Here is a 72,089-nt window from a genome sequence, read left to right as displayed (position 1 = left end):
ATTCCATTGCACTAGAGTTCAGCCACACCTTCTTTTCTTTCTTAGGGTGTTGGAGCTAATGAAAAAAAAATTTAGAAATTAGCCATTGAATCCAAAATGTTTGACAAAAATAGATATGGTCTTCATTTTAACAGTCTCCTGGGCCCAAATGTGCATTTGAACTTTTAGGTCCATATTTGAATCTGTTCAACTCAAATACACAAAATGTTTTAGGGGTTATGTTGCTGAATTGGGAAAGAGGCATCTGCTCTGTAGGCACAGGTGAGTCAGTAACTAAACTGCTGTTAGATTACAGGTTAGGTCACGACCCTTGGGCCTGATGTAATTCTGATGTGAAATTAGGATTGGAAGCTTTTCTAGCTATTGGAAAATATATCTATATTCCACCAGGCTCTTGGACTTCATGTTTCTATCATCTTGTTTTTGTGTTTGTAGCCAAAGAAGGGGTGTCTAAAGCAGGAAACTTAGAGGGCCTGATTTTGTATTTAAAGATCTGCCCCTTGTCTCAAATAAGCAGGAGTTGAAAATAGCTTAAATTCATTTGACCTCAAAAATGTGCAGCTTCCCTGCCCTAAGCATTTGGCTTATTTGAGAATGCAGCCTCAATGCTTAAAAATCCTTCCCTTTCCCTCTTCCTTGAATAGATGGCCATCTTGGCAGAGCACATTTGTTTGCAGAAATCCAGTTGCTCTGCCTGTGGGAGGGGCCACCTGCTGCTTTCAAGTAAGGAAGTTTCCAGAAATGTTAAGACAGATGTTTAACTCTTGGTAGGTCGGCCATAAAACTGTAAAAATCGTCATACTCTTTCTTCTGCATTTCTGGATGCAGAATATTTCAAGGAGGGGCATCATCCTGAGATTAAAGTGTTTGCTCCTGTTCAGTTGGAATCACACCCTAGCCTGCGTTCCCAAGAAGGGGACTCTGGTGGTTAATTTCCAAGGTTCAGTAGAGGTATATGTATTTCTTTAATTTTTTATGTGTTTGTGATACATAATAGTTGGACTTATTTTTGGGATTTGATATGTATATATCAATTAATCTAATCCATATATAGTACCTTTATCATTTTTAAACCCCTTCCCCTCCCTCTCTACTTTTCTCCCTCCCCCTCCCTGATTCCCTTCTCCATCTCCAAAAGGCCTGCCTCTCTGTTTCCTACCATTTCCGGTAGAGATATTTAAATGACAACCCATTGTTGCTCTGGAATATTCATTTTCTTCCTGACCACTTTCAGTTAATAAAGTGAAAGTTAAAAGCATCGAACTCATGCAAAAGCTTTTATGAAAATGAATGCATCCAACAAATGGATCTTTAAAAGAATTCAAGAGTTGATGCATGCTAATAATATTAGCTCCAATTATATTTAGCCTTTTTCGAACAAAGCTTTTGCAAATAGATAAGTGAGGACTGCTTCCATTTCCGCTGCTCATCCTGCTCGCACCTCCCTCTGTGTGGAGAATGACTCATGGATCAGTCTCCAGCCCAAAGGACAAGCAAAAAGATCACAGACAGGAGAGAAGGAAGATGATGTTCCTTCTCTATTCCTCCTCTCAAGTGCTGACACAGGTCTCCCAAGAGATGCTGAAATTGGTCAGGATATTGAATTCCCTTTATCTGGCAAATTTCATTCTTTTATACTTATTGTCTTCATCTCCCAGTTACAATTCTCTGCGATTAAGTAAAAATAAATGTTAGCACCATCAGGAGACTGAGCTAATTCCACGGCACATACTAACTCTCCCTGCAGTGTCTGCAATGTGTTTTCAAATCTCAGGCCCAGTGCATTTTGTTTCTGGATCTTTAAAAACCACTATTTATAACACGAGTTGTCACCCCTGTTGGAGACACTTTCTAGAAGTGATAATGAACCTTGCTGTGTTTACATAAGAGGGTAAGTTTCAGTAAAATCACAGCTTTCCCTTTGCATACCATTACTGTTATCAAGCCATGGGCTTGGTACCTGAACAGATTTCTGCAGATTGAGTGGGAGAAGCATAGAGAGGTTTCAGATGTCTGATAACTAACCACAGAGGCTTTAGGGTTGTCTTGTTTTTTGCCCCCCCCCCCCCCAGAATGAATCACTTGTCAGAGGAAACTGTGTTGATAACTTTCCTGGAGTTATGCTGATAATAAATTAGCACCGGAAGCCACTGTACGCATTAATTGCAGTGATGTGTCAACTTTCCCGCTGTTGCTGAAAATCCACCTGGGTAGTAAGAGTTTTCATCCTTGAGCAGAGACAATAGGGAGGCCTCTCTCACCATCTGGAAACTGACACCTTTATTTCTCTATTTTCATTTTCCATTCTTATCCTGAGAGTGCTGGTTGCAGTGTCCCATAGCAGTGTATGGTGTTGCTACCGGTGACAATAAAATGATTCTTCGTTGATTACCTGTGGTTCATGTGGGATTGTCAGAGATGGATCAGGGAGCACGAGAATAGAAACCGGAGCCACTAATGAACGGTGAGCTTGCTGCCTTAGAAGGCAATGACAGGGGAGAGGAGCAATGTAAGTCCCACGAACTGGGCTAACCCACTCACTTTCTAAAACGAATTAGCAGTCAATTCAATAAAACAACTAGTTTGATGAATTTTGAAGTTCCCATCAGCTAATCTAATCAACCATGCCTGTGAGTCATCAAACTTCTTTTTTCTGTAACCATAAGTTCAAGAATTTTTTTCAGCAATGTCTTTATCATTTTGGTTTTATGTACAAATCAAATTGACAGCTACTCTGACAGCTGTAAACTCAATTAACAGCTTGGCAAAGAAGCTCTGCTTTTTGAGTCACTGTATTCACAAATTGCAGCAAACTCTCAGTTGGTAACTGCACGTATACAAAACCTCACCGTGCAGTCTGCAATTGTCCTAGTTAGCAGGTTCGACTCCAGCTTGGCTCCCCGCCCCTGACTGTGGGCTTCAGGGTAAAGACCAGGCTACTGGGCTGGACTGGGCGTGTAGATCAGTGTAGAGCACTCGCCTAGCATGTGTGAAGCCCTCAGTTAGATCCCCAGCATGGGAAAACAAGAACAGAAAGCACAACGCAAAAGACAAGGCTATTTAAAACAATGTCAAAGGACTCAACATACTCGAAATACTTCATAACAGGAAATGTTATCTGGGGCAACTTAATCAAGTATTAATTAACTCGGAGAAGAGTAAAGGTTTTTATTTTTGTCTTTTACTTTTGTGGAGCTTGGACGTTGGTGAGAAAAATTCATCAAATTAGGTGTTAGCTACTGAATGCATATATTGAGTTAAACTATAATTAAGAACACACAGAAAAAAAGATACAGCAAATACTCACAACTGAAGAAGTTGGTCTAATGCCTGGAAATGATTTGCTGTGACTGTAGGGGGCAGTCCCCTAAGAGGTTAGGATCAAGGACAGACAAGGAATCTGTTTACCACGTGCAATAAATATGGACTTTATGATAATTTGATTTAGAGACCGCGTTGCAGTTTATCAATATATTAATTAAATACTTGACTAAGCTAAGGAACAACATGAAAATTGTTTAAGTTTTTCAAGTTAAAAAATCAAAGCATTTATTGTACATGAATATTTCATATATTCTAATGAAAGTGATTCTGTTTTTCAATTTTTATTTTGTGATAGTACCTGTTTGCAGTATATAATGATTACAGTCCTCGTGGGGAGCTGGCACATGTATGTAACACGTCTCAATTCTTTTTTTCGTCCCTCTGCCCTTCCCACCCTTCCCTCCTTGCATTTCTTGGTCCTTTTCCTATTGGTAAAACATTTATCTCCCTATTTCCTATTATCTATCTTTTATTTTGCTCTTTATATATATATTTTGAGGCAAAACATTTATTGATACATTTTAGATATACATAATGATAACACTCATCATAGGGAATTTGCACCTGTATTTGATATATCCTGCCTCTTTTTTTTTTTTAATTTACTAAGTTTATTGGTACATTTTAGGGTTACAATGATGACATTCATCATTGGGAATTTGTACCTTTACAGGATATATCTTGGTTCTATCCCCATTCCCCTGCCCTCCCTATTTACAAAGACTTTGTTTCCATTTTTTCCTTTTCTTATATTTTTCCTTTCCCTTCTTCCTTTCCCCTTCCCCTTCTCCTTTGTACCTTTTCTTCCATTTTCACATTATCTGTTATGCAGATAGGCTTTGGTCCTCATTTATACTTTCAGCTGCTCACACTAGAGAAAGTGTTCAGCATTTACACATGTGTTACCTATTTATTTCCCTTATGTTTCTCATATAAGAGAAACCATTCAATATTTGAAGTATGTGTGTCCGATTTATTTCACTTAATATTATGCCTCTAGGTGCATCCATTTACCTACAAATGACTCAAATTTATCCTTCTTCACGACAGAGTAGTATTCCATGGTGTAAAATACATTTTCTTTATCCATTCTTCTGCTAATGGACATATAGGCCACTTCTGAGATTTGGGAATTACGAATTGTGCTGATTCTTAAGTGGCCATTAGAGTAAATCAATTGGACTGCCACTAGCCCATATTTTGCTGGTCTATTTCAAATTGCTGCATGTTCCTGAAACACAGAAACTAGGTTTTTGAGGTCTGCCAAAAGCCAGCCTCGCCCTCTCCCCGTTAGTCTGCATCATTACACAGGATCGGAGGGAAGCTGCGCTCAGCACCCTGCCCTCGGTTGCCCTCCGCGGAGTTCCGGTTCCCTAGCACACGCACACCTCTTACAGCAGCGAGCGTCCTTGCGCGGCAGGTGCGCCCTCCCCAGCGCGGCATGGATTCTCCGGGTTTTCCAGGGCCACCTCACAGACCATTCACTCTCCGCCGTTCTTACACATCGGCGCTCAACATATCCACCCTCCTGTCTGCGCTCCCCAGCCGGCGGGCGGGCGGGTTTACCTGCTGCTGCGCTTGCTTCTTTCGCCTCCGTCTAAACCACCACGCTTTTGTCCCAGCTGTCTCCGCCTCCCGTTGAAACAGGCGTCTCCTCTGCGAGTGCCAGGCGATTTCTTTCTAATTCCTCGCCACTCGGAAGAGAGGCAGCGTTAGGTTAGAACTCTCTCTGCACAGGGCGAGGGCAGGTCCGACCGATCCCCTCAGTTCCTGCCCAGAGTTATCGCCTGACACCCACACTAGCACGGATTTCCCTGCTCTTCACTGCAGAACAAATGGGACGAAGTTAAACTAATCATTGCCACTCATTCCTCAAACTGCTCTTTGTCCTCGTGTGGATGAAAAACGATGCATGGCTGACGTTCACAATAGAGTCAGAGGAGCACTCAACAATTACCATGTGAAACCAAACCCCAAATCATGAATATCATTCCGGTCTCACTGGGAAAATCTTGATAAAAATCATAAAAATATACAGTGGTTACATTGATTAAGGCACTGCCACCAGACTTTGATCTTTGTGTAAAGGCATGTAGTGGTCAGTGAGTTATTATTTTGTCTGTATCCATTTATTTTAGCCTCACAAATGCTCTAAGATATGGATTTGAGACCATCACAGGTAGTTAGCAGATGCATTAGTTTGCTAAGGCTGCCATAACAAAATACCATAGAGGAGGCACACTAGATAACATAAAAGAAACCAGGTGTGATAGTGCAGACCTGTAATCCCAGCACTCTGGGAGGCTGAGGCAGGAGGACAGCAAGTTTGAGCCCAGCCTGGGCAACTTAGCAACTTAATAAACTCTTTCTCAGAAAAAAAAATTAAGAAGGGCTGGGGTTACAGTTCGGTGAGAAGGCCCTAGGCTCAATCCTCAGTATTGCAACAAACAAACAAACAAACAAACCAAACAAAAACAAGCACACACAAACAAAATGCCCCCCCCCCCAACAAAAAGCGGGAAGTTGATTTTCTCATAGTTCTGGAGCCCGCAAGTGCAAGATCAAGGTGTCCACACAGTGGCTGGTTTCTTCTAGGCCTCTGTCCTTGCCTGAAGAGGGGCGTTATCTCGCTGTGCCCTCATGTGGTCACCCCTCATTGTGCATCAGTCCCCATCTCTCCTTGGAAGGACAGTAGTCACACTGGGTTAGGGTCCACTCTAAGGACCTCACTTTACCCTAATTATCTTGTACCCTATCTCCAAATAAATGTCATTCTGAGGTTCTGGAGGTCAGGATTTCACAGTATGAACTTTAAAGGGGCGTAGTTCAGCCAGAACTTGACTGGAGATGGGGAAACGGAGGCAGCCTATGATTCCAGGCCTTCTGGCTCTGGAGTTGTGGTCTCAGCCCTCACAGCAGAGTTTTGAAATGAAACACAATGCTAGGATATGTGCTTGCAAAACTTCTAATTAGCGTTCGCTCAGGGTATTTAAATTTCTACCTAATGGGTATTAATTTAAAATCATCAGTAAATGAGATGTCTGAATTCAGCTTTTCTAATTCATTAAATATCAAGCTTAATAATTTTTATTTAAAAATCCAGGCTGCGTGCCTTTCTCCCTTGACAACAGACACTTTAACAGTGATTACGGTCTTCTTTTGTGAGCAAGGACTACGTTTTATGACCTGTGAACACACTGGAGTTCTGTGTATTACTCTGAATTGTGCAGTGATGTTGTGGGTGTGAGAGTCCAAATCAGCCAGGGGCAGAACGCTTCTTTATCATTGCTTCTTGTTCATGGGATAAACATTCATATATGTATATAATTTATATTATATATAAAAGTTAATTGAGGTAGTGGTAGGTTAATAATCATTTGAGAATTGCATTCCTGTCTAAAAAATACAGATATTTTGTAGAAATTTAGTTTTATAAATTATTGCATATTTTTCTTGGTGACATTTTCTTTTGCCAATAAAATAGTTTCCATGCTCTTAAGCAAAGCCTAGTTTTTCTGTAGTCATGGTAACGAGTAGCCACCAAAGTGGATTTTAAACCTGCTTATTTTTCCAAAAAGTTAATTGTATAGCCATGGAACCAACAGAAGGAATTTTAAGCATATTTAATTAACTCACAACTGCTTTCAGTCCATACACTTCTGCAAGCCAGTAGATCAGCATGGTCTCCCGGCTCTGTTTACAAAGCCAGGCATGAAGACTGGATTCAGCCAAAAGACAGGGCTCCGCATGTGAGCCGCCGCAGCCTCACCTGAGCAGGTAAACCTCTCTGCTCCCATCACTGCAGGGCTGCTGCCTCTGCCAGCGCCAGTCCCCAAACTCTGCACATCCCCAAAGCCCTGCATACATCAGGTACCTGCTGCTCTCCCAGAGACTGGGCCCACCCATGACTGCTGTCCAGCTCTGGTCTTTGCACTTGTACAAGCAGTAAATTCAGTGCTGCGGGCTTTCTTGCCTGTTTGACACTAGGCAATGATGGGCTTTCCCTTCAACACTTCATTGCTTCCTAATAACACCTAAATACTGACTTATCGAATGCCCCACTGGTCCCTTTTCAGTCTCTCCTTTATAGACCATGTGGAACAAATGACTACTTGGCCTTCTTAAATGCCTTATGCTAGCATTGTCTGCAAGCGCTTACATCAGAAGCACATGAGTAATGACTCGTCTTCCTTGTAGCATGGTGCAGGACTATAGCCCAACGTCCAATCTCTGCAAAGTGGCCAGTTATATGGGCAGAGACCCTTTCCCAGTGTAGCACATCTAAAAATGTTATGCAAAAAAGTCAGCCAGACGTGTCTTTCATAATACAGGTGGAGCTGGGACAAAGCAGCAGCAGTCCTCACTTAATGACCGAGGTCCATTCCTGCGACCATGTCAGTAAATGAAGTGCTCGTTTATTGAGGAATGGTGTGTAGTACGTACATTACAAGATTCAGAACAAAGAAATGGTCAAAAGAAACTCCAAGTGGATGACGTTGCTTTTATTTGCATAACTTTTATGTGTAGTATTGTAACATAACAGGATATAAAGCTACAGTACTGTACAGTACAGTACAATCAGCCAAAACTACAGTAAGATAAAAACAAGGTGTATTTTACAAAAAATGCATTGAGGTTCCATAAATAAGAAGTGCAGAACTGTAGAAAAAAAAGGTAGGTCAAAAGTCCAAACAGTCGTTAAATAGGTAGGTTGTTAAGTGGGGAATACCTGTACAGGGATTTCTCAGAATCCTTTCAGAAAGCTTCTCAAAGTAAAAACCTAAAAGAGCAAAGTGATAGTAATGGAGCTGATATTGGATCTGAGGGTTTCCGGTAAAACTTGGTGCTGGTTTTCTAAATTTTTATTTATCCAGGAGGTAAATTCTGGATGCCACACAGGGAAAGGGGTCACGCCAGAGATCCTGTATAAATCTAGGTCCCCTATGGTAGACAAACAGAAAAGTTCTCCCTGCTGATAAAGACATTGGAGATAATATTGGCAAGGTATGCTTGTCTTAATCTTGGCTGCTGATGAGTTGGAGGAAAAAATTTCCCTTATAATTTAAAACCATAAATTGGTAATCACAAGGGCTTGGGACCATGATCCTTCTGCTTTTTTCACTGCAGAGAATTTAATGTAGTCTTGAGTTGGTAGTACTCCCAGGAGACAAATAGAAATAAATACTCTCCAGATGAACCCCATTTAAACCAAGACCTCAGTGAGAATCCATAGATAAAATTGCAAAGAAAATGGGTTCATAATTTAAAAATAAGTAAAGCAAAAACGAGCCATCCTAAACAAGTTAGCAGCCATCATAAACAAGTTAACAACAAACAGAACCAAAGCATATATGAAGCAAAGCCAGGAGGCATGAAAATGATCAGAAACAGAATGTGAAGCATGTTTCATGTGTTTTCTTGGAAGAGAATATTGAAAACATAATGAAGAAACAGGAGATCAGCATTTACTAGGCACATCGAAAAAGAATCAATTAGAAAAATTCTTGAACATTCAGAGGCAGCATTAAAGGTGTATCTGTATATGCCAAATTTCAAGCAGTGCATTTATATGACTGATTTCTCTCAGATGAAGTAGGGAAATGAGAGAAGCTGATGTAAAAGAAAAAATCTTGATGCTTGATTTATTATAACAGTTAGAAATAAGTGGCCATCCACTGATCCACATCCATGTTCTGTGTCTTGGTTTTATCCACAGGCAGTGACTCATTACTCCTGTAGTTATTTTGTGTCTCTCGGCCACACTCCCGCACACTGCCTGAAGAGTCTAGGTGGTCCCAAGTGGCCCTAGGTGAATAAATTGGGAATCTTAGAGTAGAAGCTACCTTCCTCTGAAATATCCCAATCTCTGCCTGTAGAATACAGACCTCCAGAACCATTTTCTCCACCATGCTTTGTCATACGGTTTCCTTACTGCACTTTACTACTGTCTCTGACCCTGGAATTGGGTCCATTATGGATCGACAAATATGTCTTTTCGTCGTCTTACCTATTGCTGTTGGTCCTGGTTCTGGTCCTCACCCCATTTGTCTGTTTAGCAAATGTTTTCTAATCAATCTATAGTTCCACAGTCTTGCTTTGCTCCAGTTATTTCTAAAAGCTGCTAGAGTGACCTACGTAAAATGCAGACTTAACCTTGGCACTCCACTCAACAGCCACAATTTCCCACCGCTGTAGTCAAGAGATCTGCCCTGCTGTCCATGAACAGCCCTGCCTGCTTCTCCACCTCCTTGAACCACAAAGCCTTGCCATATTCATTCAATCACATAACGCTGAAGTCCAGTTCCATGGTACAAAACAGGTACCCCAAGTTTGACTCCAACTTTCTCCCATTATAAATTTATAAGCAAGAATTAGATTTCAATGATGAAATCTTGTAGATTAAAGTTAAAACCTATGCAGGAAGTAACATCTGTAAGTAAGTTCTATTTTTCGTGTGAATAAAATATTTAAAAAGATTATAGTCCCTTCATCCCTCAGTTCGCTGTACTGAATATTTTAGCCAGGAGGTTTGCAATGTTTATATCAGCAGCTTTCCAACTTTTTATCTCAGGACCTCTTTAAACCTCTTTTTTTTTTTTGGTTCTAGGGATCGAACTCAGGTCCTTGGCGCTTGCGCAGCAGGCGGCGAAAACACTGAGCTAAATCCCTGGCCCTAAACCTCTTTTTGAGAACACCAAAGTACTTTTTTACATTGGAAACTAAAAGCAGAAAATTAAAAAATGAATCAATTCTTTTCTACACAATGAAGTGAACCCAATTATAACTCAACATAGGTAATGTACAGTTTAAACATAGGGAAAGAAGAGATATTGGTTAAAGGCTACAGACTTTCAATTAGATAAGAGGGATAAATTTTAGTGGTCTTTTGCTCAGCATGGTCACCATAGTTAAGAAAATTGCTAAAATGGTAGGTTTTGATTTTTCTTACCACAAAGAAAAGAGTTGGTTAAGTAACAGATACGCTGATAACTTTGACTAAATTTCATGCCATCTAATACATATAATATATACAATTATTATTTGTCAATTAAAGTATAGCAAAAGGAGTGTTCTTTTTTTTTTTTTAAAAAAATTAAGTTTGCAGTTTTCCCATCTGGTGTAATAAAAGACAGCCGGATTCTCATATTTGCTTTTGGATTCAGTCTGCTGCAATATGTTCTTTTGGATGAAAACTCTGAAGAAAATTCAGCCTCTCATACATATACAGCTAGCAAAGGGAGGTGTACCTATTTCAGATAATTGTGGATTTTCTTCCTTGATATTAGGTTAATACTTGTCAAGTGGCAGTTTCTTAAATGTGAGTTTCAATGTGGAATCCAAAACCTTGTCAGCGAACATCTCCAACTTTACTAATGAAAATCTAAGGGAGTATCTTGCATCTTGAAAGATACGTATCTTTTTTATTCATGCATATTTTTATTATCATTGCACATTGGTCATTTGGAAAATATTGGTCCACTGAGTTAAGCAGATCTCTCCAATGCTGACACATCTTGTTATACAATATCCAAAGATCACGATTGTTATTGTTACCACCCAGCTCATGGGAAAAGTCTGTGAAGATCAAGGCGATGGAAATATGATTTTGAAACTTCTGAATTTTGCTGGAAAGCTGAAATTTTATCATTCCAAATATGTCAGCTGTTTTTCTTGAACTGCGAAGCTCTCCTTGTTTGTTTTCTGAGAAAACAGTTGCCAAATACTCAAGTTTGAAAATCCACCATAGTTCCTTTTTAAAGACGTTCATTAAAATGAATGAGATGGAAGAAGATGAGGTGGAGGAGGTGGGGAACAGAGGGAGGGGAGAAGGAGGGAAGGGGTAAGGAGAAGGAAAGGCTACTTCAGCTCTTTTTTGCTTTTTTGAGACAGGGTCTTGTTATGTAGTTCAGGTTGGCCTTGAACTCACTATGTAGCCCGGGCTGGCCTTGAAGTCATGATGACCATCCTGCCTCAGCTTCCTGAGTGCTGGGATTACAGATGTACACTACCATGCCACAATGTATGGCCTAGTTTAGCTCTTAATTTAAACAATTCCAAAGTGCTTACCCTGGAGACAACCTTCATACTTTGGTTCACTCCAAAAGTAAGCTATGCAGACTTCCCATTTTGTCTCTACAAGGATGCGTATGATTTTTTTTGTATATCCTTTTATTGGTACAATTTAGGTATACAATATAATGACATTCATCATTGGAAATTTGCACCTTTACAAAATCTTTCCTGGTTCTTATTTTTTCCCCCTCTCCCTGCTCTCCTTTCAACCCCTTCATCCCTCCCTATTTACAAACACTTTGTTTACTTTTTTTCATTTTCTCATATTAATTCCACTCCCTTCTTTCCTTTCCCCTACCCCTTCCACTTCCCTTTCCTCTTTGCCCCTTTCTTCCTATTTCACATTATCTATTATACCTTTTAGTCCTTATTTACACTTTGAGTTTCTCACAGTGGGGAAACTACTCGGTATTTACACATCTGTGTCCTATTTATTTCACTTAAGAGTATCGCCTCAATGTGCATCCATTTAGCAATAAATGTCTCTAATTTCTCATTTTTGGTGGCTGAATAGTACTCCATTTTTATTAAAAAAACCACATTTTCTTTATCCAGTCTCCAGTTGATGGGCATTTGGGCTGTTTCCAAGTTTTAGCTATTACAAACTGCGCTGCTATGAACATGGGTGCACATATATCACTGTGGTATGATTTCTTTAATTCTTTGGGGAAGATCCCCAGCAGGGGAATAGCGGGGTCAAATGGGACTTCCAGTCCTAGTTCTTTGAGGTATCTCCATACTGATTTCCACAGTGCTTGCACCAGTCTACACTCCCACCAGCAGTGGAGCAGGGTTCCTCTTTCCCCACAGCCCCGGCAGCATTTGTTATTGGTTGATTTCATGATAGCAGCCATTCTTACTGGAGTGAGGTGGAATCTCGGCATTGTTTTCATTTGCATCTCTCGAATGACCAGTGATGTGGAACATTTTTTCATATGTTTATTTGCCATGTCTACTTCTTTGTGTGAGAAATGTCTGTTCATTTCAGATGCCCATTTTCGGATTGGGTCTTTAAATTTGGGAGGTCTGATCTTTTTAAATTCTTTATAGATTTGAGATAGTAGACATTTGTCTGGGGAAGAGCAGCTGAAGATTTTTTTCCCACATTGTGGGTTGTCTCTTCACGCTGCTGGTGGTTTCTCTTGCTGTGCAGAAGCCTTTTAATAAGAGATCCCATTTGTTGATTGTTTGTGCTAGTTCACGGGCAACTGAGGTTTTGTTCATAAAATCTTTTCCTACACCGATGTCTTCAAGGGTTCTACCTAACCTCTGTTCCAACTGGTTCAGAGTTTCTATTTTAATATTTAGATCTCTAATCCATTTTGATTTTAGTTTAGTGCATGGTGAGAGATACCGGTCTAGTTTTAATCTTTGGCAAGTTGAAGCCCAATTTTTCCAGCACCATTTATTAAAGAGGCTATCTTTCCTCCAGTGAGGGTGTTTGGCTCCTTTCTCAAAGATGAGATGGCTGAGTGTATCTGGCATTGTTTCTGCATCTTCTAATCTGTTCCATTGGTCCTCAAGTATGTTTCTTTGCCAGTACCATGCTGTTTTTATCACAGTAGCTTTGTAGTAGAGTTGCAGGTTGGGGATTGTGATACCCCCTGCCATGTCTCTGTTACCTAGAATTGCTTTTGCTATTCTGGGTCTCTTCTTGCTCCAAATGAATTTTTGGATTGTTTTCTCAAGGTCTATGAAGTATGCTGCTGGGATCTCAATTGGAATTGCATTAAATCTATATAGCAGTTTTGGAAGTATGGCCATTTTCACTATATTAATCCTTCCTACCCAGGAGCAGGGGATGTCTGTCCGTTTTCTGATATCATCTTCAATCTCTCTTTTCACAATGCTATAGTTTTCAGAGAAGAAGTCTTTGATTTCTTTCATTAGGATGATTCCTAGGTATTTCAGTTTTTTGGATGCTATTGTAAAAGGAAGTATTTGCCCTATTTCTCTCTCAGTGAGTCTGTCATTGGTGTAGAGGAAAGCTATTGATTTTTGTGTGTTGACCTTGTAACCAGGTACTTGACTGAATTTGGTTATTAAGTCTAGAAGACTTTTGGTGGAGTTCTTGGGGTCTTCTCTATAGAGTATCATGTCATCTGCAAATAATGACAATTTGACTTCTTCATTACCTATCTTTATTCCTTTTATTTCTTTCTCTTGTCTAATTGCTGTGGCTAATGTTTCCAGAACTATATTGAACAAGAGTGGTGATAGTGGACATCCTTGTCTTGTTCCTGATTTTAGTGTGAAGAATTTCAGTTTTTGACCATTTAGTATGATATTGGCTGTTGGTTTTTCATAGATGGCTTCTATCAGTTTGAGGGAGAGACCATCTATTCCAATTTTTTGTAGGGTTTTTATCATAAATGCATGTTGGATTTTATCAAATGCTTTTTCTGCATCTATGGAGATAATCATATGGTTTTTGTCCTTGGCTCTATTGGTATAGTGTATTACATTAATTGATTTTCATATATTGAACCATCCCTGCATCCCTGGGATGAATCCCACTTGATCAGGGTGTATGATCTTCTTGATGATCTTCTGCATTCTGTTTGCCAGTATCTTATTAAGGATTTTTGTGTCTATGTTCATTAGTGAGATTGGCCTATAGTTCTCCTTTTCGGTTGGGTCTTTCTCTGCTTTGGGGATCAAGGTGATGCTTGCTTCTAGGAATGAATTTGGGAGTATTGCTTCCCTTTCAATTTCACTGAAGAGTTTCAACAGTAGTGGCAGCAGTTCCTCTCTAAATGTCTTGTAGAATTCAGCAGTGAAGCCATCAGGGCCTGGGCTTTTCTTAGTTGATAAGTTTTTAATTACATTTTCAATTTCATTGGTTGATATTGGGTTGTTGCTCTTCTTGCCTTGATGATTTGTATTGAGAAGTCTGCTGTGATTCTGATGGGCTTTCCTTTGTATGTGATTTGTTTCTTTTCTCTGACTGCTTGGAGAACTTTGTTCTTCTGTTGTATTTCTGGAATCTTAACAATTATATGCGTATGTGTAGATTTTTTTTGATCAAGGCTATTTGGAGTCCTATATGGCTCACTTATCTGTATGTCAAGCTCTTTCCCCCTGCTTGGGAAGTTTTCTGTCATTATTTCTGTGAAGAGATTTTTCATGTCATCTGCCCTCTCTCCTGTTTCTTCATTGACTCCAATCAGTCTTATGTTATTCTTCTTTGCATCATCTAGCAGCTGCTGGATTGATTTCTCATGTTCCCTTATAATTTTGAAGCAATTTTTCTTTTCCTGGTCACTAATTGCAATCTTATCTTGTGTATCTGAAATTCTGTCCTCACATTGGCTCATTCTGCTGTGTAGACTTTCAATGGAGTTTTTCATGTCCTGGAAATCTCTTTGCATCTGTTTTATGGATTCCATTTGTTTCTTATGTTGGGATTCCATCATGTTCCTCAGCTCCTCTCTAGATTTATTAATCATGTCTTGCACTAGGGGCACAATTTCTCCTGTTATCTGAGAAATTATTTCTGATTTCATTTTTTCCAGATCCCCTTTTGTTGCCAGTTCAGTGGGTCCAGGTGGTTGAGTATCAGAGTGTTCCATCTCATTTCCCTTTGGGGTTGCTGTAGGTGATCTGGAAGTCTGGTTTTGAGACTTATTTACATGTTTTCTCATTTCAACTGGTGCGGCAGGCTGTTAGCGCCTGCAAGGATTACCTCCTCTGAGCTGGGTGAGGTGGGCCAGGGGCCAGGAGCAGCAGTAGGGATGGTGACCCAAAAGCCCTTTCCTCTGGGCTGGGAGCAGCAGAAGGGATGGTGGCCTGGAAGCCCCTTCCTCTGGGCCAGGAGCACTGGGATGATGGCTCAGAAGCCCCTACCTCTGGGCCAGGAACAGTGGGACTCAGTACCTTGGTTTGGTGGTCTGGTGTCCTCTGGGTCTTTGTAGTGTGGAACCAGATGGCTGCCTGTCTGCAGCGGGGTGATTCAGTGTCTTCCGCGTGACTCTGGACCTCGGTAGGGCATGCACAGACCTGCCTGTCTGCAGCGGGGTGATTCAGCGTCTTGAGTTAGTATTAAAATTTAAATATCTATTTCTTTTGTTAAAATGATTATTTTACATACTCCCTAAGTACATCTGCATTACAAACATAGTTTAGTAATTTCTCAGAAACTGTTTCTAGAGGTTTGTTGTAAAAGGAAGCTCACAACCAGAAAAGGGAAAAAGCAAAACAAAACAAAAAAGTTTAAAGCTTAAATCACACACAATAACTAGCATATCAAATACATTTAATAAAGTAGGAATTCCATTGCAACATCAAGGATTCAAAGCAGAAATACTAACATTACATACAATGTACATATAATGTACTGCTACATGTAGTGAGATTATTTTTCAAGCTGAATTGAAACCACACATTATATAAAGTTCAGCAACAAACAACCATGTAGACATGGTGCACAAGATGATCATATGGTTTTAGTCCCTGGCTCTATTGATATAGTGTATTACATTGATTTGCGTATGCTGAACCATCCCTGCATAAAATGGGATGAATCTGACTTGGTCAGGGTGTATGATCTTCTTGATGATCTTCTGCATTCTGTTTGCCAGTATCTTATTAAGGATTTTTGCATCTATGTTCATAAGTGAGATTGACCTATAGTTCTCTTTTTTGGTTGGGTCTTTCTCTGCTTTGGGGATCAAGGTGATACTTGCTTAGAGGAATGATTTTGGGAGTATTGCTTCCCTTTTAATTTCGTTGAAGAGTTCAAACAGTGGTGGCAGTAGTTCCTTTCTAAATGTCTTGTAGAATTCAGCAGTGAAGCCATCAGAACTTGGGCTTTTCTTGGTTGGTAAGTTAATTACATTTTCAATTTCATTGATTGATATTTGGTTGTTTAGAATTTTTAGGTCTTCATTCAAATTTGTTAATTCATACGTGTCTAGGAATCTGTCCATTTCTTCTGTGCTTTCCATCTTACTGGCGTATAGGTTCTGGAAGTAGGTATTGATGATCTTCTGGATTTCTGTTGGGTTTTTTGTAATGTCACCCTTTTCATTTCTACTTGCATGGATTTGGGTCTTTTCTTTCCTTTTTCTGATAAGGTTGGCTAAGGATTTGTCAATTTTGTTTATTCTTTTGAAGAACCAACTCTTGACTTTATTGATTTTTTGTATTGTTTTCTTAGTCTCCATTGCATTGATTTCTGCCCTGATCTTTATAATTTCCTCCCTTGAATGAGCTTTGGGTTTTTTTCCTGCTCTTCTTTTTCTAGAAGCTTGAGGTTCAGCATCAGGTTGTTTCATTGGGCTCATTCTGTTTTCCTAATATGCGTATTCACTGCTATGAATTTCCCTCGTAAGACTGCTTTCATTGTGTCCCATAGATTGCGATATGTTGTATTGTCATTGTCATTTATTTGAAGGAACCGTCTGATTTCTTCTTTAATTTCCTTTGTGACCCATTGGTTATTCAGAAGTGCGCTGTTCAATTTCCATGTGTTTATGAAGTTTTTGCAGTTTCTTTTGCTATTGATCTCCAATTTCATCAACTATGCTCTGATAATATACAGGGGATAACTTCAATTCCTTTGCACTTACCTAAACATGTTCTATGAGTGAGTATGTATTCTATTTTGGACAACGACCCACGTGCAGCTGAAAAGAATGTGTATTCTGATTTTGTGTGGTGAAACACTCTGTAAACATCTGTTAAGTTCATATATTCAAGAGTTTGATTGAGTTCTAATATTTCATTGGTTGTTTTTTGTCTAGTCGATCTATCTATTTGTGACAATGGGGTAATGAGGTTCCCCTACTACTATTATATTAGTGCTTATATAGTTTTTCATGACTATTAGTATTTGTTTTATATAATTGGGTGCACTAGTGTTTGGTGCATAGATATTTATGGTTGTCATCTCTTCTTCTTGGATTGTTCCCTTTACGAGGATATAGTGTCCTTCTTTGTTTCGCTAAATCAGTGTGGGTTTCAAATCCACTTGGCCTGCAAAGAGGATAGCGACTCCTGCTTTTTGTCAGGTCCCCATCGCATGGAGTATTGTTTTCCATCCTTTAACTTTCAGTCTATGAGTTTCTTTTTGAATTAAGTGTGTTTCTTGTATGCAGCATATTGTTTGATCTTGCTTCTTGACCCATTTGGTCAGTCTATTTCTTTTGATTGGTGAATTGAGACCATTAATATTGATGGTTATAACTGATAGATATTGACTTATCATTGTTTGATCCTTCCCCTTTGCTTTTACTTTGAATCTTCTACTTTATTTATTTATTTGTCCCCATTAAGTTTATTGGTACATTGTAGGTATAAAATACAGTTACATACATCATTGGGATCTTGTACCATTAAATGAGTATCTTGGTTCTTATTTTTTTCCCCTTCCCCTGCCCTCCCTTCACCCCTTCCACCCTTCCCTATTTGCAAAGACTTTGTTTCTACTTTTTTCCTTTTCTCATATGTTTTCTTTTCCCTTCTTTCCTTTCCCCTACCTCTCCCACTTCCCCTGCTCCTTTAGACCTTTACATCCTATTACACAATATCAATTATACATTTTAAAAATTACAATGTCAAGATCTAGGAGACATTACCACAGGTTTTACAGAATTTAAAAGGATATAGAGAGCATATTACAAAAACCTTTTTTGAAATAAATTTGACAACTTCTAAGAAGTTCCTTGGAAGACAAATTAATGAAACTAACTCTGGAGAAAATATAAAATTTGAGTAGCACCTATTAAAGAAAGTATATTCCTAGCTTGAAAGAGTACCTATATATAACAACAGGCTCATAAACATTTTAACTGATAAATTGTATCACACATTTAAAGCAGAAAAAAGAAGGAACACTTCTCCCCTCATTTTAGGAAATCAACATTGTGCTAATCCTAAAACTGGATAAAGATAATAGAAGAAAAAAGTATGAACATAGATAGAAATTTGTTTAACAAAACAAATTATTAAAAGTCAGATCTGGCAGTATGTAGAAAGTGGTTTTGTTATAGGGATGGCAGTGTTGGTTCAGCATTGGAAGATCCACCCCCAAAAGTCATCATTTTAACAGAGGAAAGGAAAAAGCCATATGATCCTGTCACTAGTTGGAGAAAAAGTATTGGACTAAATTCTACAGCTGTTCATGGTAAAAGCTATCAGAAGACTAGAAGTAGAACAGAAACTTCTCAACAGATTAAACACATGTACTCCATACTTCCAGTGAGAACACCTTATATGAATGGAGAAAACACAATGCTTTCTCCTTAAGGTGGGGAACAAGGGCAGATATGCTTACTCTTTATCTGTCCATTAAACTTTGAAACCTAGTCCCCACCAACATAGTCTGGCAATAAAATGACACAACTAGGATAGGATTGGGATGGCATAAGCAAAATCTTTATATGTAGATGAAATGATCATCTACAGAGAAAATACTAAGAAATCTCTAGGAGCCCCTAGAACTTGTACTTGAATTTAGCAGGATTAGAAGACACAAGGTATATATAAAAATTCAGGTCTGTGTATACTTGCTATAAATGAAGAATTAGATATTGAAATTTAAAAGTTATGTAGGAGTACAAAGGACCCAGAAAAGTAAAAAGGAAAAAAAAAAAAGGGGCCAGTTATTTAGCTCAGTGGTTTCAGTGGCTGCCTCACAAGCACAAGGATTGGAGTTTGATCCCCGGTACCCCCAAAAAACCACCAACAACAAAAAAAACAGTGTTGGAATACATTTAGTACCTAATTTTAAGACTTCTTCTAAAGCTACAATAATCAAGGCAGTGTTGGTGTAAGGAAAGACATATAGATCATTTGAATAAAACAGAGAATCTAGAAATAGAACCACACATATATGGTCCACTGAGTTTTGAAAGATTACTTAACATTCACATTTTATAGAATATAAACTCAATTTAAGGGCAGAGGAAAAGACAGTATTTTCAGCAAATGGCACTAGAACACCTGGTATCCGTATATAAAAAATTAACCTCAATCCTTTATTTCCATACATAAAAATAGCTTGAAAGGATCTATGAACCTAAATATGAAAGCCTAAAAGTATATAACTTTAAGAAGAAATTATAAGGGAAAATGTTTATGAATTTAGGGTAGGCAAGAACTTCCTAGGATACAAAAATCATGATGTACAAAAGAAAAAAATTGATAAATGAGATTACATCAAAATTTAGAACTTCAAATGACATCATTAAAATGAAAAGTAGTCCTTAAACAGACCATATTTACAATGCATATAACCTATGACCAGAATATATAAAGAACTCTTACAGTTCATTAATAGACAACCCAATTAAAAAGTAGACACAAGAAGATGATAAATAGCCAGTATAGCACAAGGAAAGGTGTGCAACTCTAGAATCAGAAAAATACTAATCATGAACAATAACAAGATTGAATTATATACTCATCAGGGAGATGAAGTTAAAAGTTTTAAAAGCCTTGTCATGACTTTTTCTTTTTGTTGTGTTCTCCCCATTTGCATTTAATTGTCACGCCCAATGGACTTATTCTGGTGGGCTTCCTGGGGTTGTGATCCTCATTGTCTTTTTGTAGGATATTGTCTAAAAATTTGGAGTGCTGGTTTGGTATTCATGAAGTTCCTGAGGTGCTCTTTATCACAACAGTGTCTTATTTCTCCATCAATTTTGAAAGATAGTTTTGCAGGGTACATCAATCTGGGTTGGAGGCTGTTCTCCTTTAGGGCTTGAAATGCATCACTCCAAGCTCTTGTTGCCTTGAGGGTTTGCATTGAGAAGTCTGCTGTAATTGTGATGGGATCTCCTTTGTATGTGATTTGTTTCTTTTCTCTCGCTGCTTGTAGAACTTTGTTCTTCTGTTGGGTTTCTGGAATCCTAACTATTATATGTCTATGTGTAGAGTTTTTTTGATCAAGGCTATTTGGAGTCCTATATGTCTCACTTATCTGTATGTCAAGTTCTTTTCCCCTCTTTGGGAAGTTTTCTGCTATCACTTCTGTGAACAGTTTTTTTTATGTCATCTGCACTCTCTCCTGTTTCTTCATTGACTCCAATCAGTCTTATATTATTCTTCTTCACATCATCTAACAGCTGCAGGATTGATTTCTCGTGGTCCCTTATTGCAATCTTATCTTCTATATCTGAAATTCTGTCCTCACACTGGTTCATTCTGCTGCATAGACTTTTGATGGAGTTTTTAATTTCCTGGAAATCTGTTTGCATCTGTTTTATGGATTCCATTTGTTTCCTATGTTGGGATTCCATTATATTCCTCAGATCCTCTATTTTTTTAATCTATGTTCTCTGTAGATTTAGTAATCATGTCTTGCACTATGGGTGCCTTCCTTGCTGTTATCTGAGAAATTATTTCTGATTCATTTTTTCCAGATCCTTTTTTGTTACCAGTTCAGGGAGTCCAGGTGGTTGAGTATCAGATTGTTCCATCTTGTTTCCCTTTGGGGTTGCTGTAGGTGATCTGGAAGTCTGTTTTTGAGGCTTGTTTAAGTGTCTTCTGATTTCCACGGGGGTGGGGCGTGCTTCTGGTATCCCCATGGTTCACTTTCTCTGCCCTACGAGCATGGAATGGCAGCAGGGGAGCCTCTTCCTGGATGCTGGGATTGGCTCACCTTCTCTGCCCTGGGAGTGTGGAATGGTGGTGGAGGAGTCTCCTTCTGGGTGCTGGGATTGGCTCACCTTCTCTGCCCTAGGAGCATGGAATGGTGGCAGGGGAGGCTCTCCTCCTTTGCTTTTAATTTCTTGTGTCTGGTGGATTCATTCTGCTGGGCTTCCTGGGGTTGCGATCCTCATTGTCTTTTCCTAGGATTTTGTCTAAAATTTTTTGGAGTGATGATTTGATATTCATGAACTTCCTGAGGTGCTCTTTATCATGAAGGTATCTTATTTCTCCATCAATTTTGAAAGATAGTTTTGCAGGGTACATCAAACTGGGTTGGAGGTTATTTTCCTTTAGGGCTTGAAACACATCACTCCAAGCTCTTCTTGCCTTGAGGGTTTGCACTGAGAAGTCTGCTGTGATTCTGATGGGCTTTCCTTTGTATGCAATTTGTTTCTTTTCTCTAACTACTTGTAGAATTTTGTTCTTCTGTTGGGTTTCTGGAATCTTAACAATTAAACGCCTATGTGTAGTTTTTTTTGATCAAGGCTATTTGGAGTCCTATATGCCTCACTTATCTGTATGCCAAATTCTTTTCCCCTGCTTGGGAAGTTTTCTGCCATCACTTCTGTGAACAGTTTTTTTATGTCATCTGCACTCTCTCCTGTTTCTCCATTGATTCCAATCAGTCTCATGTCATTTTTCTTTGCATCTTCTAGCAGCTGCTGGGTTGATTTCTTGTGGTCCCTTAAAATTTTAAAGAATGTTTTCTTTTCCTGGTCACTAATTGCAATCTTATCTTCTATATCTGAAATTCTGTCTTCACATTGGCTCATTCTGCTGTGTAGACTTTCAATGGAGTTTTCAATCTCCTGGAAATCTGTTTGCATCTGTTTTATAAATTCAATTTGTTTCCTATTTTGGGATCCCACCGTGTTCCTCAGCCTATTTTTTTTTATCTGTATCCTCTCTAGGTTTATTAATCATGTCTTGCACTATGGGCACAATCTTTGCTGTTATGTGAGACATTATTCCTGATTTCATTTTTCCAGATCCTCTTTCATTGCTATTTCAGGGAGTCCAGGTGGTTGAGTATCAGAGTGTTGCATCTCGTTTCCCTTTGGGGTTGCTGTAGGTGATCTGGAAATCTGGTTCTGAGGCTTGTTTATCTGTCTTCTCATTTGGATGGGGGCGGGGGGGGGCATGTGTGTGTGTGTGTTTCTGGCACCCGCATGGCTCACCTCTTCTGTGCTGGGAGCCACAGCACGCCTACCCAGAAGCCTCCTCCTGCCTGGGAGCCATGGCATGCTGACCTGGAAGGCTCCTCTGGGCTGGGAGCTGTCAGATGTGTATGATTTAAGGTAAGATTTAATAAAATTAATTTCACAATTTTATTAAGGATATTGTTAAGGGAAAGTCACTTAACTGTGTTTTTCTTTAGTGTGATTGTGATTGTGCAGTAGTGAAGAATTCAATGATTGGTAGTAGAGTTGGGTGCTGCAGAGGAGAAAAAGTAATATCCTTTGCTTACTCATCTCAGGGTTTGCAGCTGCAGCTCCTTTAGTAAAAGGCAAATTAGCAAGAGAAAAGCACACAAATTGTTTAATATTTAATGCAGCATGAAAGCTTTGGTGAGAAAATGCAGACCTAAAGAAATGGGAATCCCATGTGCTTTTATGGTGAGTTTAATGATGTAGGGGACGGCTGTGGAGAGGGACCAGTGCGGAGGAACATGATCACATGGTAGGGACTTCGGGATGAGGCAAGAAATTTGTTCAGGTTCTTTTCTAAGTCCCCATAACACAGATGGCACAGCCAGGGCTATGGGGCTCCACTCTCTGCCAGACCCCTGGCACACACCTCAACTTGGGCAATGGCCCAGTGCCAACCTTCTGACCTTCCTCCTAAGTCTTTCTTCACAGAAGTAGAGGTGAGAAAAGCAAAGACACCCAAGCCTGCCCTGGAAAATTCCAAAATCCCAAACTAGGACACATGCACACCAGAACTGCCCCCATGAACTGCAGTAACACATATGGACTGTGTCTTTTACATCCAATTGTAAGAGTGAATTACAGGAAAGGGCATGTGCAGTAGCTGACGTGACTCAGTATCCTGCCAATCATGTTGTCAGTCATGCTCTGACGGGCCTGATCCCTAGATGTGCCTAGCACAACATTTAAATATTTTAAACCCAGCATTTTAGCTCTCCTGCCATTTTTGTTTCTGGTGGCATGAGCCCACTCACTAGGAACATATCATCACCTAATTAACCTTCATTAAACTTTGTTGCTTTTTCCTTAATGTCATGCCCAATTCTTTGTTTGTGGCACACAAGAATCTAGAAATGTATCAGGAACCCCATTAGCCATGACAACATAACGATTACATTCATCGCAGGGAGCTGGTACATGTACACAACACATCTTTCTTTTAAAAGAGTTTAAATAGTTAATAAAACACATATCACCACCCGGACCCCACAGCCATCTAATTGAGTGAAGCAGTCAATTGCTAACTCCAACAGCAGCCTTCCTCAGCCAAACCAGGGTTCTAGAATCTACAAGAAATAGAGAATCAGATGAACCTGAGAAATGTATCTGGAGAAAATTGTTCTGCTAATTGTCTGGAATTCATGACCTTTGAATTTAAACTTAACTGGGACAAAATTCTCTTAGGAAGGGAATTTACCATGTCTAGGAGGAAAATCACCTCTCTACTCCCAAACAGTGGCATTGTAGGTATTGCTGTTTCCTTATAAAGGTTATACATTTGCAAAGAAAGATGGTGGTCCCCACCATTGCTAGCTGATCTTCATGTCTGCCATTCAGCATATTCATCACCTCCTAATTTGCATGGCCCATTTGCTTTCCCTTCTTTTTTTTTTTTGGTACCGGGGATCGAACTCAGGACCTTGCGCCTGTGAGGCAGGTGGTGCCACCACTGAGCTAAATCCCCAGCCCTTGCTTTCCCTTCTTTTGCCTGGCACTAACAATTTAAATCTAGAACCTCACTGAGTGCTCTGTAATACAGAGTGAATCCTTTAGCTCTGGAATTTAAAGACAGTGAATAGGTTCTGAACCCTAACACCTCAGAGACTTTTCTGTATGGGTCAGTCACTGCCTTCACTGCACCTGCTTAGGAAAGCATGCATCTGCTTGGGTCCTGCGCATCCCATAGCACCTGTACTCAGGGGCTGCTCACACCTTTGCTGAGGCCTGGAGAGCTGGTATAGGCTCATAAGGCTCCAGGAGGTGCCATCTACAGAACACACCTGTGTAACTTCTGGCTAAAGCACCTTGGACCTCACCATTGAAGCCCTTGTGTTCTGCTAGCTGTGTGGCCCCTTGTGCCTTTGTCAATCCCTGTATTATTATCTTAGTCCTTTCTAGTTGCTGAGACAGAAGCCCCAAGACCCACAACTTAAAGGAGGAGAGGTTTATTTTGGTTCATGTTTTTAGCCCATGGTTGGCAGGATCAAATGCAGAAGCACACAGTGGAAGAGCTTGCTGGGGAAGAGAGCTGTTCATGCCCTGGTGGCCAGGAAGCAGAGGGAAAAGGGAGAAACCAGGGCACCAGGAAAAGTTAAATACCCCTTCCAGGTCATGTACCCAGTGACCTGGCTCCAGACAGCGCCACCTCCTAGCAGCAAGTCACTATAGCTTCCCAAAGCCTCTGAGCTCATGAGAGTTGCAGGAGGGTCATTCCTGATGTAAACCAAAACAACTACTGTGCTCTTTTGCTGAAGGCTGTGTACCTTATCACTTCTGAACTGTGCAATCAACCCTTCCTCTCTGTAGACAGTCAGTGGCCTATGGACAAATCTCTCATAAGCTGCAGTCACTTATCAAGGTCAAAACACTATGTAGCCGATGGCTTAGAGCTTCAGCCCAGATCACAGCAGTTAAAGTCCAATTGCACAATTGTATTAACTATTGTGTACAAGCCTCTGACATCTCCAAGATTAAAACACCTGCCCAGAAGCTAAGATCCAAGGCTCAAAGCCATTCTGCACAAAGAGGAATGGAGGCGGAAGGTAAGGGAGATATCGGGAAAACACTGTCCAGATTCTCCTTCCAGCCAAGCTGCCACACTGAGACTCGCTGTCTCTCCAGGCGAGGATGGGGCAAGGAGGCACAGGGAGGCCTGGAGGGTCAGGGAACATAATTGCTTCCTTCCTCTGCAGGAGAACACCAGGAGAGGGACAGAAATACCACCTGACTATCTCCATAGCTCAGCTTCTTACTCACTATGTTTGACTTAATTGCTGTAAGTTACAGTTTTCTCATATTTATAATGGTGGTAGCAATATCTATATAGTACACCATCAGGCATTTAAAGGTCCAGTTGGGGAGAGAAGCAAGTACAAACAGGTTCCTTATAGGACTGTGTGTTCTGAGTGCCACAGTGATGGAAGAGGCCAAGTGTTGGGGAAGCTCAGCCTAAGTAAGGAGAATTCAGTTCCCACACGGGCTGAGGTGGGAGGCCGATTGTGGTTGATCCGATGAGAAGGACATCTCTGGAGTTGATTTTTAAGGTTTCACAAGGACTCTCTCTTCTCTCCACCACTCAGTTCATTTGATGAGAACATTATTTTGATCATCTAATGTCAGAGGCCTGGAGCAAACAGAGACACAAAAGATAAATAACAGAATTCCTGCATCTGAAGACCTATTTGAACAACTCTCCACCTCTCTCCCTCTCATCACATATGTTTATGGTCTGAATGTCTATGTCCACTCCCACCCCTCCAATTTATATGTTGATTCTATGTTGAAATCCTTGTCTCCAAGGTTATGGTATTAGGAGGTGGGGACTTTTCGAGATGATTAGGGCCACCCTCCATAGAGACCCCATACCCCTTCTGTCATGTGAGGTTTTAGGGAGAGGACAGTATTTATAAGGAAGTGGACAGACACTGAATCTGTCTCCACCCTGATCTTGGAATTTCCAGCCTCCAAAATGCAGAAATAAATCTCTGTAGTTTATAAGCCATCCAGTTGATTTGTTGTTGTTGTTGTTATAGCAGCCCAAGCAAACATGCATACACACATACACGTGCAGATGCATACATCTGCAAGCAGAATGGTGCAAAGTGCCTTCTGGGTTTGGGCAGAGGATGCAGGAGGGATGATTGGAAGCGCTCATTTAAGCTGCTGTCCTAGAAGCTGAAGACTGTGGGAAGAATAAATAAGAAAGAGCCAGGAGAAACCTTTGAAAGCAAGGTTAAGATCCATGGGTCAGAAAGCAAAACAAGAATGTGTTCAGAATAAACAAGGCTACTGGTAGAGGTCCCTTCAGAGAGTGTTGTTGTTCCTAAAGCAGAACCCAAGTTAGGTTGGAGAATGCAGATGGGAATTGAAGTGCAGTCGGGAGCTTGTGGTTTAGAAACAAGCCACTTGGCCTCGGAAGCCATTTCCTTCCCATTGTGATAGTCCTTTTGATACCCAAGATCTTTAAAGCCAGTCTTATCATATGTAATTAATTCTGTTTAGAAAACCTGCTGGTTATCTCTTGAGGACAAAGAGCGTGACACAGTGTTCCAAGGAGGCATCATTGGTGTTTGGATATGAAGGTATTTTAAGGTAGGTAGAGAGAAGTTGGAAAATCAGTATTATTTCACCATCTAGACTCTGCCTATCTTGTATTTCAATTGATGTGTAGAAATCTAATAAAAGGAATACATGATTTCCTGGCCTATTTAATTGGTGGAAATATATTTAACAGCCTCCAATGTCACAGCTTTAGTCAGTTTTCTCAGAAATCTGCAAGAAAGCAAATTGCACAGTGTCAGCCCAGTAAACTGTGGATGGCATCTGTGCCACACACAGTTCAGCTTGCAGAGACTCCTCCATGGAATGGGAAAAGAATTCCAGCACTGAGAGAGGGGAGCCTCTCACCCCTGGCAGTTCCCCAACAGAGAGTATGCATCATTAACAGCAATGCCAGTTTATTGACCATCATAAACTTAAGTCTCACTGAAGCACAGATACATAAATTAGTATCTTGAAAGGACCTAACAGGAAAAGGAAGCAGAGAATAGCTGCCAGATCAAAAGAGTGCTCTAAAGTGCAGTGGTTTGGATAATGCAAACATTGAATTGGATCTTCCCCTGTCCAGGTGTGCCCTAAAAATAGTACGCTTCCTTTGTATGGAGTCCAACTCCACTAACCCACTGGCACTGGGAAGCGGGGCAGAGGCTGTTATTTCTGTGGCTCTTCCTCTTATGATTCTCTCACGTGATGCAAGTGGAAGCTTACAGAGAATTGACTGGGGTATGAGATACCTCTTGTGGTATCAGAGTAGGGCTAGTCAAGGGTCCACCTGGGGCCTGGTCTTGTGCTACTGGTCTTCCAGAAAGATGGCTCCCATAGGCTTTTGGGTGGACTGTAAGCCAACTAAGTCAGATCGCCTGCAATCTTCCCTCACAGAGGGGTATGTGCCCGGCGTGACTCCACTACTAAGCTCCGTTCCTAGCATCTCCAAATCAGCACTTGGGTTTTGTAAGAACAATATTGAAGCTACTTGGCTTTTGCCCCTCATACTAGGGGACAGTAAATTTCTACTCAGGGTCCTATCTGCTACCTGATTAGCTTAATAGGCCCGTAGCATCTATCATGGGTGTTTTATGGAGACCCAAAGTATTCCAGGCAATGTATATTTCTTTCATTTTTTATTCATTGGTGTGTAGGGACAAGTTCATCATAACCCTTACTTGATTGCAAACTGGTCTGCTTAATTAATTATCCTCTCTTCATCCCTATTTCCCTCCTCTTACCTCCTGCACTCTCCACCTTCCACCAGATGCCAAGCATTCTATCCTAAGGTGGAAACTGATTTGATAGGAATGTGATGCATTGGGTGTCTGGGGCAGCATCATTTCCAAACACTGATTTTTCCCTCGCTTGAGTGGCTGTAACATGAAGCAAATTGGCAGTCACACAGTGACACTGTATGCTGGTTGTTTCTGTTACACAGATGTGCAGCCAGAGCTCCCAAGGAGACAACCAAGGTATCCTAGTATGATTTGTCAGTAAGTTCTTCCTAGGTGATTTGTGGTTGCTATCATGGCAGGGATGTACTACGGCAGAGTGAGCTGAGCTTCCCTTACTACTTTTGGGTGTGGTATATAGCTCAGTGATAGAACATGCACTTAGTGTACCCAAGGCACCGGGGTTGATTCCCAGCATGCACACACACACACCTGCACACGTGCACACCTGCACACACACCTGCACACACACATCCCAATCTAACAACAACCCTTACTTCCATGAGGCTTCCTGCTCAGGAAGAACCACAGTGGCTACCATCCAGACTAACTGCTGTGACCACCCTGCATGCGGAGGCACAGATTCCTCCACAAGGACACCTGTTAACAGGTATGGTTGGGGACTGCGTCCAGCAAGAGGAGTGGGGTATGACAATGCAATGCCTCTGATCGAGCAAGTCCTCCTTCCTGGGTACCTCTGCTGTGTAATAAGCCATGGGCTTATTTTCCCCAGTGGGCAGAGGGCCAGCTTGACAGATGGCGAATTGGGCCAGCAGCTGCCCAGAGATGGAGATGGTATCTGGGGAGCTGCACTGGGGAAGGGCAGGCTGCCAGCTTCCACGGACAGAGCTGTTATTCATCGAGAGCTCTTCTGCAAAGGTTGGATGAGGTATGGTTGAAGTAGCTTGACAATAACCAAACATATTCCTAGAGGCCAGAGGAATTCTGAGCCCGTGTTTTGATCTTGCTTACTTCCAAGGGTTGGCAGGCATTGCACAAGAGAGATTGTTGCGATTCGTGTCTTCACTAGGCTGGAGGCTTTAGCCTGGCGACTTGGGCTCAGCTGGGCACAATGAATAAATAGGGTGAACGTGAACTAAAACATGTTCCAAAACAGGTCACACGGGCTTTCGGATTAACCAAGATGGGGCATCAGCATCATTTCAGGCCAGGTTTTGTCCTGGGGGTGCTGGTGGGAGATGCCAGGTGTCATAGAGACTGTTGGGTTCTAAATGTTCAGCCTCAGCGGCTTCCTGGCCAATGGGGTTAAAGAAAAGTGTACTTGGAGGACAGAGTGTGACTCTGGGCTGTCTGTGCACACGTGTGTCAAGAGCTGGGAAGGAGGAAGACTCCATTCTCCAGGCTCCCCACCAGCAGGCTGGGATCGCTGTGTGGCTGGCCCTGGGAGCTGAGAGGCCTCTGCCTTAGAAAGAAACAAATGCTGCTGCTCATCTTTCAGTAGCAGCCACTGCTGTCGGGCTTGGTTTCCAGCACTGAGAGGAATCTGTCTCCCTGACTTCAGAGCAGAACCTGCCTCTCCCTCAGTGAGCTTTCCACGCTTGTCCTCTGGCTTTGGAAAAGTCTCAGGACTTCTTTCCCTCTTCCACATCACAGGCAAGTGCCTCATTTGGGAATGGGGCCCCTTGGTGCTTCCTGTTTGTTCTTGGCCTTTGGGACACTGGTGAAAAGTCAGGGAGGACCAGTTCCCTTCTGCCATTTGCCTATGTGCTTCCTCCCAGAGTGAGCAAGGGGGCCATGTGGTCAGGGAAATGCACTTCAGGGATTCACTTCCTGTTCAGGAATATTTACTAAGCACTTAGATATGTGGGAACATATCAGCTGCTGGAGGGGACGAGAGAGATAAGTAGCTCACTCATTAATGAGACCAATATATTAGACATCTACTATGGGCCAGGCACTGTGATGAGCACTGGGGATAGAGGAATAAAATAACTCCTGGCTTTGTGGGGTTTAGAGTAGAGAAGGGGTGGCTCAAAACAAACACAAAAGGTAGGTTAGGTAGTAGAAGCCTGGTGGTTAGGACTTGTACTCTCCAGTCAGACTGCTTTCATTCTGGCTACATTGGCAGTCACTTTGTAACAAGTTACTTATTTTCCATGAGTTTCAGTTTCCTCATCTGTGAAATGGGATCAGAAGGGGGCCCTTCCCACTGCTGCTGGGAGGATTTAATGAGCTAGTATGAGCAATGCTCTTAGAAGACAGAGGATATAATGAGCCCTTCAGAAAGACTTGCTATGATCTGTGGATGGCAGAGGGCAGGAAGTACTCCAGGGAAAAATGACAATAGGAAAGGACAGGGCACTGAAGGATGGCCTTGAGTTTCAGATGGGGCCATCTGGGAAGGTCTCACTGAGAAGAGGACAGTGGAGAAAAGACCAATCAGGTGTGAAGCATGGAGTCACTTTGAGCAGGTAGAGGAAGCTTTGAAGGCAACCTGTACTCAGAGGGGTCAGGCAGATGGAAGAGGGCAGTCAGAACCCACTGTGGCCAGGGTGAGCCGAGGGTGGTATGATGCTGATGCTGATGATGCTGAAGATGATGACGCAATGCAGAGGACCTTGTGGGTCACTGGCAAGGTGGGTATGTGGAACCATCTCCTGACCTCAATAAGTGGATTGCTTTCTTGGCCAGGGTATCAGTCCTGAGGGCAATGTTGATAACAACCCTGGGGTTTCATATTCAGAATCTTGCAGATATAATTAAAATGCAGATATAATTAAAATAGTATTTAACATTTGGTCTACTTTTCTGTGAGAAATTGGGTAAATCCTTGAGTTTACTGTTGAGTCGATTCTATTTCTATAAACAATAATTTAACAGGAGTAAGGGAGAAAAAGAAAAAAAAATTCCCCATGATTCTGTCACCTCTTTATCATATTTCAGACTAGAAGCTTTTAAATAAAATAAGGATAATACTGTGGTACCTCTGCTCCCAAACTTAATTCTTTCCATGATTCCGGTCCCAAACTGAATTGGTTGTGAAGCAAATCAAATTTTCCCTTGAGGTCAACAATGAACCTAACCATTGAACTTGCTCTGGTTCATGACCAATTCAGTTTATGACCAGAATCGTGGACAGAGTTAAGTTCATGAACCAACATACTACGGTACTCTCTCCTTGTAAAGCTGGTGTTTATGGAATAAATACCACTTGACTATGAATGCAGGGACAGCAAGCCTCCTCAGAACCTACTTCCACGAAGGCTAGGAGGGGTCCTTCTAGAGGCCGTGAGAACATTCACTCTGCTGCTCCAGAGAGAAGAAACCATGGTCTGTATACAGAGCAAGAGCGGAGAAGGAAGGTGGGGAAGAGGTCAGAGGAACCATGTGGGATTAAAACTTCACAACTTGGCAGGGAGGAGGAGTCAAGGAGAGTAAGGCTTTAGTTCCCTGTGATTGGGAAATAACTGGATTTACCACAGGAGAAAGGAAATCACTGGAACAAAGCCCAATTTTGAGAGAAAGATACTGAATTCCATCTTGAACATGTAAAGTGAGTTTTGAACATGTAAAGTGAGGAGAAGCTTCCTTGATTCTGGGGCACACTGGAATCTCCAGAGCTTAGATCGGATGCTCCCCCACCAGAATCTCTGGGGTGGAGTTGGAGTCTGTCATCTCGTGAACAGTACAGAGAATTACAATGCGAGGTCACAGGTGAGAACCTCTGCCCTGGAGGGAGTTCAGCGCTCCAGGTTCCAAAGACACTTCAGAGCTACAGAGATGCTCCTGGGATTTGGTTTCATGGAGGTGAGAGCTGAAGCCACTGGAAAAGAAGATTTAGGGAAGTGGAGAAAAGATAAGAGCGGGCTCACAGCGACTTGAAGGAAATTGGTACAAATAGTATGGACGGAGCTGTACAAATCCTTCAGCCACTGGGACCATCAGTGAAAACTTTTCTATGCTCACAAAAGGCTGAGAGGAAGAAATGCAGGAGTGAGAGTTGGGAAATTTGGGTTTCATTCACCCTTGATACTAATTGTTTGATGTCATCATTCACTTGTGAAATATTTATTGAGCATCTAGCATGTGCCCGGTATTACCCTAGGGAATGGTAGCAAAGAGATGAACCAAACTAGATAAACTCTTGTCATGTCTGAGCTTATACTTTAAAGTTGACTAGATCGACTCTCATTTTCTTGCTTGTGTGTCAAGAGCGAGGAAGCACAGTGCTCCCCGGTGCCCAGAAAGAGTGGTAACAGGGATGTGGTGCAAACTGCCCCTTAGGACCAATGTATCCTTCTCTGAGTCCTGGAATGGGACATCTGGCTACATCAACAGGCCTCCTGTCCTTTGGGTCCTGTGTCGTGTTGACCAACAGGAGTGGGGGCATCGGAGGAGAGCTGAGAGTGAGAGAGGAGAGGGTGGTCCAAGCATTTATTCCTTCCACTGTCTTCCTGGCAGGTCCCAGAGGTTTGCTGTACCCCCATACTGCAGGTCGCCGCCCTGGCAGGTGGCTCTTATCACTTCCACTCAGGGGGTCTCGTCACTGCTTTTTCCTCTTGCTCATTTTGGCCTTAAAGGGACACACTGCTGTCTCTCATTGGTTTCCTTTAACTCTGCCCACATTTTTGTATACAGTTCCTTTGCTAAACTCTTCCAGAGTATCCCCTGGAACTTGCTGTTTGTTTCCTGCTGGGCTCCTGAATGACTCATTTTAATGACTACTCAAGCCATGAGTCTAATTCTAAACATTTTTGGATAATGGGAATATCACTGGAATAAGTGAAAACTTGCTAAAATGTGCCAATATCTGCTGATAAAGTAACTTCTAACCCCAGTGTTCCTTCACCAGACACACAATTGAGGCAACAGGTTATTTATTTCCACATTCATAAATAAATTTTGGGAATTGTGGATGCTGACTAAGAAATACAATGCTCTGGGCTCTTCGAGTCCTTCTAGCAGGGCCTGGATGCTGACCATACTTCCCAGCACAGGTGACATTTTATGCTTTTGGAAAGTAGTTTTCCCTCATATTCAGGTACCCCAGATAGGGAAGGACCTGGAGAGGGTTTGTGTCAAGGGACCCGAAGACTTGCACCTTCCTGCAGCTTGGGAAATGTGCAGCAAACATCCCCAGGTAAGATGGGGAGAGGCCGCCTGCACGAACACACAGGGTCACAGCGATCAAAGCCATTTCTTCTTCAGAGATTTGACAGAGTGGCAACAGCAGCCCTAGGGGGCCACTGGAAGCCAAGTCTGGGAGGCTTTCCCTGAGCTCGCTAAGTGAGAGTGGAAGAACCATCATTGCGAGGTCCTCACTGCTGTGAAGTCATCCACTCCACTCCCAAGCGTCCCGTGTTGGAGAGCAGCTGGCATCAGCAAGGGAGCGGTTGCCAGGGACTTCTTCCAGCCCTGGCCAGGGAGAAAGCTGTTGAGCAAACTGTTGGGGAGCTTTGAGCTTTCATCTCCTTTTCTTATCCCGGTTCTAGCCGTGAACATCCTCCTTCCAGGGAACCCTCAGCCTCCCGGGACAAACCTGAATGCGGCCACAGACATGATGTCACTGGCTGTGCATTGATCTCTTTTAGGTAGGCAAAGTTTGGATGCTGCCTTTTAAACGTTTTCCTTTACTGGTGAGTTGGAGGTCTGGGCACAGTCCTTAGCAGAGGTGGGGTAAGGTCTGCACTTATTCCCAGCGCATTTTCACAATGCAAGAAGATATAAAGACCCCATTTTCTGGTGGCAAATATGAAATGACACCTTTGAGTCTTAGATTTGGAGAGCTCCTTGGGAAGTAACTACAACTTCTATTTTTATCAAGGATTGAATAAAACACTGTTTACAGAGACTGATTAAACTCATAGATGGCCAATACAACTCTGAAACTATTCTTAGGCAGAATGTTTTCACCGCTTGATGTTGCTTGCTGTTTGTTTACTACGTCTTCCTATTTGCCAAAGAAAGTCTTCCTAATACCCTGTCTTTGCTCTTAAGATTCCTTTCAAAAGCAGGAGGCATTTGAGACTAAATTCACTGTTTTCCTTTTGCTCACTATTAAAGGGCTACTTTCAGCACCCTCTGGCTTGACTTACGGGAAGGAAATTCCAGCGATCAGATATCCTGGAGCATGATGGTGTTGGTGCTGGGGACAAAAAGACCTGAGTGAGGCGGAGAGGAGACCCCCACTCGCAGAAGAGCTGTGCGTGGGTCTTGGCTGTGCCCAGCTGCGGCTGCGGTGGAAGCTCTTGGCGCTGGACTAGCATGTGCTTGGCCTGAGCTCCTCCCCGGCAGCACCCTCTGAGCAGCGTCTGCTGAAATCCTCTGTTCCAGCTACACTGAGGATTCCAGAGTGGAAGATGACCATCCGTTCCTTGTCTCTGTCTCTTTTCTCATGTTCCATCTGCCTGTTCATTTCAACTCAGCTGCCCTTGGGTGCTTCCCAACTCCCTTGTCCAGGGCCTCTCCTTTGCCATTCTAGTACCGTCCACTCTGATTGTGGCTCTTTAGTGCATATTTAGCCTTTTTTTTTTTTTTACTTTTTTGCCCATCAACATTCATTTCCCCTTTCTACTTAAGGAAGAAACCCCACTAGGTAAGTTGAACAAAGCCCCAGGGATTGGCTTTTGGACTTCGGACATTTAATCTTTTTTTTTTTTTTTGTATTAAATTCTTTTATTGGTACATTGTAGGTATACAACACAATTACATTTCTCATTGGGAATTGTACCTTTACATGATGCATCTTGGTTCTTATTTTTTCCCCATTCCTAGCCCTCCCTTCACCCCCTCCACCCTTCCCTATTTACAAAGACTTTATTTCCATTTTTTCCATTTCTCAGCATTTTTTTCCTTTCCCGTCTTTCCTTTCCCCTGTGCCTACCACTACCCCTATCCCTTTGGACCTTTTCTTCCTATTTTACATTATCGATTATTCATTCTAATCATTGGTACATTTCAGGTATACAATATAATGACATTCATCATTGGAAATTTGCACCTTTACATAGTCTCTCTTGGTTCTTATTTTTCACCCTTGCCCAGCCCTCCCTTCAACCCCTCCAGCCCTCCCTATTTACAAAGATTTTGTTCCTATTTTTCTATTTTCTCATATTAATCCCATTCCCTTCTATCCTTTCCCCTAGCCCTCCCACTTCCTTCCCCTTTGCCCCTTTTCTTCCTATTTCACATGACCTATTATACATTTAGTAGGACATTTTATCTTAGGAGATTGCCCGTAATCCTGGTGGCTTGGGGGGCTGCGGCCAGAGGGTCCCAAGTTCAAGGCCAGCATGGACAACTTAGTGAGACCTTGTCTCAAGATAAAAAATACCTGAAAGGGCTGGGCATGCAACTAAGGTAAAGGCTCTGGGTTCCATTCCCAGAACCAGGCAGTAAAGAAACACACAAAACAAAATAAGGCAAAACAAAACAAAACAAAAGCCTGGGGACTAACAGGAAGTTACAGTGAGAGTTCACTGTGTCTGGTGGTGGTGACAGTGGTCCTGGTGTGATCGCTGCAGCAGTGCCCAGTGGCTTCCTGACAGGAGGAGTGGCTGGAGTAGATTGCTTTCCACATGCCTTTGGCAGGGGCCTGTCAGTTGTAATTCTGCAGAATACTGAGTGGCCTTAAAATGACCTGTTTTAATTGAATAACCAGAGTAGTTTCTCTTGCTGGCGACCAAAAATGACTGAGCGATACTCTATGTAACTAGGAGAGTCAGCTTTCTCTAGGGCAGGAGCCAGGTCCTGTTTATCCTTCCCGCTCCAGGGTCTCATATCTGGTAGGTTCTCAGTAAACACTGAACCTACGTCATGAACAAAGTTCAGGCTGAACCCGAGAGCCCTCTAAGAAACCATTTGTGAGAATGTCTCTACACCAGCTGTTGTGTTTTTCAGTGATGACTACGTATCTTGCATCTTACCAGATTCCATTTTCATTCAAGATCAGTTAATTAGACCATCAACGGACTTTTGCGGATGTAGTTATCTTTAAAATTTCTGGAAAAAACCCCAATCTTTGAAGTCTGACATCATCTACCCACAGACCAAGCCAAGTTTCCCTGCTGAGATTCCTGAGTTAGATGTAGAAATGATCAGAGCCAAAAGCACACCCCGCCTCTCTTCCCCTTTGCTTCCCTCTCTCGCTGTCTCCACTCGCGCCCTACCCATTCCCCTTCTGCCACTGCTCAGGGGCTTTGCTGACTTCATAGTGGCTGCTTCTGGGGAGTCCCAGACTCCTGGCAACCTGAAGGGACCCTGACCTGCTGGACTGCCGGTCATGGCAGGCTGCTGGGAGGCTTGACATCACCGTGGGTATCAGATCCAGCAGACGCACAGCTCAATGAAAAGCTCCGGGGCCAGGGATGAGGAGAATCAGGAAATGCAGGATGTCTTAGTCTCTTTCTCCTCGCTGGGACAAAACACCCAACACCCACAATTTAAAGGAGGAGAGGTCTGTTTTGGCTCAAGGTTGTTAGAGGAGTCAGTCCTTACTAGGCTGGCTCCAAGGCAGAAATGGTCTGGATGGAGGGCAGCTGCTCACAGTAGGGCACTGTGGAAGCAGAGAGGAGCAGGGAAGCGATACCCTTCCAAGTCAGGCCCTGGGGACTCGCCTCTTCTGACCAGCTCCCCTCCTAGCGGTCCATCCAGCTGCGGACTCATCAGCGCATTGACCCTGGGATGAGCACAGCGCTCCCATGACGCAGTCACCTTCCCCAATCCCCACCTCTGAGCACCTCTGGGCAGGGGGCGGCATTCTAGATGTAACCCTAACACAGGACAGTCACCCTCTGCTCTCATTCGTGTGTCTTGCCAGTAGACAATGCCTCTCACCCCTTCCTTTGGGCCACTGTCTCTCCGCCCCTCTTCAAATGGGGGTGGTGATGGGTTGACAGCAGAAGGAGGAAAGCGAGGGTAGAGTGGGGGTGGAGGGAGAAGAGAGGAGTGATAAAGATGGAAATGGCAAGAGAGAAATAAGGTTAAATCTTATGGTGGGCAAAGCCTGAAGTCTGCCAGGTGCTGCAGTGAAACAATGGGAGCAACTAGAAAATTCTTCCGGAGGAAACACTCAGGCACAAATGTTGATGTGAACAGTTTGCTGGATGTTTGGCCTCATCTTCCTCCAGTTTTGGATGAGCGCTACCTGAGACTTCACTGTACTGCTCTACTCTCACCCAGTGGAAAGCTTGCCCTTCTGCTCTAAGGGGTGAGCTCTACCTAAGGCTGCACAGAGATTTCTCCAATCCTCATCCAGAGAAGCAGCTGCACTGCATGGGGGCAAAGGACAAACGGTCAGCACCAATAGGCCATAACGTCACTTAACTCAGCCCTTTCTTCTCTTTACAAATAAAGAAACAAGACACAAAACATTTTGAGTATACACCTGTTTACCCAAAGTGCCCAGGACAGAGGCTTTTCTACTGAGTCAAGAGTCAGGAGGATAAAGTAAAAAAGGAAGAGACAATGATTAGGTTTGGAAGCTTGTGTTAATAATTCATTCTGGATTTGTGTTGTTCAGAATTTGAGAATGCTTTTTGATAAATTATTCATAGCAGAAGGTAAAGAAAACATCAGAGGCCATTGTACTCCAATCTGATCCTTTTGAGAAGTACTATTTCCTGGGTCCAGCTTGGTGTGATGAAATTAGCCCATCAAGGGTCTTTGAATGTAGTCAGCGAGTGTCTTCCATAGATACCCTGAAATGCCCTGGCAAATAAAGACAGACTTTTCCTCTAGGGGCTATTATCATTCATTGCATGATGCACGTGAAGAAATGTTCACTTCTTATAGTTAGCTGATGATCCCTCTCTGAGACTCTGAGTGGGAAACATTCATTTCTATAAATCACAAAGGCAAGAGGCTGTCCCTCCCAGGGTGAGAGGGATATCTGGGAAAATCAGCAGGGAGTCAGTCCTGATGCTCGTACTGCTCCAGCACCTTCAGCCTCTGTATCATTAGGTGGTGCCTTAAAAAAGGACTGATGAACAAAGGATGAGTGAATGAGTGAATTAATGAATGAAGGCCACTTGCAAGGGACTGAAAACAAATCTCCCAGGATATAAAGCAGGGTGATCTGAAATGCAAGATACATGTTTTGCCTTCTTTTTGTTCTAAGGCCTTTAGCTTGGAAGATTGCAGATCGAATTTTAGGCTGAATAAAGTCAACCTCAAGCTCTGTAGGATCGAAATTGCATATGTAACTCTTCTACTTGGATAAGGTTAGGAGTTTCCCGTAGTATGTGTCAGGAATGTGGATTGAAAACAAGCTCTAAGTGTTTGAAACTAGAGCCTCACACATGTGAGGCATGTGCTTTATCCCTGAGCCACATACCCAGCTCCCATAAATAGCACTTTTTATGAAAGAGTACAAATGCATTAACTCCTGTTGTTGGGTGGGCATGATGTCTTGAAGAAATATGAATACTCTCTCTTTCAGAATTTTGTGACATTTACCTTTCAAGTTGCCTAAACTTAAAAAAAAAAATTCCAGAAGTGCATTTGAAGATATCTACATAGATGCCCAAGGGTCTGGGATAAAATTCTGAAATGAAATGTTGGGGCCACGTGAATTATATATATTTAGAAGTGCACAAACAGACCAATGCCTATACATGCTATCATGAAGTTAGTGGAATTTCCTTCTTTAAAATTAGAAAATGGAAGAAAAGAAACAGGAGTGTAGTGCAGTTTCTAAACAAATGGGCGTAGCCCTTGGCTGGTTTCTTTGGCCTCTGTGCCCACCTCTTTGCCTCTGCCACCTCCCTCACTTCTCTACCAAATCAATGAATTTGTGAATATCGGGTTGGCATTCAGCCAGAACTATCTGAATATGCCATCCCATGTTGCTTGAATCTATAAGGAGGAAATTATGCAGAAGATTGATGCCTCTGAAGGCAGAACATTAAATCGATCCTTTGGCAAGGACCAAGAACTACCGCATGGAACTTAACACAGTATCAGTTCCCATAAATATCACTGTGATTGGCAGCCGGAAGTTGGACTCACCTATTTCTCAGCACATGATGGCGAAAGTGTTCTGTGTATATTTTTGTGTAGTTGTTATGTTCAATATGTGTGTATCTTGACATGCTGAAATCAACCATTACAGAAATCACACTAATGAAAGTGCTCTGTGAAACGGACAGTGTGCTTGATAAAACACTTCCATTAGAAGACTTCGTTTTCGAGTACTTACCTTTCAGATAAAATTATCCCTGGGACTGACATTTTCTCTTTGCTTTTTTCTTAGCTAAGTGGAATTCTCTTTTCAGCAGAAATGTTTAGTATAGTCCCTTCTGTGACATTAGAATAGTTTGTACATTTTAATGATTTAAGCTTGAAGAAAATGTAGTTTAAACGACTGCTTAATTATAAACTGAAAACATTTCTAAACATTTTCTTGCCCCAGGATGGCATTTCTTGCATTCACTTTTTCATTCATACATTCCCCCATTCACTCATTCTGCACATATTTTTGAATGTCTGACTTGTGCCAGATCTAGAGTGTAGGCAGTGGGTGTTCACTAGTGACCAAAGCAGATACAATATCAGGAAATGACGAAGAAAATGAAATGAAATAGAGCAGTTCTGCAGGTGATAGGATGATTTGGTAGGAGTGTCATGTAGACAGGGTTGCCAGGTAACATACTGTTTGCTCAGAGGCCTGAATGAAGTATGGAAAGAACAAAGCAGAAGACTAAAAGGAGAAGTCTGGAGGCAGATGGAACAATGTGTGCAAAAACCTTGAAGAAAGAACACAAGGACACTTCTGAAGGAAGCGTCCATGGTGGACTCTTTACCTCTTGAGAATGCCTCTTAAAATTAACTGAGTTATTGGTCATGTGGAATTGAATTGCTTCCTGATTTTGAATAGAACTCTCAGCCCATTTCCCATTGATTTTGACAAGTGTATCTATTTTAGGCTGGAGAAATGGTTATCCTGTATTTTGAGATAGAGAAGCAGTGGAGGAGAACACTGGCATGGGGTTGGCCTGGCAAAGCTTGTAGCTGAAACAAAGAGATGAATAATTAAAGCCTATGTGATGATGATTATATGAGCAGGTTTTGAAAATGTTTCATATGAAAATAATTAAAATAACATTTTCCTCCAATCACCATCAAGCACTTTAAGACCAGGCTTGTAAAATGCTTCATGGGGTTTTGGGAGAGCGACGTTCTTCCCTCACTAGTAACAAATGGCTGGTTGTTCATTTTACTCCATGGACTTAGAAATATATTCGTGAAGGAAACAGAAGGCTATACCATTGTGTTCTCTGAGCAGTCAGAATTTTACTGGCTGCAGGCAGCTCTCTATGCAGACATGCCATGGAAGGAAGACTTCATGGATTCAGACTGTTCCCATCCAGGAGACCAAGTTCACATGGATGGCTTCTCTGTGGCTGAATTAGTGGCTGGCTTTGTCACACCCCATATGCTGTAACTCAGATTGCATGCACAGCACTGAATCGATCCAATCTGTGTCCTCTTGGGACAGTCACTGGTGGTTCTCTCTTCATCACAAGCATCACCCTCTCCCCTTCATTAAAGATGTTAGCACTTGGCTCACTCTCTTCAGTCCTGGTCCATCTTCATTCTTGGGCATTGCAACACTATGCACCCTCAGATTTCCTTAACCTTCTTTTACTGATGATGTCATCTCCCTCCCTTTCAACCTCTCCTTGTCCTTGCATAACTACCCACTTTGCATCTCTCCCACATCCTACCTTAGCAACTCTTCTTCTAGGATCCCAACTCTGACAACCCAGCAACTCCACTGTTCTCCAAAGGTCCTCTCTCTTTTCTCTGTCTCTTGCTTTCCTCATGTCCTCTTTTTGCTTCTTCATTTCCAAGGTCAATATTAAAATCCCTCCCTTGCCTATGTCTTCAACTTTTTCTCTGTCTGGATTGGTAGCATTGCCTTTGCATCTGCAGTGTGACATTTCCCTGGATTCTGGACTTGTACATCTAGCTGTCTACTGGACTCCTCAGCTGCATATCTAATAGCATTTCAAACTTTTCTTGGCCCAAACAAAATTTTCCTGCATAGTTGCTCTGTATTTAGGAAAACTAAATCAATTGTCCTGTGCAGTGTTAATTTGGACACTTCTTATCCCGTTTATGTGCAAGTTTCCAAGACTTTACCCTTTACTCAAAGGGACTTAACAATTCCAGGAATGCCTGCCCCCATCCAAGCTGCTCAGTCTGCAATCTTCCTGTTTTTAGTTTGTACTAACATCACCGTTCTAAGTGTTACCATCATGAACCCTGCCATCTCAGTACCTGAACCTGATTGAGGGGAAAATCCCCAGGGCACTCTCCACCGGGAGATCACATAGAGAATCTGAACACTTCCTACCACCCACCATCACCAGGATCTCTTCTTTGGACAGTTGCAAGCACCTCCTCTCTCTTGGCCACCTACAGCCAGAGTGGTCCTGTTAAAGTAAAGGTCATGCAATGGCACTCTGCTGTAAAAGTCACACCAGGGTTTCCATATCACGCAAGGTAAAAGCTTCAAGTCTCACTGTGGCCTCCACAACACCCCTCCACTGCCTCTCTGAAGTACTTTCCACCCCACCAGTTATGTTAGACTCTGTTCTTCCAAGAAGGTAGACTTCTTCCCCCTCAATGCCTGAACTTTCAATTTCCTCTTTTTTGAATTGACTTTTCCATTAAATATTTACATGGCTTGCTCCTTCATTTCTTCCAGATTTCACAGAAGTACCATTTTCTCACCACAAACCATTTAAAAAATCCCCTCAGCCCTTGTGTGAGTATGCCTTTCTAGTGCTGATAAACACAATTTAAAGGATATGGGTTTATTTCAGCTCAGAGTTTCAGAGGTTTCAGTCCATGGTCTGCTGGCTCTAAGAAACATCAAGCAGAAGTGCGCGGTACAGGAAGCTGTCCAACTCATTTCAGCCAGGAAACACAGTGAGAGGAAAGAGCCAGGAAAGAGGAAAGGGTCAGGGACCAGATGTAGTCCTCAAGGTCATGGACTTCATGAGCCACTGCATCCAGCTAAGCTCCACCTCTTACCAGCCCATTCAGCTATGAGCTCATCGATGGGTTAACTCATCAGTGAGGTTAGTGCCTCTCCAACCAATCATCTCTCCAGCAATCTCTTAATCTAATCAAGTGAACAATTAAGATTAACATCATATTGACTCATTATTAAATATTCCTTTTAGCCCACCTTCTTTTCTCTCCTTAACCATTGTCATAATCTCCCATGGTATTTATTTCACTCACTCACCCTGTTTATTTTTTGTCTTCGTTACTAAAATACAAACTCCTTGACAGAAAGTGTGCTTTTTGCAGTCATTATTGAATGCCAACTACCTAGGAAGCACTTGATAAATATTTGTTGAATGAGCACATGGATCCCCGTCCCATCAAATTGTGATGTGAATGCCACATATGATTTAAAAATTTCTAGTAGTCACATTAAAAAATTAAAAAGGATGTAAGATTAAATACAACAATACAGCCTACTTAACACAGCCACATTACGTCTTTATGGTCTAGTGGGTATTTGACACTTTCTGTTCATCTCTATTCATAGAAAAGCACAATAGCTATGTGGAGTTTATGGCTGTATTTGGATAGCAGAAGTATATAGGGATCATTTATGATCAGTCTCGTGGTTAAGTAGTCTATGGGTCAGATTGCCTGACTTTTAATTCAGGTAATTACACACACACACACACACACACACACACACACACACACACACATAAGCTGCTTCACTCTTTCTAAATCTTGCAAGTAATGTAGGGGAGCTACATTATAAGGATGTTTCTAGGATTAAAAAACTGATGTATGTAAAGAAACAAGCAGTTAGTAAGAATTCAGTAATCATCAGCTATTATGAATATGGCTGAAATGGTAAGTTTCCAACCTCTTATAAGCCACTGAAGCTTTAACTTAGGTCTGATATCTCATATACTTTTCCTACTCTTTTATGCTACAATAATAAAACAATAAAACACACAATCTTTTATTGGAATTCAAGAAATGATGAGTGTTGTTTCTGATAAGAAGCTAGGAATGTGACCAATATTATAAGTGGATTGGCAATTGGATTTGAAAACTCCAGTGCAAATGTACACAAACATAAATGCTACAAAATATTTTTCCATTCACCTAGGGGATCCTCAAAATCCTTATGACTTTTTCCTGTATTGAAACTCAAATTTCTCATGTGACAATTTGTTCTAGGCTCTAATATATTCCTCTTTATTGTAGAGCTAGTGAAAGGAGAATTTTCTAAGAAATACATTACAAAAGAATACTTTGCAAAAGAATAGTTCTTTAGTGCTTTACAGTTACATCTCAATAAAGCTGTTAATTAAAATAATGTGTTCAGTAAATTAAGCGTAAGGGATGTTTTCCTATCTTTAGCATCAAGATATAGATGATTCATGAACATTATTATATGATCACTGTTTTTAGATAGTCATTTATATAAGCAATTCTCTTGGTTCCAAAATTAAGCTAATAAAATAATTCCCGTAGGAGGATTAGACATTGGAATCTAAAAAAGAAAACCCAGACTTTAATAATCAATTTGTGTTTACAAAACAGCCCTGCAAATTATGTATATTACTACCTAATGACTTTGAAAACAAAGACACATATATTTTGTTCCTCAGAGAATGCGTACATTGCCATGAAGCGAATCATTCATTCAAAATTACAAGGTGTGATAAAAATACGGTGAAAGTTTAAATTTTAAAAATTATGACAGTACAGGACACATTGCCATTAATTCCTCTCAATGTACTCCTTCTTAAAAAAAATACAAAAAAAAATATACTCCTTCTTGCTTCAAACACATTTATCCCTTCCTTCTTGACACTTTCTGGGGCAGTTCGAGAAGCTCTCTTTCATGAATGTCATTAGTTGCCCTGTTGTGGCTTCCTTGATGGCCTTGAATCAATTAAAAACATTATTTTCACGGTCATTTTGACAGTGAGGATGAGTCAGAAGTCACACTGTGCCTGATCTGGTGAATAAAGTGAATGAGGACATACAGTGATGGTGATGTTTTTACAAACTCACTAGCACCTGTCTCACAAGCGCAAGGTCACAAGTTTGATGCCAGTACAAAAAAAAAAAAAGTGGCAAGAACAATGGGATAAGTGTATTGGAAGCAGGCAGAGTATATTAAGGGAGATTAATGGCAATGTATGTTTTACTGTAATAATTTAAAAAAATTGAAACAGTCACTGTATATTTTGATCACTCCTTGTGCACTATAATGTGTCAGGCACCGTTTCAGGCTTTGGGGACTCGGGTGAGCGAAGCTGACAAGGTCTGTGTTTGATCAAGCTCACAATCCAGTGGAGAAAAGGGGAGAATGCAGGTTGGAATAACTGCTGTTAAGGCAACAAAGAGAGTGGAAGGGGAAGTGGAAACCACCAAGGACCAGAGAGAGCGCAAGAATGAGGACAGGAACCCAAACAAGATGTGGCCATCAGAGAACAAATGGAAGTTCCGCGTTACACTCCTGCTTTGGTTTATAGCCCATCAGAGTTAACTGTGGGGTCGACTTGAATATGAATTGCCTGATGAATTGGTTCAGTACAGTCTGAGTGTGTTCCAAAGATGGACTTAATGAAGAGGGAGGACCCACCCTGGGTGTCAGTGGCACCAACCAATAGGTTTGCAGCCTGGGTGGAATAAAAAGGGAAAGAAGAAGGAAGTCTCCCTTCTGCTTCTTTGAAGGAGCTCCAGTCTTTGCTGTCACCTTTGAACGTCTGTTTCCAGGCATCCAGTGCAGGCCCTTCAGACTCCTGATGCAGACTCACACAAGATTCTGCAATGAGCTCAAGGCCTTTGACTTCTGACGGATACTCTAGGTCTCCAGGGCATAGACGGCCCTTCTGCATTCCTCTACCTTTGATTCTGCAGGTGATCAAGACCTGTGTATCAGTTAGGGGTCACTAGAGGAAGAGCTTACTATGTACCTGTGAACCCTAACTGATACAAGCGCTTGGAAAGAGTCACAGAATGGATGACAGGACTGAGGGTGAATGGGCTGGGATTGCTGCATAGCAAGGGCCAGGATGTCAGAGCTGCCTGGTATAAGGCTGGTGAGCAGCAGAAACAGATGTGTAAGGAGGAGAGGATGAGATGTCAATGAACTAAAGGCAGCCTCTGCCACTGACCCCTAGATTTTCTTGTTTACAGTGGGCTGAGGCCTTTTAGTTCAGAAGCCTGCCAGTACCACACTCAAACTATCACAGATTGTTTTTCACAAATCCAAAACCAAAAAGTTTTACTCATTTGGAACCTGCCTATTTTGCATGCCCCATGAAACTGTTCCAACATCTTCTAGTCATACAGCAGTTAAACCCTGGAGCTAGACAGACCACAGGCTGTCGTGGCCCTTAGTAGCCAGGACTCCCTGCTGGGCTTCTGTGTGACAGCACCTAGGAGTGTGAGGCCCCTCTTCCATCATCCCTTTTCTTCCCCCTCCCCCGCCTTCTGTATAGTTCCCCCTCCACGTCAAAGTGCCACCCTGCGTAAAGCCTGTGTGTGATGCTGACACTCTGTGGTTGTGCCTTTGCCCTCAATGCGCCCCCACATCGCTCAGGTTCCCTACAAGTGAGAAAGATAGTCACAGTGGGTCTGGTCCAGGTGTGGAGCAGGTCTCTCCTCCTTCGGGCCACAAAATCAAAGTTGAATAGATGGAGGGACCTTCAGTCAGAGAAGTAAAGTCATTCTCACTCCTAAACTTTATGTATGGCATGGCTGGAAAATATGCTCTTGAAAATCACTTTCCACTTACAGCTTTTTGGGTGAACTTTTAGTTATATGAAAATATACAATCCAAGTACATTAAAAATGAGTCTTAAATTTCCTGACCTTGTGATAAAGCTTTGTGATTTAACTGAGTGGTTCAACTTTTGCTGGAAAAGGTGACCCAGTCTCAAGCATGCACATGTGAGCGATATGAACACAATTTCATTAAGTTGTTCATTTTTTGTAAACTGTGGGCCATTCTCGTATTTTGTATGACATGACCATTCACTACTTCTAATCTAATGGCACGACAATAGCCAACTCTGCTGGGAGCAAGGGGTAAACTGCTGCAATCCAAATACAAAGTAACTTCAACAAATTGATTTTTCTGGAAAAAATACTTTGGGGCAGGTGGCGGAACCACTGAGTTAAATCCCTGGCCCTGGAAAAAATCCTTTGGGAAAGACAGTCGGCTATTAAGTCAAAATACAGGACTCACAGCATGTCACGTTATAGCTGGATTCTCTATTATAGCCCCATAAACATACATTAGCCATTTTGAGACTTACTCTATTTTTTGAGAGTGGAATGAGACAAAGGCTGAGTCCCATAGCAGATGGGGACAAAGCCAAACATGCATAATGAAGAAGAAAGTCAAACAGTTGACTGTTCAGCCATGTGCTTATCTTTCATCCCATTGAGTGGGAGGAGAGTTGTTTTCAGAGTTCAGACTTCAGTTAAACGCTGTAATTCTAAACAGTGGCACCTCATCCCAGAAAACCCAAAAGACTCTTCTCAATTACCCTCAAGCAAAAGGAGGCGGGTGTGGGATAAGGAGGAGAGGGTGGGACTATTCCAAAAATAAAATATTGCTTGATTTTTACCAGGTTGTGGATTGTGGCACAGGTGTGCACTTTTTTGGGTGTGTTTTGTTTGTTTGTTTTTGTAAGACTCAGTTTTCCATTACATAGTGCCAGGTGCTGGCTAAGTACCGGAATTTAGTGAGCACTTCCAGTTAGTGCCTGAAAGTGCTCAGAACCAGAGTTCCTGTTCACCTAGACAGCAACATCCAAGTCTTTGCAATCTCTGCTCCATTACATGACTCCTGCAGCCCCTTGATTTCTACCTCGTACTGATTTCTTAGCTCTTGCTATTATAACTGAGATACGGGGGAGTTTTCAGATTGAAAAAGGAGGTTAAAATTCTGGTTTCATCTGTTACCCAGCAAGGCGACCTTGCAAAATTAATTTTTCTGGGCCTCAGTTTCCTTATCTGTAAAGTGTGGTTGGTGTCACCTGCTCCGTGGGCATCTCAGAAGGGTTATGTGCAATCAGGATTGCTACTTGCTTCCTCATTTCAGGGGGCTCTGTGGTTACTTGAGCAGCAGCCTCAGCGGACCCCAACCCCTTGTCCTTTCTCTGAGACTACCCCCCACCCCAGAGGCAGAAGGCAGTCCTGCTGGATCTTAATTCTTGCTCCCAGAGAAAGAACTCTTAGAGAAGTCTTACACCTGGGCCAATTTGCCTCACTTCATTTGCACCCTTAAAAATGCAAATAAAATATTGAATTAAGAAATGAATAACTTACAGTGATCCTCAGTATTGCTCTAAAATCCTTTTGGCAATTCTGTTTGGCAAGCTGCAACCCTTACTACCCCTCAGCCCCTTGCTCCATGTTCGCCAACCCCTGTGCCAATGAGACCTTACATCAAAGAGGAGATGGGCTATTTGAAAAATATTCTCTCACCTCTCTCTCCTTTCATCCCCCTTGCTTCTCCTCCTTCTCTTCTTCCTCCATAAACCAGGGAGAGGGCCCTCACCAGGAACCTGACCTTGCTGCCACCCTAGTCTTACAATTCCAGTCTCCAGTACGGTGAGAAAGAAGTTTGTAATCTCTGACCATTCCTCTGTTGTCCATGTCAGCTTCTTCCCTCCCCCTGCTCCCTAAAACTGATGATAAATTCCCTTCCTGGCTTACTTTTTGGTTTGCTTTTTCTTTTAGAATTCTCACCCTGTAATTTTATTTCAAAATTTCAAGCGCTACTAAATACTGATGATTCCCAAATCTATATTTACCGCTATAAGATCTTCTATTCCAGAGATGTATTTCCGAACAAATATCATTGGCATTCCTTCCTGGATGGCCTTTCAAGCATCTTATTCCTGCCAATAAAAATTGAACTCACTATTGCCCCCAAATCTTCTAAAAGAATAAGTAAATGAAATAAAATTAAAATACACAAGTGAAACTTCTTCCTGAAGCTTCCCTCTTGAATTACCATTTCAAGGCACAGTGTCTCAGGTGAAAAATTTAGGGATCATCTGAAATCTCCTATCTTTCCCCCTTTCTCCTAATCCAGCCAACCACTCACCCAGGCCTGCTTGTTTGTCCTCAGATATGTCTGCTCATTTGCCCCCAGGATCATGTTCATGGCTGCCTTCTTTCATCCTGTCTGGGCTCATCTCACTGGAGTTGTAACTTGTCCCAGGTTCTGTCTACAGTCCGCTGCATGTATGGGCTGACACTGTCCTAGAATCTGAGTCATCTTCTCTTTACTTGAAGGTCAAACCTTAACTTCTCAGCAGCACATGGCTCTCTTCTCCACACCCTGCTCCATAGATGCCAGGCATACTGAATGTAACTCTGTAGGATAGGCAGTTCCATTTCTCCATGACCTTTGGTACACATGGACTTGTTTTCCCCCAAAACTCAGGTTGAAGCCCCAAACCTGCAGAATCTGTCAATGTAACTATATTTAGAATTAGGGCCTTTAAAGAGGTAATAAAGTTAAAAGGAGGCTGTTCAGGTGTGGTCCATGTCTAGTATGGCTGGTGAGGAGCTCAGGACACCAACACTAGAAGATCAGGTAAAGTCACAGTGAGATGGCTCTCTTTGTCACTTTCCTGTGGGACTAAATACCTGACACCCTCAATTTAAAGGGGAGAGATTTGTTTTGGCTCACTTTTCAAAAAAAGGTTTCAGTCCATAGCTGGCTGGATCCAGGACAGAAGCAGCATGGGGAAGAGGCCTGGCATGGAGCACAGAGAAAGCTACTCATGTGCCATGGCCACTGGAAGCAGAGAGCGCAGGAAGGAGGAGAAGAGGGAGATAAACCCTTCTGGGTCATGCTGTCAGTGACGAGCCTCTTCCCACCAGGCCACACCCCCCAGTGGGAAGTCAGCTATACCTCCTCCTCCATAACTCAACCAGCTTTTAAAAGCCCCACCTTGAGTGCATGAGTCTTTGGAGGGACATCTAGATACAAACTCTAAGAAGGGCCATGTGCAAACGAAGGGGAGGGGCCTCAGAAGCAGCTACATTGATCTCAGATGTGGAGCCACCAGAATTGTGATAAAATAAATGTTATTTAGACCTCCTAGTTTGGGGTATTTTGTTACAACAGCCCTTAAAATGAACACACTACTTTTTAAAAAAATCTGAGATGATTGTTATTTTTTTGTATCAAAGCTTTACCTGAGGTATCTTTTCCTCACTTTTCCATATGAGAAATCCTGTTTCCTTCCCAAGACCCACTTCAATACTACCCCAGTGATTATCTGCTTTACTCCCTCAGGAATAAATGATCTATCTCTTTGCTCCTACAGAACTTTGCTGCTGTATCTACCCTGAAATTTGTCTTTTCACCCTCTTCAGAGTCCAACTTCTTATGGACAGCAATTTTCACCTCTGGTTTCTCTCATCTTTCAAACCTGCTATTGCAGAGGCCATGGTGGGCTGTATGAATTTAGATAATATTTTAAAATCAAGAAATTTCACGTAAAAATCCTCTTAAAGAAGAACCTGGAAAAAACTGACTAGCAGTAGTGCAGACAGGTAAAGGGCTCAACCCCATAAGGCAGCCAGAAGTAGTGGTTCATAGGCAAGGTCCAAAGCATCCTGGACATAGAAGAGTCTGTTCCCCTGGGGTTGGGTCCCCACCTTCCTTGCATGTGGATCACCAACATGGAAACTGAGCAAATTCCATTGTTCAGGGTTTTTATGGGGCCCACATTATGTGGCTTGGTTAAGTCACGGTCACTGGTGATTAAGTCATTCTCCAGTCTTTGTCCTTTTTCTGGAGCTTGTGGTGGGGCTGAGTCCTCTAATCTCAGGATTGGTTCTTCTGGGAACTGTCCAGTCTCCATCCTAAAGCTATCTAGGGACTCATCAAGAATTTTCTTTTTCGAGTAAACCCCCGTAAGATTGAAAGAAGCTTGTTAAGAATAGCAAAGATGAGCCTCTCACCTCTTGTGCTAGGAAATGGGGAAGAAGGGCAAATATATATTTCTTATTATTTCTGTGCACCATGGCAATCTCACTCTGTTTTCTGTGTTTTATTGTCTTCCTATGTGTGTTTCTCAAGAACTGCTTTGAAGTCTTCCTGGTGTCCTGTCCCAGTCATTCATGGTATTCATCTGTTTACCATTTTCTAAATTTCAAGAACTTTTCAGCACATTATGACAACTTCTAGAATCCAGAGTGTAAGGAATAAACAGAATAGTGATGGTGTTATGGTTTGAATCTGGTTATTTTCCCCAAAGTCACATGTACTGAAAGCGCAATCCAAGCTTGGGTGGCCCTAGGGGAGGTGCCATTCCTCTTGAGGAGGTGGGGCCAGGTGGGAGCTCTTTAGATCATTGGGAGTATACCCTTGAGGGCCAACTTTGGGTTGGGTGTTTTGGGTTCAGGATTTCACCACCACAGCTCTCTAGAAAGGTAGTGGTTAAAATTGTATACATCGTGCAGGAGAGTAATCTAAAGTGGGTATGCCACTCTGCCAGGAAGGAGACAGGCTGTAGCTGGTTCTGAAGAGCCTGTCTTCAACAGGGCTGGGGAAAGTCTATGCTGGTATCATAGACCTGGGCTGGTCTTGGCTTCAGCGTGATATGGACACTGGGCCTCTGCACAGGCCCCTCCGGTGAGGGGTTGTGAGCTTGGCTGTGGCCAGAGCTACAGAGCTGCTGGGATGTCCAGTATTCGGTGGGAAGCCTAGTTAGAGGCCCTGGGGCACACAAGGGCCCCCGTGTCTTTTCATCTTCTTGTTCCTTTTCTGCTTTCGGGTTCACGTTCCTTGCCATTGCCAAGTACTCCCACCAGAGGCCCAAAACAATGGGTTTATCTGATTGTGGGCTGGAACTTCTAGACTGTAAACCAAACAAACCCTTCCATTCTTTAAGTTAATGGTCTCTGGGATTTGGTTATAATTACAGAAAGCTGACTAATATAAAAGGCTCATGAGAACTTTTTTTTTTTTTTTAAGAGTGGGAAAAATTTATTGGAAGATAGCTTCTGCCTAAGAGAGACAGAAGGGGGACTGGAAAGTGGGCTGCCCGCCCACCCCACTTTTCAAGGATGTTTTATACAGCAAAGCCATGTGGTGAGGTGGGCATAAAGTGGGACAAAACTAGAAGACCCAATGGAAATTTACAAGGTGGGCATGAGGTGGGACAAAACCATGACCAACCAATAAGATTACAAGTACAGTCATCCAGGTAATATTGATTAAATGGGGATCAAATGGGGGAGCAAGTCACGTAGCAAGTGTACAAGGATTTTCAGTAAGGGTGGGTCAGGGATATTTCCTGGAGAGGCTGGGTTAAGACCAAGGCCCTCACCCAGGTGATGGATACCTATTTAGAATATCAATCACTGCTATTTATCCTACATGGGTGTGGTAGTTTTTCTTCTTTTACAATTTTGGCCTTCAGTGAATGTGTCTTTGCTGTCCTCCTTGTTGGCTCCTTGACTGTCCTCTATGTTGGCTCCTCGTGGGCTGGTCCTGTCTTAACTGCCTACAAGATATCTAATTAAGTTACCTATGGGCAATATTCCCCCCTCTGAAGAAGTACCCCTAACTGCTGTAAGGGGGCAAAGGGCAAAGACCATTCCAGTTACTTCCGGCTGAAGAGGGTTGTAGTTGTGATCAGCAGTCAGAGTTATTCTACAGAGGGTCTATCGAAGGGCCTTGGATAGGCCCCAGGCATTGTCATCTTGGGTAGACTTATAGCTTTAAGTCTGGAGGAGACAAAAGCCAAAGAAACAGTTAAGAATGCATGGGCTAATAATAAGGTCAGCAGGACTGCTATGAATATGGCCAACAAAGGTTTCCACAGGGAGGAACTAGTAATAGCCTCCCACAAAGAGGATAAGGAGAAGGTCCAGGGGACTTCAGAATCCAACATAGAAGTCATATTCTATAGTTTAGCAGTTATGACCTATTTACAAGGTCGATTTAGTGGATCCCAGTAAAAGAAGTCTAGCACATTTGTCATTGGTTCCATTTTTATGACTGTTTGGAGTTTGGCAGCCTCTAGGTAAGAATGAACAAAACTTTTAAGAAATTAGAGCATGTATAATCTAAGCATGAGCACACTAGAATGGAAGGGCAGGTTGGGGAGAAAGTCACACTTAGAAATTGAAATAGTGATTGTAACCTACTGGCTGTTAGATTCTTTCATTGATAAAGGTTATATATGTATAAGTCTGATACTTTGTCATAAATCACTCTAGTTTTAGTGATAAGAAGATAGACAATTAAAAAAAATTTATATATTAATTGGTACATTTTAGGTATACAATACATCTACACTTATCATTGGGTGTTTGTACCTGAACATAATGTATCTTAGTTCTTATTTTTTTCCCCATTACCTATGTGCCTTTCACCCCCACCACCCTTCCCTATTTACATAGACTTTCTTTCCATTTTTTTTTCTTTCTCATAATTTTTCCTTTCCTTTCTTCCCTTTCCCCTTCCCGTCCCACCACCCTTCCACCTTTGGACCTTTTCCTATTTTAAATTATCAATTATTCATTTTAATCATTTTCATCCTTATTTACACTTTCAGTTTCTCACACTAGAGATACTATTTGGTATTTACACATGTGTGTCCTATTTATTTCACGTAAGAGTATGGCTTCAATATGCATCCATTTAGCTATAAATGTCTCTAGTTTCTTGTTCTTTATGGCTGAGTAGTACTCCATTTTATAAAAAAAACACATAGAAGATAGACAATTTGAAGAACAAATCGCACTTAAGAAATTTAAAACTCTAGCTGAACTTCATGAGAACTGAGTTTTCCTTTGCAAGTGGTAGTGGATGCTGGATTGTGTGCTATTTTCCTTCCTCTGTAATCCAACTATATCAGTTAGTTGGTTCTGGATTATAGTTCACTGGTGGATTCAATTTTTAAACATTTGGGCAGCTCTGCTCCCCAGCAATGTGGTTGAGGTTCTCGAGTCAGTCTTCCTCAGGAGCTGTGATAAAATCAGATGGCGCTCCGACTCCAAATATGTCAGCCCTTCTCAAAGCCTTGGACTTTCTCTGAATGTTCACATTTACTAGCTTTTATCTAATACAATAACTCCCAAGGAATATAAAAGATGTAAAAAATATGTATATATACACACAATATTATGTATATATATGCATATATACACAGTGTATACATGCATATACACACATTATGTATATACATATATTATGTATTATGAACTTGCAATCCTCAGCCTACAGAGTCACTGGGATACAGGTATGGACCATCATGCCTGGCACAAATCTATTTATAATAAATTATCACCATTAATATTTTGATGCATTTAGTATTATCTAATCCAAAAAATCATTGATTCTAAGATACATCACCAACATAAAAACAGTCAAGATGGGATCCCCCTCCCCCCATATAAATCCAGGACATAAAATTTCCACACAACATATAGAAAAAGACAGAAGGAAACTTTTATTAACTTAGCGCTTGGCAGAAGAAGAATAAAAGACTCTCCCTTGAGAATTTCTGTCACAAGCCTGTACCTATATTAAGGTTTGTGGTCTGCATTTACAGCTCTTGTGTGGTCCAAGAATTATAAGGAAGAGAATTTTATTGAATTAAATACCTGGCAGAAGCAATTTCATAGTCTCTCTGGAAGAATTCAACCTCTTTATTCCAGACTGTCAGCAACTGAACTGCACAAAACACTTGACTGTAAGATGCAAAACGATTGTAAAAAAAAGTACATCTTAAAGTAGATGAAGTAGTTTACTCTGACTATTGATGATGTTTTTCTTAAAATGAGATTATATTTTGCTTGCTTTTGTGTACAGCAGGATAGGGAATGAGTTTTATAGTAAAAAAAAAAAGTTCACTCCCTGGAGTGATTCCGTCCTGCGCATCTGTTCTCTGGGGGCAGTAGCTGTTTATTTCTGTCCGCGTTCTCTCCCACCTAAGTGTGTGCCACAGCTCCATGGAAGATTTGATGGATATGGACATGAGGCCCCTGAGGTCCCAGAACTATCTTTTTGGTTGTGAACTAAAGGCCGACAAAGATTATCACTTTACGGTGGATAATGATGAAAATGAGCACCAGTTGTCATTAAGAACAGCCAGTTTAGGGGCTGGTGCAAAGGATGAATTGCTCATTGTGGAAGCAGAGGCAATGGATTACGAAGGCAGTCCAATTAAAGTAACACTAGCAACTTTGAAAATGTCTGTACAGCCAGCGGTTCCCCTTGGGGCTTTGAAATTACACCACCTGTTGTCTTAAGGTTGAAGTGTGGTTCAGGGCCTATGCATATTAGTGGACAGCACTTAGTGGCTGTGGAGGAACATGCAGAATCAGATGATGAGGAGGAAGAGGATGTAAAACTCTTAAGTATATCTAGAAAGCGATCTGCTCCTAGAAGTGGTAGCAAGGTTCCACAGAAAAAAGTAAAACTAGCTGCTGATGAAGATGATGATGATGATGATGACGACAATGATGATGAAGATGATGATGAGGATGATAATGATGATGATTTTGATGATGAGAAAGCTGAAGAGAAAACACCAGTGAAGAAATCGATACGAGATACTCCAGCCAAAAATGCACAAAAATCAAACCAGAATGGAAAAGACTCAAAACCATCAACACCAAGATCAAAAGGTCAAGAATACTTCAAAAAACAAGAAAAGACTCCTAAAACACCCAAAGGACCTAGTTCTGTAGAAGATATTAAAGCAAAAATGCAAGCAAGTATAGAAAAGGGTGGTTCTCTTCCCAAAGTGGAAGCCAAGTTCATCAATTATGTGAAGAATTGCTTCTGGATGACTGACCAGGAGGCCATTCAAGATCTCTGGCAGTGGAGGAAGTCTCTTTAAGAAAACAATTTCACCAGGGATTTGGCTTAGTGGTTCTGCCGCTTGCCTCGCAAGCACAAAGATCCAAGTTCAATCCCTGGTACCAAAAAAAAAAAAAAAAGAAAAGAAAAAATTTCAAGAGTTTGTTAAAATTTTCTGTCTTATTTCATTTCTGTAACAGTTGATATCTGGCTGTCCTTTTTATAATGCAAAGTGAGAACCTTCCCTACTCTGTTTGATAAATGTTGTCCAGATTCCATTGCCAATAATGTGTTGTCCAAAATGCCTGTTTAGTTTTTAAAGATGGAACTCCACCCTTCGCTTGGTTTTAAGTATGTATGGAATGTTATGATACGACATAGTAGTAGTGGTGGTCAGACATGGAGATGGGAGACAAAAATATACCTGTGAAATAAACTCAATACTTTAATAAAGTAACAGTTTCTATTTACTTATTTGACATTTATTCTTTGTCAAAAAATTATATACTTTAAAATGTTAAATAGTATTCTAAAATCTAATGAAAAATGTCTTTGCCTAGTCTTCTAAATTTTTCATGGTGCTAGGAATGGAACCCAGGGCTTCATGGATGCTAGGCAAGTGCTCTACCACTGAGTACACTCCTAGCCCTGGTTAACCAGTTATTCTCATCAGGATTTAGTGTGCCTGCATGTCCACCTCCCCTTAGTAACCAATATTTATGCAATGTATTCCATGACACACTCAGACTGCCCATCTGTCTAACCTTGCCATCCAAAGGAAATCTGGCATGATGAAGCAGCCTGGAACAATCTTTCAACTGAACAAGAACAGAAAATGATTTTGGTGACTTCCTCAATTTGCCCAAGAAGTAGTATATCTTCCATGTATGGGAGTAAGAAGACTTGTCTGTTACATGAAAACATTCAGAGACTGATACTTGAAACATTTACCTGTTCTGCTTAAGCTTATATAACTCCTAGTATAAATACACGAGAGAAATGGTTTTGAAGTTCTTATGCTTGAAAGTTTTTTTCTTTTGCTACAAACCCAGTGCTACCTTTACAGCTAAACTTTTTGCCATTGTAAGTATATACTCTACTTACTCTGTGTCTACTCCATTGCTGTTTTAGTGTGCTCTCTTGAATAAGTTTTTCTGAAATTTTAGTTTGAGTTTTTGTTCTGGCTTCAGGGCTGATGGGGTCTGTTCTCCAGTCCTGGGCCATTTTCTTAGGAGAGTTCAGAGTTTTATTTTCATCCATTCTTAGGGTTTCTGTTTGATTGGTTCTTTTGAATATTTCCCCCCATTCCTTTCTGTTTAAATTTTAGGAAAGAGTGTTTTCAAATTTTTTGTTTTTAACTTCTCAGATAGTTGGTTCATTGATTATATCAAAAATAGGAAGGGGATTATTGTGATTTGAAATGGTCCATTCTGACTTGCTCCCTTCTCTGTTGTTAGCCAGTTTGACTTTTCCTAAAGTTAATTTAGGATTGTGGAATTTGTTGTCTGTTTGTAGTTAGAATGTGATGAGGGTCTGCATATGTTAACCCTTTTCCCCTCTGGGGTAGTAAAAAGTTGGGTAGAGCACTGTTGGTTGTCCTGATTTTTCATGTATCAGGTATCTATCTAGTCATTAGGTGTGGTTTCCTGGTTTCTCCACCAGGACTTAAGTTGCTTCTCTTTTACATCATTAGTGCAGGCTTTAGGATATGGTAAATGTTGTATTCTGTTGCTGGAACCTACTTTCATTTAAAAAAATGTTTATATAATTTAGGTTTGAGAGGTTTTTGGAGACAGTTTACCATGTTTCCCAGGCTGGCCTCAGACTTAGAGCTTCAACCCATCCTTGTGGCTCTGGCTTCTAGGTTGTTGGGCTATAGTCACGCACCACTGTGCTGGACTAGATCATTTCCTTTTTGTTTTGGTACCAGTGATCGAACTTGGGACCTTGTGCTTGTGAGGCAGGTGGTGGAACCACTGTGGATCATTTACTTTTTAAACTGGGGATTAAACCCAGGGCACTGATCTCTATCCCAAGTCCCTCTCCTTACCTACCAGCTTGCTCATTTAATTTATTCAGGTAGTTTGGGAAATGGTACCAAGAATTGCTTTTTCAACATCACTCAACAGTACATGTTAGGGAGTATGGATAGGTTTAACTTTAAGGCACAAAAAACTCAAAAATTAAAAGTTTCTGGCCTACATTTCTATTAAGACTTTAAAATGCAGATATAACTTCATTTCTGAAAATGTTAAGTAACCTATTAAAGAAAGCATATTCCTAGCTTGAAAACTTACCTATATGAAAACAGCAGGCTCATAAACATTTTAACTGATAAATTATATCAAACAATTACAGCAGAAAAAAGAAGGAACACTTCTCCCCTCATTTTAGGAACTCAACATTGTGCTAATCCTAAAACTGGATAAAGATAATAGAAGAAAAAAGTATGAACATAGATAGAAATTTGTTTAACAAATCAAACTATTGGAAGTCAGATCTGGCAGGATGTAGAAAGTGGTTTTGTAATAGGGATGGCAGTGTTGGCTCAGCATTGGAAGATCCACCCCCAAAAGTCATCATTTAAACAGAGGAAAGGCAAAAGCCATATGATCCTGTCACTAGTTGGAGAAAAAGTATTGGACTAAATTCTACAGCTGTTCATGGTAAAAGCTATCAGGAGACTAGAAGTAGAACAGAACCTTCTCAACAGATTAAAGACATGTACTCCTTACTTCCAGAGAGAATGCCTTATATAAATGGAGAAGATACAATGCTTTCTCCTTAAGGTGGGGAACAAGGGCAGATATGCTTACCCTTTATCTGTCCATTAAACTTTGAAACCTAGTCCCCACCAAAATAGTCTGGCAATAAAATGTTACAACTAGGATAGGATTGGCACGGCAGAAGCAAAATCTTTATATGTAGATGAAATGATCATCTACAGAGAAAATATTAAGAAATCTCTAGGAGCCCCTAGAACTTGTACTTGAATTTAGCAGGATTAGAAAACACAAGGTATGTATAAAAATTCAAGTCTATGTATAATTGCTAAAAATGAAGAATTGGATATTGAAATTTAAAAGTTATGTAGGAGTACAAAGGATCTAGAAAAGTTAAAAAAAAACCCCAGTGTTGTAAGACATTTAGTACCTAATTTTAAGACTTCTTCTAAAGCTACAGTAATCAAGGCAGTGTTGGTGTAAGGAAAGACATATAGATCATTTGAATAAAACAGAGAATCTAGAGATAGAACCACACATATGTGGTCCACTGAGTTTTGAAATATTATTTAATATTAGCATTTTATAGAATATAAACTCAATTCAAGAGCTGAGGAAGAGATAGTGTTTTCAGCAAACGGCACTAGAACACCTGGTATCCATATATAAAAAATTAACCTCAACCCTTTTTTTCCATACATGAAAATAACTTGAAGGGATCTATGAACCTAAATAAGGAAGCCTAAAAGTATAAAACTTTAAGAAGAAATTATAATAGAAAATGTTTATGAATTCAGGGTAGGCAAGAATTACCTAGGATACAAAAAACGTGATGTATAAAAGAAAAATAATTGATAAATGAGATTCCATCAAAATGTAGAACTTTAAATGACATCAGTAAAATGAAAAGTAGTCCTTAAACAGACCATATTTATAAATAGCCAGTATAGCACAAGGAAAGGTGTGCAACTCTAGAATCAGAAAAATACTAATCAGTACAATAACAAGATTGAATTATACATTCATTAGGGAGAGGAAGTTAAAAGTTTTAAAAGCCTTGTCATGACTGTCTCTTTTTGTTGGATTCTCCCCCTTTGCTTTTAATTTGTCATGCCCAGTGGATTCATTCTGCTGGGTTTCCTGGGGTTGTGATCCTCAGTGTCTGTTCCTAGGGTATTGTCTAAAATTTTGTGGAGTGCCGGTTTGATATTCATGAAGTTCCTGAGGTGCTCTTTATCATGAAAGTATCTTATTTCTCCATCAATTTTGAAAGATAGTTTTGCAGGGTACATCAATCTGGGTTGGAGGCTGTTTTCCTTTAGGGCTTGAAATACATCACTCCAAGCTCTTGCTGCCTTGAGGGTTTGCATTGAGAAGTCTGCTGTGATTCTGATGGGCTTTCCTTTGTATGTGATTTGTTTCTTTTCTCTCACTCCTTGTAGAATTTTGTTCTTCTGCTGGATTTCTGGAATCCTAACTATTATATGCCTATGTGTAGATTTTTTTTTTGATTAAGGCTAGCTGGAGTCCTATATGCCTCACTTATTTGTATGTGAAGTTCTTTTCCCCTCCTTGGGAAGTTTTCTGCCATCACTTCTGTGAACAGATTTTTTAATGTCATCTGCACTCTCTCCTCTTTCTTCATTGACTCCAATCAGTCTTATGTTATTCTTCTTTGGATCATCTAGCACCTGCTGGATTGATTTCTTGTGTTCCCTTACAATTTTAAAGCAATTTTTCTTTTCCTGGTCACTAATTGCAATCTTATCTTCTGTATGTGAAATTCTGTCCTCACATTGGTTCATTCTGCTGTGCAGACTTTCGATGGAGTTTTTAATCTCTTGGAAATCTATTTGCATCTGTTTTATGGATTCCATTTGTTTCGTATGTTGGGATTCCATCATGTTCCTCAGATCCTCTATTTTTTATCTGTGTCCTCTCTAGATTTATTAATCATGCCTTGCACCATGAGCAAAATCTTTGCTGTTATCTGAGTAATTATTTCTGATTTCATTTATCCCAGATCCTCTTTTGTTGTCAGTTCAGAGAGTCCAGGTGGTTGAGTATCAGATTGTTCCATCTCGTTTCCCTTTGGGGTGCTGTAGGTGATCTGAAACTCTGTTTTTGAGGCTTGCTTATGTGTTTTCTCATTTCCGTGGAAGGGAGGGATGCTTCTGGCACCCACATGGCTCACCTTCCCTAGGTAGCTTCCTTCTGGGTGCTGGGACCGGCTCACCTTCTCTGTCCTAGTAGCCTCTGATGGCAGCAGGGGAGCTTCCTTCTGGGTGCTGGGACTGGCTGAGCTTCTCTGCCCTAGGAGCCTGGGATGGAGGCAGGGACCTTCCTTCTGGGTTCTGGGATGGGCTGAGCTTCTCTGCCCTCTGGGCCGGGATTGGTGGGCCTCAGTACGGTGGTCTGGTGGTCCGGTGTCCTCTGCGTCTTTTTAATGTGGAACCAGGTGGCTGTACAGAGGAGTGTGGGGGGGGTGTCCAGTGGATTGTTGCCGGGGTGCGGGCTGATTCAACGTGTTCCGTCTGACTCGCGACCTTGGTAGGGTGTGGGCACACCTGCCTGTCTGCTGTACATTCTTGATATTAGTCCTCTGTCTGAGGAGTTGCTGAAAATTTTTTTCCCATTCTGTACATTGTTTCTTCACTCTGTTGGTTGTTTCTTTTGCTGTGCAGAAGCTTTTTAATATAATATGATCCCATTTGTTGATTCTTGGTACTATTTTTTGTGCAACTGGGGTCTTGTTCAGAAAGTCCTTGGCTGTGACTTCAAGAGTTTTACCTATTTTTAATCTTCCAGCAGGTTTACTGCTTCTCTTTTAACATTTAGATCTTTGATCCACTTTGATTTTAATTTAGTACATGGTGGGAAATATTGATCTAAATTCTATCTTTGGCATGTGGATAGCCAGTTTTTTCAACACTATTTATTAAATAGGTTATTTTTCTTCCAGTGTATGCTTTGGCTCCTTTGTCAAAGATCACATAGTTGAATGTGCTTGGGGTTGTTTCTGCATCCTTTATTCTGTTCCGTTTATCCCCATGTTTGTTTTTGTGCCAGTGCCATGTTGTTTTTATCACTGTAGTTTTGTAATATAACTTCAAATCCTGGATTGCCATGCATCCTGCTTTGCTCTTGTTACCCAGGAGTGCTTTAACTATTTTGCTATTTTGAGTCTCTTCTGGTTCCATATGAATTTTAGGATTGTTTTGTCTAGTTTGTAAAGAATAGCATGTGACTTTTTGTAACATTTCATGTTATTCTATTTTCCCACTCTTCAATGTGTCACAGCATCTTTTCATTAAGATACACATAGGTCTACAGTTCCGTTTTTGAGAGTTGCCTAATATGCTGAGAAGAAGAGCAGGATGTTACTCTTGTTCAACATTTAGATTATTTCTTATTTTTAATGATGTGTAATCAAACCTGAAATAGAAATTCTTGCACACATTTTGACAAGTTACTTTTTAAGAGAGATTTCTAGAACAATGCTATTCATTTAAAAATTATTTCTATTTTAAATTATTTCTGCACCCAGATACTTACCTATTCTGCATTTAAAACCAGTCTTCAAACCAGGAGTGGTGGTACATGCCTGTAATCCCAACCCTTGGTAGCTGAGGCAGGAGCATTAGGAGTTATGCCAGCTGGGGCTACATAGTGAATTTAAGACCAGTCTGGGTTATGCTGGAGTTTTTTGGTATTTCTGGGGATTTAATCTAGAGCCCTACCCATAGGATGCAAGCAGTTTACTGCTAATCTACACTATAGTCCTTCCCTACTGAAATTTTTAAGTCTCAGACTCATCCACACTGAGCCTCCAGCAATTCATCAATAATGGGTCAGCTTCCTACTTAGCCCCTGGTTTGTGCAGAAGTTTTAGCTTTCAGGTTTCTCTGCAGTAAGTTAGGGTTCTCTGTATCTTCCTGCCTCCACAGTTGGGGGTGGCAGTTTGCCCTGTGATCTTACATTTTAAATGGATCTAAGAAAATGTGTCAATTTTTTTAGCTTCCTTGGTTTTTTACTTGTTGACAGGATGGAGTGGAGACTTCTAAGATCCTCACATGCCAGATTGGAACCATAAAGTCCTCCAAATTTATTTTGAAATATTTTGACAAAGATATTTCAATATTACTGTTTTTTCTATAATAGTGTTTTATGATTTTTAAAGAAAGAAATCTATGTTATTAATCTGAATCTAAAGACCTCATCAAAATGCCAAAAGAGTACATGGAAAAAATAAACTTAAGAAGCTCTGATCAAAGCGAGTAGAAACTGAAAAATTTTATCTTTGATTCCATTTTGCTTGTCATAGTGTCTTTCAAGTTTGGTAGAGATTTCACAGAGTTTTGGCGTGGTGGGAGACCATCACACAAAGCAGATTTTCCAGTTAATTCTGGGACAACAGGTGCTTGCTGAGCCCTCCAGTGTATGAAACTCACTCTCCACCTGCTCTGAGGCCCCGCTCACAGCTGTGATCCCTTGAATATGTGCATGTTTCTTCTCAGAAAATAATCTGAGCATCAGTGCAAATAGGAAGGGAAAACATGGGGTGAAGCAAAACATACAAAACTCTGTCATAGCAAACAAACCTTTCTACAGTTCTGCTTTGTGAGCCATTTAGCAACAGCTTCTGAAGAGAGCAGAACACCAGATTCATTGAGATTTTACCAGATTCTTCCTTGATGTGGTCTCAGCTCCCATATGCTGTTCAAAGCACTTTGCAAAGCTCGTTGCTGGAGTAGGTACTAGGTTATGTTCCTGGCCATTGCTCTTCCCAGCAGCTGTCACAGCTAATGGAGAAATGAGTGTTTCAGAGCTGGCTAAGAACCTGAACAGAGGCACACGGTGGAAAACCTAGGCAGGAAGTTATCATCGTCTGAAAGCCAAGTGTTCTCTTCATTTTTATCGATGCCTGCTGCTCCTGTTGGCGAAGCCGGTGGCACACAACAGGGGCATTGCTCCATTAAGGCTGCTGGCAGACCCCAGGCTGGGGATGCTTTCCAGAAAGCGCTGAACAGATTAAACATCCAGCAGAGACAAATGCATGTTGACAAACTGGTCTAAGCTCATTTTTCAAAGTAAAAAATTGAAGCTGTGTTTTTGGAAGATAGAGACACGGATCACCGAAAGGAAGTTTAGTTTAAAAGAGGAAAAAACTAGTAAAGGGCACATTTCCTTTCTTGCTTCAGCTCCATTATCTTGAAGAAAACTAACACCAGAATACAATCTAGAGAAACAGCTTTGTTACCATCCACTCCTGAGCACATGTGTTATGCAACAAGGAGGCTTATGACCTTTGTAAAAAACAAGCCACCCAAACATCCATCATTTCTTTATTCAAACAATCTTCTCCTTAAGTTTGGGAGGAAGAAGAACTTTAGAACTTCTCTTAATGGACAACTTAATTATCAATGATTTTTCGACTCTTCTTTTTCATTTACCAAAGAGTGACTATTCATCTAGGATTTCCCGCTAGACAGAGGTGAACAAAGGTAAAAATGTTCAAATGTAGTACAATCTAGTACATCCTCACTCTATGATGAAAAGGGTGCCTGTAAATAAACATGCACATGCTAAAGAGAAAGAAGAGAAAAACAGAAATGATACATGCATGGCTGAAAGATTCTATTTAGGGTTCAGTTTCAAGTTTCAGCTGTGTGGCTTAAATATTTTCTTAAGGAGCAAAAGATGAAAAACAGTTGCATAGACAGAGCCACACTGTAGTTTGTCACGGCTCTTCCACAATTCAAAAGGGTAGATAATTAGAGGAAATGTAGAGAAAACATAGAGGGTCAGGTGCTCCTGAGCTTTATTTTCTTTTTTTTGTATTAAATTCTTTTATTGGTACATTGTAAGTATACAACACAATTACATTTCTCATTGGGAATTGTACCTTTACATAATGCATCTTGGTTCTTATTTTTCCCCATTCCTAGACCTCCCTTCATGCCCTCCACCCTTCCCTATTTACAAAGACTTTATTTTCATTTTTTCCATTTCTCATCATTTTTCCTTTCCCTTCTTTCCTTTCCCCTGCCCCTCCCACTACCCCTACCCCTTTGGACCTTTACTTCTTATTTTACATTATCGATTATTCATTCTAATCATTGGTACATTTCAGGTATACAATATAATGACATTCATCATTGGAAATTTGCACCTTTACATATTCTCTCTTGGTTCTTATTTTTTCACCCTTGCCCAGCCCTCCCTTCAACCCCTCCAGTCCTCCCTATTTACAAAGATTTTGTTCCTATTTTTCCATTTTCTCATATTAATCCCATTCCCTTCTATCTTTTCCCCTAGCCCTCCCAATTCCTTCCCCTTTGCCCCTTTTCTTCCTATTTCACATGACCTATTATACATTTAGTCCTTATTTACACTTTCAGTTTCTCACACCAGAGAACCTATTCGGTATTTACACGTGTGTCCTATTTATTTCACTTAAGAGTATTGCCTCAATGTGCATCCACTTAGCTATAAATGTCTCTAATTTCTCATTTTTTATGGCTGAGTAGCACTCCATTTTATGAAAAAACCACATTTTCTTTATCCAGTCTCCAGTTGATGGGCATTTGGGCTGTTTCCAAGTTTTAGCTATTACAAACTGTGCTGCTATGAACATGGGTGCACATATATCACTGTGGTACGATTCTTTTAATTCTTTGGGGAAGATCCTCAGCAGTGGAATAGTGGGGTCAAATGGGACTTCCAGTCCTAGTTCTTTGAGGTACCTCATACTGATTTCCACAGTGGTTGCACCAGTTTACACTCCCACCAGCAGTGGAGCAGGGTTCCTCTTTCCTCACAGCCCTGCCAGCATTTGTTATTGGTTGATTTCATGATAGCAGCCATTCTTTCTGGAGTGAAGTGGAATCTCAGCGCTGTTTTCATTTGCATCTCTCGAATGACCAGTGATGTTGAACATTTTTTCATGTATTTATTTGCTATTTCTACTTCTTTGTCTGAGAAATGTCTGTTCATTTCAGATGCCCATTTTTGGATTGGGTCTTTACATTTGTGAGGTCTGATCTTTTTAAGTTCTTTATAGATTTGAGATAGTAGACCTTTGTCTGAGGAAGAGCAGGTGAAGATTTTTTCCCACATTGTGGGTTCTCTCTTCACACTGCTGGTGGTTTCTCTTGCTGTGCAGAAGCCTTTTAATAAGAAGAGATCCCATTTGTTGATTGTTTGTGCTAGTTCACAGGCAACTGAGGTTTTGTTCATGAAATCTTTTCCTACACCAATGTCTTCAAGGGTTCTACCTAACCTCTGTTCCAACTGGTTCAGAGTTTCTATTTTAATATTTAGATCTTTAATCCATTTTGATTTTAGTTTAGTGCATGGTGAGAGATATAGGTCTAGTTTGAATCTTTGGCAAGTTGAAGCCCAATTTTTCCAGCATCATTTATTAAAGAGGCTATCTTTCCTCCAGTGAGGGTGTTTGGCTCCTTTATCAAAGATGAGATGGCTGAGTGTATCTGGCATTGTTTCTGCATCTTCTAATCTGTTCCATTGGTCCTCAAGTCTGTTTCTTTGCCAGTACCATGCTGTTTTTATCACAGTAGCTTTGTAGTAGAGTTGCAGGTTGGGGATTGTGATACCCCCTGCCATGTCTCTGTTACCTAGAATTGCTTTTGCTATTCTGGGTCTCTTCTTGCTCCAAATGAATTTTTGGATTGTTTTCTCAAGGTCCATGAAGTATGCTGCTGGGATCTCAATTGGAATTGCATTAAATCTATACAGCAGTTTTGGAAGTATGGCCATTTTCACTATATTAATCCCTCCTACCCAGGAGCAGGGAATGTCTGTCCGTTTTCTGATATCATCTTCAATCTCTCTTTTCAGAGTGCCATAGTTTTCAGAGAAGAGGTCTTTGATTTCTTTCATTAGGATGATTCCTAGGTATTTCAGTTTTTTGGATGCTATTGTGAAAGGAATTATTTGCCTATTTGTCTCTCAGTGAGTCTGTCATTGGTGTAGAGGAAAACTATTGATTTTTGTATGTTGACCTTGTAACCAGCTACTTGACTGAATTTGGTTATTAAGTCTAGAAGACTTTTGGTGGAGTTCTTGGGGTCTTCTCTATAGAGTATCATGTCATCTGCAAATAATGACAATTTGACTTCTTCATTACCTATCTTTATTCCTTTTATTTCTTTCTCTTGTCTAATTGCTGTGGCTAATGTTTCCAGAACTATATTGAACAAGAGTGGTGATAGTGGACATCCTTGTCTTGTTCCTGATTTTAGTGTGAAGAATTTCAGTTTTTGACCATTTAGTATGATATTGGCTGTTGGTTTTTCATAGATGGCTTCTATCAGTTTGAGGGAGAGACCATCTATTCCAATTTTTTGTAGGGTTTTTATCATAAATGCATGTTGGATTTTATCAAATGCTTTTTCTGCATCTATGGAGATAATCATATGGTTTTTGTCCTTGGCTCTATTGGTATAGTGTATTACATTAATTGATTTTCGTATATTGAACCATCCCTGCATCCCTGGGATGAATCCCACTTGATCAGGGTGTATGATCTTCTTGATGATCTTCTGCATTCTATTTGCCAGTATCTTATGAAAGATTTTTGCATCTATGTTCATTAGTGAGATTGGCCTATAGTTCTCTTTTTCAGTTGGGTCTTTCTCTGCTTTGGGGATCAAGGTGATGCTTGCTTCTAGGAATGAATTTGGGAGTATTGCTTCTCTTTCAATTTCATTGAAGAGTTTAAACAGTAGTGGCAGCAGTTCCTCTCTAAATGTCTTGTAGAATTCAGCAGTGAAGCCATCAGGGCCTGGGCTTTTCTTAGTTGATAAGTTTTTAATTACATTTTCAATTTCATTGGTTGATATTGGGTTGTTTAGAATTTTTAGGTCTTCTTTGTTCAACTTTGGTAATTCCTATGTATCTAGGAATCTTTCCATTTCTTCTGTGTTGTCCATCTTATTGGCGTATAGGTTCTGGAAGTAGGTATTGATGATCCTCTGGATTTCTGCTGGATCTGTTGTAATTTCATTCTTTTCATTCCTAATTTCATGGATTTGGGCCTTTTCTTTCCTTTTTCTGACAAGGTTGGCTAAAGGCTTGTCAATTTTGTTGATTCTTTCGAAGAACCAACTCTTGGCTTCATTGATTTTTGTATCATTCTCTTAGTCTCCAATGCATTGATTTCTCCTCTGATCTTTATAATTTCCTCCCTTGTATGAGCTTTGGGGTTGTCCTGCTCTTCTTTTTCTAGAAGCTTGAGGTTCAGCATCAGGTTGTTTCATTGGGCTCATTCTGTTTTCCTAATATGCGTATTCACTGCTATGAATTTCCCTCGTAAGACTGCTTTCATTGTGTCCCATAGATTGTAATATGTTGTACTGTCATTGTCATTTAATTGAAGGAAATGTCTGATTTCTTTTTTAATTTCCTCTGTGACCCATTGGTTATTCAGAAGTGTGTTGTTCAATTTCCACATGTTTATGAAATTTTTTGAGTTTCTTTTGCTATGGATCTCCAATTTCATTGCACTATGGTCTGATAATATACAGGGGATAACTTCAATTCCTTTGCACTTACTTAAACATGTTCTATGTGTGAGTATGTGGTCTATTTTGGAGAATGACCCATGTGCAGCTGTGAAGAATGTGTATTCTGATTTTGTGGGGTGGAAGACTCTGTCAACATCTGTTAAGTTCATTTGTTCAAGAGTTCGATTGAGTTCTAGTATTTCATTACTTGTTTTTAGTCTAGTTGATCTATCTATTTGTGACAGTGGGGTGTTGAGGCCCCCCACTAGAATTGTATTAGTGCATATATGACTTTTCATGTCTGTTACTATTTGTTTTATATAGTTGGGTGCTCTAGTGTTTGGTGCATAGATATTTATGATTGTCATCTCTTCCTGTTGGATTCTTCCCTTTAGAAGGATGTAGTGTCCTTCTTCATCTCTCTTAGTCAGTGTTGGTTTGAAATCTACTTGATCTGCCAAGAGGATAGCTACTCCTGCTTTTTTTCGGGTTCCTGTCGCATGCAGTATTGTTTTCCATCCTTTAACTTTCAATGTATTGGTTTCCTTTTGAATTAAGTGTGTTTCTTGTATGCAGCATATTGTTGGATTTTGATTCTTGACCCATTCTGCCAGTCTATTTCTTTTGATTGGTGAACTGAGACCATTAACATTGATGGTTATAACTGAAACATATTGACTTGTCATTGCCATGTCTTTTTCTTTTTGTTGCGTTCTCCCCCTTTACATTTAATTTCTTGTCATGCCAGATGGGTTCATTCTGCTTTGCTTCCTGGGGTTGTGATCCTCAATATCTGTTCCTAGGATATTGTGTAAAATTCTTTGGAGTGCTGGTTGGGTATTCATGAAGTTCCTAAGGTGCTCTTTGTCATGAAAGTATCTTATTTCTCCATCCATTTTGAAAGATAGTTTTGCAGGGTACATCAATCTGGGTTGGAGGCTGTTTTCTTTTAGGGCTTGGAATATGTCACTCCAAGCTCTTCTTGCCTTGATGGTTTGTGTTGAGAGGTCTGCTGTGATTCTGATGGGCTTTCCTTTGTATGTGATTTGTTTCTTTTCTCTGACTGTTTGGAGAACTTTGTTCTTCTGTTGTGTTTCTGGAATCTTAACAATTATATGCCTATGTGTAGATTTTTTTTTGATCAAGGCTATTTGGAGTCCTATATGCCTCACTTATCTGTATGTCAAGCTCTTTTCCCCTGCTTGGGAAGTTTTCTGTCATTATTTCTGTGAAGAGATTTTTTATGTCATCTGCACTCTCTCCTGTTTCTTCATTGACTCCAATCAGTCTTATGTTATTCTTCTTTGCATCATCTAGCAGCTGCTGGATTGATTTCTCATGTTCCCTTATAATTTTGAAGCAATTTTTCTTTTTCTGGTCACTAATTGCAGTCTTATCTTCTATATCTGAAATTCTGTCCTCACATTGGCTCATTCTGCTGTGTAGACTTTCAATGAAGATTTTCATGTCCTGGAAATCTATTTGCATCTGTTTTATGGATTCCATTTGTTTCTTATGTTGGGATTCCATCATCTTCCCCATCTCCTCTCTAGATTTATTAATCATGTCTTGCACTAGGGGCACAATTTCTCCTGTTATCTGAGAAATTATTTCTGATTTCATTTTTTCCAGATCCCCCTTTGTTACCAGTTCAGTGGGTCCAGGTGGTTGAGTATCAGAGTGTTCCATCTCATTTCCCTTTGGGGTTGCTGTAGGTGATCTGGAAGTCTGGTTTTGAGACTTATTTATGTGTTTTCTCATTTTGACTGGGACTGGGGCCTCTTAGCGCCTGCACGGATTATGTCCTGTGAGGTGGGTGAGGTGGGACAGGGGCCAGGAGCAGCGGTAGGGATGGTGACCCAAAAGCCCTTTCCTGTGGCCTGGGAGCAGCCGGAGGGATGGTGGCTGGGAGATCCCTTCCTCTGGACCAGGAGCAGTAGGACAATGGCTCAGAAGTCCCTACCTCTGGGCCAGGAACTGTGGGACTCAGTACCTTGGTCTCGTGGTCTGGCGTCCTCTGGGTCTTTGTAGTGTGGAATCAGGTGGCTTCCTGTCTGCAGTGGGGTTATTCAGTGTCCTCTGCATGACTCAGGACCTCGGTAGGGTGTGCACAGACCTGCCTGTTTGCTGCGGGCTGATTCGGAGTGTGTTCCGTGTGACTGGGGACCTCGGTAGGGTGTGGGCAGACCTGCCTGTCTGCAGCTAGGTCAATATTTTAGTTTTTTAATCTTTTCAAGTTTTAATATTCATCCAAGATACCTCAGAGGTTTGTTTTAAAAAACAAATGTTCAGGAGCCAGGGATTTAGCTCAGTGGTGCTGCCACCTGCCTCGCAAGTGCAAAGTCCTGAGTTCAATCCCTGGTACAAAAAAATCAGCAAATACCCATGTACAACCTAGAGATGACAACTCAATAGGTCTGAAAGCAGACCCATGAGGAATATTGAAATTGGGAGAGCATAGAACCAGAAAGTGACATATGCTGGGGATTCTTTCTCCTCTGCCACAAGACTCTGGGTATTTGGCGATCCTGGTCCTGCACATGAGTGATGCACTGACACACCTCCCTGAGCTTTATTTTCATCATTGCACAGGGTATTTTACCTGGTGTTGTCAGGCCAAACAGAGTTATTTAAAATTAGTTATTATTGGAGGACTTTTATTTTCAAAATGTTTGGGATAGGACAGGTAAGGCAGAGTGGAAAATATACAACAAATCTGGCAGATTTTTAAAATAAAATATAGAATAGCAAGAGAGTACTTCCTACCTTGTTGTTACACACTTCACATTGACTATCGATTTCATCGGAGTTTCTTTACCTGGCGTTCCTGCACCATAGTATTCAGGGAGGCTGCTAACATGTATGGGTAAATGGCATTCTTATGTTTTTCTAACCTATAATTGAAATCAAGCTTTTTCTTAATTACTGTAATGGTTTATATCTAGATTTTCTCCAAAACCTCATGGTTTTATAAGTGGAGCTTTGGGAGGTGATTAGATCATGGAGGCGTGATGCTCAGCAGTGGATTTGACCACTGATGAGTTTATAGCTAAATGTAATGTTAGGAGGTAAAGCATGGTTGGAGGAGGTGAGTCACTGGAGGTGTGTCTAGGAAGGGTCTATCTCCCTCCTCCTCCCTTGATCTCTCTCTGCTTCCTGTTACCATGCCTTGAGCTGTTTCTCTTTTGCCATGCAGCCCTGACTTGGAGCTGGCTGATCATGGACTGAAACCTCTACAAACTAAGCCAAAATAAACCTCTCCTCCTTAGAGTTGCTTGAGTTGGGTATTATGTCTCAGAGATGAGAAAGTAAGACAATTACTAATACAGGAAATTGCACAAAAAGTGATTAAAACCTCTGTAATATGGGTACCTTTATCAACAAATGGGAAAATAAAAAAGTCTCATTTTTGAACCAGCATAACAATGTGTTCAACTAGAAAATAGATAAATTTAGTAAGAAATGTTCTGGATCAGAGAATACTATAATATTATTTTTCACATCCTAAATATACTTCATCTTAGTCTACTATTCTCTGTTTATTATCTACTATAAAGCAAGTATTATGCTAGGTTGTGTGAGTATTATATGGTCATTGCAAAGGCTTAGTGTCCATTGGAGGATGCTGCTGTGTACATGGTGACTATGATAAAAGGAATGGTGTGATCATCTTTTTTTGTGAAATAAAGAGCAACTATACAGTTATTTGTATACTGTATGTATCACAGTATTCCTACAGACATTATTTCATTCTTCATAGATTCATTTTTTGAACACTTATCTTTACAAGGCATAAAGCCAAGATAGAGGGTAGATGAAGATACCCACACTCACTCTCCTCAACTCCTAGCTCTTTCTTCCCTTTATTTTCTTACATCTCTCTTTTTATTTTTCTAGATCTCCAATGTCTTCTTCCCTTTGGCTCTTTTCCTTTAGGCTATAAATATGGATGTGGTGGGTGAGTTTGATTGTGCCAACTTGATTGGTTTAGGAGCTGCCCAGGTGGACAGTAAACCCCACTTCCAGGTGTATCTCAGTGGGTCAGAGTCATGACCTTGGAACCTGTATCTGGTCCTTTGTTCCTTCCTTTCTGGAACTGTTCCCCTGCTCTGCCACCATGAACTAAGCAGCTTTGCTCTTGAATGCCCTTCCACAAATGATGTTCCTGCCTTCAGCCAAACATGGACTGAGTCCCCTGAAACCATGAGGAAAAATAGACCTCTTTTTCTTTAAGTTACGGGGTTTTTGGCCCCAGCAACAGGAAAGCTGAGTAATACAATGAGTAAATAAATTCTAATCTGAAAAAAACAAAAGTACCTCTGCCATCCCATACTCTGTACCTGTACCCCAAGTACCTCAACATTAGGAGACATAATTGCCACATCTTAACTGTTTCCAGTTTCCAACTTTGTATTGGGAGTAACTATCTATATTAAACCTTTGTGAACGTACTTAACTAGTCAGGAAAGTTCACACCTTACTTTGTCATCTGAATGTCTCCTCCTTACTGTAAAGGATTTATCTCTGGTTACCTGATTAGAACTCCCTGTCTTAGGCATTGGTCATCAGATTTTTCTCTCTGAATCTATGTGCTTCCATTTCGCTGCTATAGCTCTTATTCACTGGAACAGTTTGCATCCCTTAAAATGCTTGTTAGACTTAACTAACTTTATTGAGCAGGTAACTTTTCTTATATCCACTTTAGGGAGTTAAAACATAAGGTAATGGTACAAGTAAAAATTCTGTCTGTTTCCTCCTCTAGAGAAAGTAGCCATCAGTTAAATACAAAAACTAATATAAATTGATTTGGCTGAGAAATATTAACATGAGCACATTTCGCCAATTTGTTGGTCATTAACTATTAAATACGTCAATAGAAGAATTGATAAATGGATGGATAGAGAAGATAAATAAATGGTAAAAGAATCAGAAGACCCGAGTTCTAGTTAACTGTGTGATCAACTCTGTGATCTTAGAAAATACATTTTTCCTTGTATGTGACCACAGTAATCCTGAGAAGAAAGATCAAAGTGGAAAGCATCACAGTTCCAGACCTGAAGTTATACAACAAAGCTATAGTAACAAAAGAGTATGGTACTAGCACAAAAGTAGACAGATAGACCGATGGAATAAAACAGAAGACAGAGAAACAGCACCTGGCACCTTCAGCCATGTGAGTTTTGTCAAAGGGACCAAAAACATACATTGGAGAAAAGAGAGACTCTTTAACAAGTGGAGCTGCAAAAACTGGTTTTATCCACTTACAGAGG

General features: G+C 41.0%; 1 pseudogene; it reads left to right on the top strand.

Annotated features, from left to right (window-relative positions):
- The first annotated feature begins 53,716 nt into the window (after window positions 1-53,716).
- On the top strand, window positions 53,717-54,614 carry LOC101706110 (nucleophosmin pseudogene; annotated as a pseudogene).
- Window positions 54,615-72,089: the final 17,475 nt, after the last annotated feature.

The sequence above is a fragment of the Heterocephalus glaber genome, unplaced genomic scaffold (genome assembly GCF_053883595.1).
Source record: "Heterocephalus glaber isolate CG9 unplaced genomic scaffold, H.glaber_assembly_v1.0 deba00001538, whole genome shotgun sequence".
NCBI classification, from domain to species: Eukaryota; Metazoa; Chordata; class Mammalia; order Rodentia; family Bathyergidae; genus Heterocephalus; species Heterocephalus glaber.
The sequence above is the reverse complement of the archived record's forward strand: the minus strand, read 5'-3'. Positions and strand labels throughout refer to the sequence as shown.